This window comes from Ixodes scapularis, unplaced genomic scaffold, assembly GCF_016920785.2.
Source record: "Ixodes scapularis isolate PalLabHiFi unplaced genomic scaffold, ASM1692078v2 PGA_scaffold39__5_contigs__length_11793443, whole genome shotgun sequence".
NCBI lineage: Eukaryota > Metazoa > Arthropoda > Arachnida > Ixodida > Ixodidae > Ixodes > Ixodes scapularis.
Genome location: NW_024609867.1, coordinates 3,426,271 through 3,498,359, shown reverse-complemented (window position 1 = coordinate 3,498,359; position 72,089 = coordinate 3,426,271). Strand labels below are relative to the sequence as shown.

General features: G+C 46.3%; 1 protein-coding gene and 1 pseudogene across 1 annotated transcript; one reads left to right on the top strand and one right to left on the bottom strand.

Annotated features, from left to right (window-relative positions):
- The first annotated feature begins 29,319 nt into the window (after window positions 1–29,319).
- LOC121047230 lies at window positions 29,320–30,350 on the top strand (annotated as a pseudogene).
- Window positions 30,351–34,973: 4,623 nt separating this feature from the next.
- On the bottom strand, window positions 34,974–54,693 carry LOC120842954. The gene is made up of 3 exons (XM_042292206.1): window positions 54,615–54,693; window positions 53,602–54,483; window positions 34,974–35,047 (listed from the first exon to the last, which is right to left on the bottom strand). The coding sequence occupies exons 1-3, from the start codon at window positions 54,691–54,693 to the stop codon at window positions 34,974–34,976; spliced, it is 1,035 nt and encodes a 344-aa protein (XP_042148140.1).
- Window positions 54,694–72,089: the final 17,396 nt, after the last annotated feature.

Here is a 72,089-nt window from a genome sequence, read left to right as displayed (position 1 = left end):
ATTTAGTTGTTTCGAATACTCTCGAGGCCAGAGGCATTAGGGAGGGGAAAGGGTGTTTTTAAGGCGACTAGTTATAACGCTCGGAAACAAGGCGCCGTCACTTACGGTGACGAAATTCTACGGAAAGTCGTTTAAGCTCACACTGACGTCCGGAAGTGTAAACTAAAGGTAGGCCGTGAAGCTCCATTTCGGCCGGGCTATTTTAAAGGAATGATCAAACCTCGGAGCGACGTACGTAGGCTGGTGAAGCAGGGAGTTATGTCAGGATTGCTGGTCAGAAATTTGGTGTGATAGACAAAGAAGGCACATATTATGAGCAATATAAAGATTGGGGATGTCAAGCTGGGCTTTCATGTCAGGCCGATTGGATAAACGTGAGTAATTAGACAGGATGAAAAGAACGGCGCGGTTCTGGGCCAACTCAATTTGTTTTGCTAAAATAAGTAAGTGAGAAGGAGAAAGGAGAACAAATCCATCTGAAGTTTTCCTTTAGAACAGTTTGTAGTCCAGCAATTGTTTTGTATATTTCTCTACTTCCTATCGTTTGTATGAATGATTCTATAATGAAATGTTCAGTTGGTTCTTCGCAACATTTAAGTAGCTATATCATTTTATCCTAATAATCTGATAAAGTGGAATACTATAATTGTCCCTAATTACACTATGCAGACATGCCTGCGTGATGACGACCACGTGGGGACCGTGGATTACGAAATTGCTTCCGAACCGTCCACTTTATTTACAATACTTTGTGCATTGAATCTTGGACTTCGCAGGGATTTCGGAAGGTGCATTACGAGAGGAGTTGACGTCATAAAGTACTACTTTGCGAGGTTTGTCGTTTCCTTTTTTTTTTTTTTTTTTGATTGCGCATTTGCTCTACATTATCCTCTCACTGATAAACCGGATTTCCTATTTTTATTATAGTATTTTCCGGGAAAACTGTCTCCCCATTATCATGATTGCCCCTGCTACTTTCTCAAAAGTAGTTCGCGCCTTTGAATGATCCGCAAAGTCATAATGTTATTTTAATGTCAAAATGAACCTTTTCAGCTCTCTGCTTGGTTCGATCGCCTTTTATATTTCTGCATAATAATAAAAAAAAAACAATCTAAAATGGGTTGATTTTTTGTTTGTTTGTTCTATTTCATTCTCGGAGTAAGCGCTTGACTGTATATACGCCAATTCTATGCTTATCCTACAACACAGTAGCCAGGTACATTTACCCCAGTAAATGATTTGTTTGTTCTAAACACTATAAAACACGGAGACTCATGAGATTATTCTGGCTGTTTCAATCTTCTATCTGGACAATTTTTCTCTTATTTTCCTCAGATTGTATTGTGTTTTTTTCAACAGCCACCACTTGCATTTAGTTCGACGTGTGCGCGTTGGGGCATTTAAATAAAACACAAATAATAAACGTAGGGAGGGACAGACATAGGAACGGACTGTCCGTCCCTATGTTTATTATTTGTTTTATTTCACTATTTGCATTTTCTTATTTGGATTCAGAACAGTTATTTTTATTTCATTTACATCTTGGTTAGGCTTTAAGAACTCCTCTCAATTTGCAGTTGGATAGTTTTGATTTTGCCAGGGTCTCTAATAATTACAGTCTGCGTGCCTAGAATTGCCTTTAGCATACCGTCCATTGTGTGGACACTGCTTTATTTAACACATTTTGGACCTTCATATGATCCAATGTCGCCGCTTAATAGTAACCCACGTACAAGGTAAATACACTCGATGAACCCGTTTGCGGACATCGGTGGGCATGCCAGCAGAAATATGGAAATATCACTCGATTGTTTACATCGCTAGGAGTGATAATTACTCACTGGTATGTAGAAAAGCAGATAATTAATCATTGTTTGCGTACGAGCGCTGCCATTCCCTTGATCAAAAGCTGTTATTTCTGACTTTTGAAAGGGCAGCTGTGCTTCATTTTGTTTTCGAATAAAAAACAAAAAAAAAAAAACAACAACAACAACAACAATGCATACCGTTTTTGTATTACATAGGAAGACCACGCGTGAAATATGACGACATAGTTTTGTATAAATGCTTCTTAAACGGTCCGACTAACTATGGTACGGACCAAGTGGCCGAGGTCGGCTGACTCTAGTGTGCGAATTAATGCGCAATAAGCAGCCGATTCAAGGCTGCTTATTGCGGGGCGTTAGCGCAGCCAACATCGAGCTAAACGTTATCAACATTGCTACTTTTTGTTTTTACATCTCCGTGCAAGCGTAATAGGTGACATCAGCAGCGTCTTGTGTCGGCACTTCGTGGTGTCCACGTGATTGGCTTAACGCGCCTCCGAAGAATGCTTCTCAGCCACGGGAGCCGTCCGGCCGTTAAGGTCACGACTGCCGTCGCCGACTCGCCGTCCCGCAGTTTGTGAATATTGCCTCTCGGATATTCGTCCATACTACCTGCACAGACTTGTGCCGCAGTTATGCCGACATTGTTGGATATCGAAGAGACCGAAACGTAAGGAAGACTGCGGTGCAGACGACACTTGCGCCTTGGACACGCCCTCCCAAAAAGTGGGTCGCCATGGTTCCGCCCGTCGTTACGTAGAGGATCAGGCGACCCTTCGTACTACGTGGTAGTCATGTATTGGCAGCCTGTGGTCAATGTTGACCAACAGAGCCAAGTTTTGTTTTCAGTCTCTGCTCACGTTTGAAGCAACATCTCACAAAATATATCCTATTTTCTTGAAGAAAATGACGTAGTGCCTTTTATAAGTGCTTTTTAATGCCAAATCAAAAATAAACTAGATTTTTTTTTAAAGTGAGCGGAGTTGGCCTTCCAAGGTGCGCGTGCCACATTTGTCGATGCCGTTCTAACGCAGATGTCGATATTGAGATACTTGAGTGCATTTTCAGTGTCCATAATGTTACAGAAGGCGGTCTGGCTGATGGTCTCCAGTGTCGATAAGCTAACAGTGGCAGAGCAGTCTGCTGGATTATGCTCAGCGTTGCACCTGCGATAGCAGTCTGCGCGGTTAAAGATAAATGTAGAATGGTAACAAAGTAGCCTTTGTTCCCGTACGAGTGCGGTCATGCCCTCAGATGATTTACTTTCCTGTTGTGCCCCCTAATAATGTTCGTGGCACAGTTGTTTTCGATGCCCCCCTGACGTATTCGGTGCTGTAGAAGTAATTGGCTGTGCTGTCCGCGTCCTTGTTTTCAAGGAAGGCGGTCTGCCTAGCTATTTTCGGTGTAGACGACGAAACGAATTTACAAGTGTACAAATATTTGGAATAGTCTCACATTGACGTTGTTGGTCCAAAGATGGCTAACAGAGGGCCAGCCCGTCAATTGTTGATGCGCTGAGTTGTACGTAACCAGTGTACCATCTCCAAAGTAGACACATTTGGTGCTGGTCCAGCCTTCGGTTTCTCAGGCCGTTGCCGAGGGTGAATACCGCAGCTTTGGGTTACTCCTGAATCCGTGTTGCTCTACCCGTCTTGTCTGGGGTTTCAAGGATTGCTGCCGAGACTACCTCTGGGACTCTCGGGTCTCCGCCCAGTCCATCTGCGTGTTCGGGCCGGAGCCGTAATATGTCTTTTCTTGGCATCCGGACAAGCTGCCCTCTCTTCTGTTTTGCGATTTCTTATAGAATATGACGATACGTGTTCGAAAAACCAGATGGTCAGATGGTCTGCTCTATGAACGGACCTTGTGGCAAGCTATTATTATAAGGGTAACATCTGGAAGAGATAATTCACACACATTGGCAGTCTGGAACCCGGTTCTGTAGACCCTGGGTGGCATATGTGACAGTCTAGGAACAAGAACCATATAACTTTGGAAGGTAATTGAATATGAAGTGTCGATGTTATAGTAAAATTGAAGCGATCAAGTCTTCTGATTAGCTCCTGTTCCACACTTAGGTCTGTTTATAAATATCGGAAGAAAACGATTAACTCGGCCAGCTGAAAACAGATAGCGATAACAAGGCGGTAATTTGGGCGAGTTGGTTGAACATCTTCATACGTGAGAACAGCGCAAAAATTTGACAAAGGACGAGTGAAGGAAGTGCACGGACAAAGCGCTGCCTATCAACTGAAGTTTATTTTCAAGCGAACCAGAAAAATAAACACAGGGAGCATTGTAATGAACCAATCAAGAAATGAAAATACAACCCACCCGACAAGATTTCTACCACGTCATCACACTCACACGTACTAGCCATTCTCCCTGATAAAAGGGACTTGATCATCCCTCGTGTGCACCAACGGTGCGCTCACATATTCCCGTTCCCCTTTTGATGAAATGAAAAATGGCTCTTCAATCTCTCTGGCGGTCTTATTTTTACTACGCGCCAAGATTGTCAAGTCATTAGATATGGGTACGTAGCCGCACCTACTGCAATCTACCGTTAAGTGGCCAGCGGGGGAGGAACGGAGAGAAAGGGAATGCTCCCTCGCCCTCACGTTCAGGTGCCTCCCCGTTTGTCCTTTGTACACCCTACCACATGTGAAGGGGATCTGATACAAAACCCCCTTTGTGCATGGTACAAAAGGTCTGCGGTGGTTGACGTTGATAGTGGGTGTGGCGGAGTTCCTCATAAAGGTGTTTTGGGGCCGACCCAGTCCTAAGTTTAGACAAAAACCGACAACAATACCGGTGGTGGTGCCTTATGTCCACGCCCGCTCTCATCAGGTCAAGCGAGTGGCGCACAAGTGTAACGTGCTACGGTGTTTTCAGCACCTCAGAAGCTGTCACGACTGTACTCTGCTGTTAACCGAGGGAGTACCAGTGATTTGCAATGTGATGTCAAACACCGCACGTCTTTTGTACCATGCGCACAGGGGGTTGTGTATAAAATCCCCTTCACATGTGGTAGGGTGTACATTGGACAAACAGGGAGGTACATGAACGTGAGGGCGAGGGAGCATTCTCTTTCTCTCCGTTCCTCCCCCGCTGACCACTTAGCGGTACATTGCAGTAGGTGCGGCTGCGTACCTATATTTAGGGTTCCGCGTTTTCGGTTTTTATTATTTCAAAATTCGGCGTACCTTTTTCGGTGTTTATTTTAAAATTCAATATTCGTTTTTTTTCGGTGTATATTTATGCCCAAAAAAGTTTATCGGCTTCTTTCGGTGAATTAAAATAAACACTGACGGACACCGGATCAGACGATCCTTGTAGCTTTGATATTTGTGATCACAGAAAGAATAATTGCACAGATAAATTAAAAAGAAATCGATACTTTATTTGGCACATGTGTGCAACTGTAAAATTAACAGCAAAAAAAATACGAAAGTAAAAACAAGTCAGGTATGAACCCTATGCCCAAAACACATGGAACTTTACTTTCTGTACATCGGGATTACGTGATCGTAATATAGTACACACACATGTACTTTCCCAGGTTTTCTTCGTTGATCCGCACTTTTTCTTGTTTGTTATTATGACCGTGAGCTTCGAGAATGCCCTCTTAACGCCAACACTGGACACTGGCGGGCTGAGGAGATGAAGCGCTGCCTGAGCGAAAATCGGCCAATCAACCAGTTGTGACCACCAAAAGAGACACGGTGCGGCGTTTTGAAGCGCACAACATGCAGAGCTTGCATCCAGTCTTCCTTACAACGAGTTTGAAAACAGGCTCGTACATGGCGAAGTCATGGCGCCTTTGGGACTTCAAGTTCTGATCGATGATGCGCACATTAAACCATAACGTCACGATGGCATCCGTGTATCCCATACATTCGGACGCGTTTCGGTCGGCACTGTCGTTCCACATTTTTGCCACAGCTGTGCGGTACGACTGGAAGGTCAAAGTGACCTTTTCCGATTAAAACTGAATTTTAGAAAATGAATTTGACGTACTTTTATCAGTTTTTATTGGTTTAAGTCAAAAATGCCGAACCTACAAACTGACATTTTTCGGTTAAAACCGAATTTATGAAAATGGATTCGGCGTACTTTTATAGGTTTTTATCGGTTTAAACCGAAAACTCCGAACCCTAAACATATTTAATGACTTGACGATCTTAGCGCCTAATAAAAATAAAACCGCAAGAGAGATTGAAGAGGCATTTTTTATTTTATTAAGAGGGGAAGGGAAATGTGTGAGCGCACCGTCGGTGCACTTGGGGGGTGATGAAGTTCCTTTTATGAGGGAGAATGGCAGGCACGTGTGAGGGTGATGTCGTGGTAGAAATCTTGTCGGTTGGTTTGTATTTTCGTTTCTTGATTGGTTCTTTACTACGCTCCCTTTGTTTATTTTTCTGGTTCGCTTGAAAATAAACTTTAGTTGATAGTCAGCGCTTTGTCTGTGCATTCTTTCACCCGTCTTTTGTCAAATTTTTGCGCTGTTTTCACGTTTGAGGATAGTGAAATACAACCGATCGTAAATTGACGATCATGTGGCATATAGCTGCATAATATTATATTTCAAGTAGCCCGTAATATGATCCACGATAGGAGAATGTTTCCCAGACTTAGCAAACTGGGAAACATTCTCAATATATATATATATAAAAATTGTATATATTGAGAATGTTTCCCAGGTTGCTAAATCTGGGAAACATTCTCCTGTCACGGACCAGATTACGGGCTACTAGAAATATAAGTATTATGCAGCTATATGCCACATGATCATCACTTTACGATCGGCAGTATTTCACTATTTCACAGTCACGAGACAGGGCAAAAGCGGTCCGTTTCAGACTCGGCCATTAATTCGAACTGCCTGCTCCAGCTCGCGCCCCCACCGCCACCGGCCCGTTGAAGACGGTCACCGTCGTCTTCTTCGTAACAATATATATATATATATATATATATATATATATATATATATATATATATATATATATATATATATATATATATATATATATATATATATATATATATATATATATATATATTGTTACGAAGATGCGGGGCCGGCAGGAGGAGACAAGAATGGTCACATAATGAAGCCGAATCATTTAATGGCGGCAGGGCCTAGCGCGTGGGCCTAGATCGCGATAGTAGTGCACACCACTGCCGCAGCGTCGTGTTCTTCATCTTCACATTACCCCCTCCTTGGAAGAAAACGACCCAGCCGATGAATGAAAAACACGGAAGGAAAATAGCACGCAAACAAAACAGAATCAGATGAAGGCAGATGGACAAAGCACTGCTGCCTGCCGCGAAATATGAGAACCTGTCGCAGTTCCATGACCGGAAGACGCTCTAGCAGCATTACCGACCGAAGCACCAGTCACAGCCCCGCGACGACGCTGTCCGGGCTGGAGAACGTCCGTCATGCCTTCACAAGATTGGGCTAGGGACGGGGCAGGGGATCGTCAATTCTTGTAGCTCTCAGTCGTCACAATCATCGTCTCGCAATAGCGTCCTCAAGTCATCACGTAACACTCTTAATGGTTCCTCGCTTACGTCTGTCAGTTCATGTCTTCCTGTCTTCATGGCATCACTGAGGCGGGGGCTGTGTTGCAGGGCTGTGGGCTGGAGATCAGTCAAATATGGCGGAGCGCCTCCACAGACGGCGTCAAGGTTGATGGGGGTGAACGGGATGATCGGTACCCCGCACCTCCACCAGATGTTACGGAGATGCGGGGCCGGCAGGAGAAGGCAAGGATGGTCACATAATGAAGCCGAATCATTTAATGGCGGCAGGGCCCAGCGCGTGGGCCTAGAGCGCGATAGTAGTGCACACCACTGCCGCAGCGTCGTCTTCTTCATCGTCACAATATATAATATATAAATTGTACATATTTAGAATGTTTTCCAGGTTGCTAAACCTGGGAAACAATCTCTTTTCGCGGACCAGGTTACGGGCTACTTGAAATATAAGTATTATGCAGCTATATACCACATGATCATCAATTTACGATCGGTGGTATTTCACTATTTCACAGTCAAGAGAGAGGGCAAAAGCGGTCCGTTTCAGACTCGGTCATTTAATCGAACTGCCTGCTCCAGCTCGCGCCCCCACCGCCAGCGGCCCGATGAAAACGGTCACCGTTTTCTTCGTAATAATATATATATATATATATATATATACAACACGGGCCCTTCACGTCATCGTACGTGGTCTCCGAGAGGGATATGAATGAACCAGAGTTCATATCCTGGCTCCGCCAATTTTTGGCTTTCGGCGGGTTCCTGAAAAACTTGGATTCTTTAATTCATTGGATTAAGTACGGTTCATTCATCTGCACATATTCGTTTATATATATATATATATATATATATATATGTTCTCACGGTTGGTGACCAAAAAAACAATAAATAAAAAGACAGAAATAAACGTTTAATGTGGCGAACTTGTGCTAAAAATAAATTACAAAGGATAATAACAGAGCGTCGCGGGCGTCGAAGTCGGCGAAACCGCAGGATCGAGCGCTGGAGCGAGACTGAATGCAGATCGCTACGCGGAGACCCTTATGTACACCTGTGGGCTTCTGGAATGATCGGCGTAGAAGGTTCGGCGTGTAGAACATTCTGACCTCGACAAGCAACATGGTTATCGAATTTACCAGAACATTACAGAGTCAAGAAGAATACGCCTCCGCGGCCAGGAATCGAACCCTGGCTTTTAGCGTCGAAAGCACGCGCGATATCCGTTGCACCACGAGCGCGCTGCCTTCTTGGCCTGCTGCAATCGCGGCATTATCCCCCCCCCCCCCCTTCCTTTAAAAAAGTGCATCCTCCCGATGCAGCACAAAACGAAAACACAGATCCACAGCAAAAGGATAGCAGACTTGCGAGTCAAACGTAACAGTTCACTATTTGACGAAAGTCGGGAGTTTTATCGTTCGTAATACGGCTTGAGCCGTACGACGTGCACCACCTCGGGTCGTGGCTGGCGTCTTGCAGATGGGCGCGTTCCGTCGGGTAGAATTTCGTAGTTCAGATCGCCGAGGCGTCGGATGATTTTGTAGGGCCCGAAGTAGCGTTTGAGAAGCTTCTCACTGAGACCACGGCGACGAATGGGAGTCCAGACCCAAACCCTGTCTCCGGGCTGGAAGTGGGCGTCCCGACGACGAAGGTTGTAGCGGGCAGTGTCGAAGCGTAGTTGGGCTTTAATCCGGAGTCTGGCGAGCTGACGGACTTCTTTTGCCCTTTGAGCAACCACCTGGATGTCGTCGCTCACGTCGACATCCGGTTCGTGGACCAACATAGCGTCCACCATTGTCGTTACCTTGCGCCCATGCACCAGTTCAAAGGATGTCACTCCGGTGGTCTCTTGTACGGCCGTGTTGTAGGCAAATGTGACGTACGGCAACACCTTGTCCCATGTCTTGTGCTCCACGTCGACGTACATGGAGATCATGTCGGCGATGGTTTTGTTGAGTCTCTCCGTCAGCCCGTTGGTCTGCGGGTGGTACGCCGTGGTGCGACGATGGCTGTTGTGGCTGAGAAGAAGGACTTCTTGCGTCAGCTGGGCTATGAATGATGATCCACGGTCTAAGATCAGGACTTCGGAAGCGCCGTGTCGAAGGACGATGGATTCGACGAAAAACTTGGCAACTTCAACAGCCGTTCCTGATGGAAGGGTTTTTGCCTCGGCGTACCGTGTGAGATAATCGGTTGCGACGATTATTCATCGGTTTACTTGCGTCGACGGTGGGAAGGGTCCGAGTAAATCTATACCGACTTGCTGGAATGGGGCAGATGGCGGAGCAATAGGTTGAAGAAGTCCTTCCGGTTTCGTCGGTGGCTTCTTCCGTCGTTGACACCCGTGGCAAGATCGGGTGTAGTGGTCTACTGTCTTCGCAAGCTTGGGCCAGTAGTACTTTTCGCGTATCCTTGCAAAAGTCCTACTGTAACCAAGGTGTTCCGCCGTCGGGTCATCATGGCAGGCTTGAAAAATTTCTTCTTGAAAACTGGAAGGGATTATCAACAGCCACGCCGCTTTGTTGTCGCTGAAGTTCTCCTTGTACAGCACGCCTTGTCGGATGGAGAACGTTGGCAGTGTTCGTACAAAACCGCAGGGAGTGGCGCTTTCTTGTCCCTCTAGGTGCTCGATGAGTGCTCGCAGCTCAGGGTCGTCTCGTTGGAGTGCTGCCCTATCGCTGACATCCAGAGCACCGAGGAAACACACATCGTCGTCCTCTTTGGTGCAGGCAGGACCGGCCTCGACTGGGGCCCTTGACAGGCAGTCGGCGTCATTGTGCTTTCGGCCGGACTTGTACACTACGGTCTTGTAGAACTCCTGCAATCGTAGGCTCCACCGAGCGAGGCATCCGGATGGGTCCTTCAGATTCGGCAGACAGCAGAGCGAGCGGTGGTCTGTGACCACGCGCGAAGAACTTCCATACAAATATGGGCGAAAATTTGTTATTGCCCATACGACAGAGAGGCACTCCTTTTGAGTTGTTGAATAGTTCCTCTCCGCGTTAGACAGCGTCCGACTTGCGTATGCGATAACTCGCTGTGCTCCGTCCTGCACTTGGACAAGTACCGCACCCAGTCCGGTGTTACTGGCGTCGGTGTGGATCTCGGTTTCAGCAAACTGGTCGAGGTGTTCAAGAATCGGGGGCCTCTGGAGTCTTCCTTTCAGCTCGTCGAATGACCTCTGGTGTTCTTCTGTCCACTAGAACTTAACGGCGTCCTTCGTGAGGTGTGTCAGCGGTGCGGTTAGCTTGGCGAAGTCTCGAACAAAGCGCCTGTAGTAGGCGCAGAGTCCGAGAAATCTTCTCTCGGCCTTCTTGTCAGACGGCGGCGTAAATGCAGCTATGGCGCGGGTCTTCTCGGGGTCAGGTAGAACACCCTTGTTGTTCACGACGTGGCCAAAAAACTTTAGTTCCCCGTAGGCAAACCGACACTTTGTTGGCTTGAGTGACAGTCCGGCGGTCCTGATGGCTTGAAGCACGGTTCGAAGTCGTCTGAGGAGTTCGTCCAAATCTCGTGAGAATACCACGACATCGTCCAGGTAGACGAAGCAGCTCTGCCATTTCAGACCTGCCAGCACGGTGTCCATGACGCGCTGGAAGTGTGGCTGGTGCTATACAAAGTCCGAGCGGCATCAATTTAAATTCGTACAGTCCGTCGGGAGTGAAGAAGGCACTTTTCTCCCGGTCACGTTCGTCGACTTCAAACTGCCAGTAACCACTCTTCAGGTCCGTCGACGAAAAATATCGGGAGTGGCGCAGTCGGTCTAACGTATCGTCGATGCGCGGGAGCATATAGACGCCCTTCTTCGTCAAGCGTTCAGTCGACGCTAGTCCACGCAGAACCGCAGGCTTCCGTCCTTCTTCTTTACAAGGACGACTGGGGACGCCCATGGGCTTCTTGAGGGTTCAATGATGTCGTCATCGAGCATCTCCTGGACTTGATCTTGAATCACTCTCCTTTCCTTTAAGGAGACTCGATACGGTGACTGGTGGACAGGAAGTGCGTCGTCGTCGGTAACAATGCGATGTTTCGCCATTGGTGTTTGGCGAATCGTTGATGTCGTGACAAAACAGTTACTGTATTCGGCAAGGTGATCAACCAGTTGCCGGCGCGTCGTAGCTGGGAGCTCGGGGTCGATGTCGAGCGGCGGTGGCGTCGTGCTCTTCTGCTGTGGCGACGAGGTTTCCTCGGAAATTGCGGGGACCACGGCTGGCGCCTGAAGCTCCTCGACGTGGCCCACGGTGGTACATTTGGTTAGGTGCTGCGGCTCCTCTCGAAAGTTCGTCCCAAGCACAGTTGTACGTCTTTTTTGGAGATCCGTTACGCCTCTTGCGACACCAATTCCTTTTTCGAGGAGCAGTTGGACGCTGCCTTCCAGAAGGGCTTCACCGTGCATGGCTGCGTCGGTTATAACTGTGACGAAAACACTCGACCGCGGCGGTAGGTTCACATGGTCGGCGATAACTCGGATCACGGTTGACGTCGTGTTGGTCTCCACCGGCGGTAAAACAGGTTTTCGCAGCGTCAACTGGTTTGCCCCTAGGTCGATGACGGCGCCATACTCTCAGAGAAAGCCCATTCCGAGGATAACGTCTTTGGAACAGTCTTCCAGAACGACGAACTTCACAGGGCACGTTTCACCGTGGATCTCGACGCGAGCAGTGCATCCCCCGACTGGCGTGATGAGATGTCCTCCGGCGGTTCGTATTTGGGGTCCATCCCACGGCGTCAGGACTTCTCACAGACGGCGAGAGAGCCTCCCACTCAAGACTGAGTAGTCTGCTCCGGTTTCCACAAGTGCCGATGCGTCGTGGCCGTCAATTATAACGTTTAGGTTGTTGGACACCAATGCAGGGACGTCGTTGTGATCCGTAGCGTCGAGAGAGTAGGAGCGCTCCGTCGTTTTTGGAGGCTCTTTACTACGGTCGTCTTCGGCAATGCTACCTGAAGGCGTTGCCGCACTTAGTTTTCACGGCGACGCAGGGGACACACGCTTTCTCGGCGGGGTCGTGACACTGGGGACGCTGAACGTCGTGGCGATGGGGAGCGGGCTTCACGGCGGAGAGACGACAATGATGAGGGCGAGCGTCGGAGGAACTGCTCGATGTCGCGAGGGCGTTCGCCGTACCTCGGGCGTGGGTCGTTCGGGTGGAACCCAAGCAGGCCCATTTGCCCGTGAGGACAACGGCGGTGGATATGGTCGCCCTCCCCGCAGTGGTAGCAGATGGGTCGTCGATCCGCTGTCCTCCACACGTCGGTTTTCCTTGGCGCTGGCTGTTCTCGGCAGTCGCACTGACGTACTTCATCGTTGCGTCGGGGGTACGCCTGCGTTGGTGGTTCTCGTTGTGGCGCCACCGGGTAATGTTGAGCAATTGGCGGCGGTCGTCGGGCCACTGCGGCGTAGGTCACTGTCGGCTCGTCGGCTGCGGCCACGCTGCCAGGAGTCTCCGGTTGAATTGCCCGCTGAATTTCTTCGCGTACCACTTCGGCTATCGATAGCGAAGCCGGCTGGTTGGCAGTAAGCAGCAGCTTCCTGAGCTCTTCCCGGTCGATGTCGCGGACAATTGCACAAAGATTGTCAGCGCTGATACCGCCCTCGTCGAATCGGGAAGACGTCAGCGTCGAAGCAGCAGGCATGCCGGATAGTCGGTTGTAGTGGGTGGCTCGGATTGACAGGGCTCGCTCGATGTTAGTTGCCTCGGCGACGAATTCCTCGACAGTAGTTTGTGGGTTGCGAACAGGGCCACCGAAGATGTCACTCCTCATTCCTCTCATCAGGACGCGCAGATTCTTCTCCTCGGTAGACTGATGGTCGGCGCGGCTGCTCAGGCGGAGGACGTCATTCAACGAAGCTGGTGACCGTTTTGTTGGGCCCTTGAGTTCGTACTTGAAGGAGATCTTCTGCTCGCTGTCGTCGTGTCTGGTTCGTGAATGTCTCCTTCAGACCAGCGATACAGGTGTCCCACGACGTAAGCGACGCCTCGTCGTTCTCGAACCACTGCCTCGCGGTACCCTCCAAGGAGAAGTAGAGGTTTTGGAGGCGCTGCTCAGTGGTCCATCTATTATGGCGTGGTACACGTTCCTAGTGCAGAAGCCAGTCCTCTACGTCTTCGTGGGTCTCGGCATGGAAGGTCGTCGGGGTTCGCTGGGCAACAGGCAGGTAGATGACTGCGGCGGCGGTCGGGGACTGCGATTGCTGGTCGTCCATCATCGGCCTCGTTGGCTGCTTGGTCCTGGGTGGCAGAAGTCCGTATTCCGGGTGTAGACCTTGAGTGCAGCGACTGTCCCGAGTTTCAGGTTCCGGGTTGAGTGGTCTTCTCACCGGGCTTGGAATCGGGCTTGCACTGCGGGCCCTGGAAGGGGAACGCTGCGCGGGCATGCGGTACCCTGTATCTCCACCGAAATGTCACGGGTGGTGACCAAAAAAACAATAAATAAACAGAAATAAATAAATGTTTAATGTGGCGAACTGGTGCCAAAAATAAAAGGGGTGCAAAGGATAATAACAGCGTCGCGGGCGTCGAAGTCGGCGAAACCGCAGGATCGAGCGCTGGGGCGAGACTGAATGCGGATCGCCACGCGGAGCCCCTTATGTAACACGTGTGGGCTTCTGGAATGATCGGCGTAGAAGGTTCGGCATGTAGAAGATTCTGATCTCGAACAAGCAACATGGCTCTCGAATTTACCAGAACATTACTTTACAGAGTCAACGAAAATGCGCCTCCGCGGCCAGGAATCAAACCCTGGCTTTCAGCGTGGAAAGCACGCGCGGTAACCGTTAGACCACGAGCGCGCTGCCTTCTTGGCCAGCTGCGCTCGCGGCAATATTTATATATATATGTATATAGATAGTGTTACGAAGAAGACGACAGTGGCCGTCTCCATCGGGCCGCTGGCGGTGGGGGCGCGAGCTGGAGCAGGCAGTTCGATTAAATGACCGAGTCTGAAACGAACCGCTTTTGCCCTTTCTCTTGACTTCCACCGTATTATCGTGGTGGAGGTGAGGGTCTTTTCTCTTCAACTCTACTCACGCTAATCACCAAGCTTCTCCGCAGCCACCAACGGCCACCTGCGCTGGCCACGTCACAAGGTGAAGGGGCATGCACCCCGGCGCTCTGCCCTCGCTCAGTGCCCTATCGCCAACGGGACCCTCCGACGTTCGCCGGCTTCGGCACCGACGACGTTGACGACAGGCTGCGAAGCTTCGAACCAGTAAGCACCCAAAACGCATGGGACAACACTCTGCAGCTCGCAAACGTAGTATTTTATCAACGAGACACAGCTAAAGTGTGGTTCGATAACCATAAAGACAAAATGTCCTCATGGGATGCCTTCAAAGCGCACCTGTCGCATGCTTTCGGATGTCCCGTCAGCCGCAAAGGAGATGCAACGCATTGGCTCACTACAAGAGCCCAGACTGCAGGCGAGTTGATTACTTTTTACACCGAAGACATCCTCGCGCTGCGCAAACGCGTTAACGCAGCCATGCCCGAGTCAGAAAAGGTCGGCCATATGATGAAAGGAATCGCCGAGGACGCCTTCACCATGCTGACGTCACGAAACCCAGAGACTGTGAAAGAACTCCTGGAAGACAGTCAGTGCTGGGAAAAGCTTCAAAATAGGCGCATATCTCGTCCTGAGGGCGTCCACCGACTTCAGAATTGTGTACCGTCCTCCGAAGTCCCTTCCACTGGGGACATTACAACCACCATTTAAAAAAATTATCAAGGACGAGCTTGCCTTGCCACTATCAACAAGATGATTCATCAAGCCCCACACCAGATGATCTACGAGCTCTCATTCACACCGAGCTGGTGCAATCAGCATGCTCCACACGCTCAGACGGTATGCGCTACGACCTCGGCACCACGTTATACCTTCGAGCGAGTTCAGATTCCGCAACCGTAGAGATACATCCAGAACTCGCGACTACAACGCCCATGGTCTCAACCCTTCTACCCGGTTATCCGTAGACTGACCTGCTTTTACTGCGGGATACCTGGACATATTGCCCGTTTCTGTCGCCGCCGCTACAGGGCTCCCGGTTTCCGCCCATTCACCTTCAATAGCATGAACCAACCACCCTCTTGCAATGAATACGACGACGACTTCACACACAGATACCAACGACGATCGGCATCGCCCTGCAGTCGCAATGCTCGAGACCGAAGCCCTTCTCCCGGATACCGACGCTGCTCTCCTCTACGCACCTACCAGAGCTTCCCCGAGTCGTTGGTCGATGGGGAAAAACTAGTAGAGGCAGCGTAAGAGGTTTTGCTGCTTTTGTTTTTCCTCGACATCCCCCACCGACTACGCCAACATTCAACATATTAGATGTTTTCATTAAGAAAGCAAGATTCAAGGCACTTGTTGACACTGGAGCATGCAATTCAATCATTCGTAAATATGTGCGCAAAATGTTTAGACATGTTTGAACTCCTTGGAACGGTGGCACTCTTCGCAATGCGAACGCGACTTTACTTAATCCTCTTGGTACCGTTTCCGTCAAACTTACCATTCAAAATGAACCTCACAGGCATTGCTTTGTTATCCTACCTAATTGCACCTGGAGGACATCATTTTAGAATCGGACTTCTTAGCCACTCGACACGCTCTTAAAGATTTCGCGACTAAATCGATTTATTTCGGCGATTTTATAGCTTACTCCCAGCCATTTTCTCGTCCCTTCGTTAATTTTCATGCAACGTCTCAGACTCGTATGCCACCACTGACTGCAGCCCTCATTGAATGAGAAGCTAACGTCAATGACTCTACATATTTGCTCGAACCGAGCGAAGACGTTTTGTTGCAGAAAGGTCTCGCTTTACCTACCGTACTCGCAGAGCCACAGAATAATCGAACCACTGTTTGGTTAGCAAATAGTACAGGAATTCGTCAAGTTCTACCAGCTGGAACCTGTGTTTTGAGAGCAAGTTCGAAAGATTTCTTATATATAGGTGCCGTCATTGATGAAACGATGAAATCTCACTCCTCTCACCGCAATCAGGGAGCGTTAAGTTTACTTCGGTAAATCGTTAACACTAGTCTTCCACGTAATCAACAGGATGCGCTCTATAATCTATGTTCTTTCGTAATTGCCTTTTATATCAATTATCCTTACTTAGGTCACACTTCTATTGTCCGACATACGATCGACACTAGCAATCATAGGCCACTACGTAGTCGCCCTTATCGTGTCTCTTCCTCTGAATAACTCATTATACAAGAGCACGTAAGCAATATGCAATATGCTTTAAAAAAACGTAATTGAGGAATCCTCGAGCCCATGGTCTTCCTCTGTAGTATTCGTCAAGAAAAAAGACTGTGCGCGGCAATTCTGTGTCGATTACTGGCGTCTAAAAAAATAACAAAACGAGATGTTTACCCTCTTCCTCGAGTAGGCGATGCTCTTGATCGTTTACATGACGCCCATTATTTCTCTTTCATAATCATGCTTACCAGATACTGGCAGATCACTGTAGATGGAAAAGACAAAGAAAAAACAGCTTTCGTAACTCCCGATGGACTTCAAAAGTTTTGTGTACTGCCCTTTTGCCTGTGCAATGCTGCCGCAACATTTGAGCGCACGATAGGCACATTACTTCGCGGCTTACGCTGGACAGCACGTCTATGTTATCTTGATGACCTTGTAGTTTTCGCATCTACATTTCAACATCTTTCCCGCCTTACTTTGGTCTTGAAATGCTTCCGTAAAAGAAGGTCTACAACTTAATTCAGAGAAATGCGCCTTCGGAAATACGGAAATGCAAATCCTTGGCCATGTAGTCAGCCGTCAGGGAATATCCCTCGATCCAGCGCTCAAGGGAAATGTGTGACATTTTCCTCAAGCGAGGAAAATGTCACACATTTACCTCACCTTGGATATTTAAAGGCTTTGCGCTTTTTTTCTTGGCCTGTGTTTTTATTTTCGACGTTTTATTCGCGGCTTTGTCGATTTATCCGAACCGTTGCAGCGCCTCTTAAAAAAGAATGTCGCTTATGTGTGGTCCCAAAACCAAGAGCAGGCGTTTATTTCCCTCAAGGCGGCGCTAACAACACACCCTGTCCTGGCTCACTTTGACCCGTCTCGTGAGGTTGAAATTCACACCGATGCTTGCGGCTATGGAGTTAGTGCTATCCTCGCTCAAACATGTGACTGAAAGGAACATGTTGTTGCGTACGCCAGCCGGTCGCTATCCAAATTTGAAATGAATTTTGGAATTACAAAGAAAGAACGTCTCGCCGTAATTTGGGAAATACAAAATTTTCGGCCATATGCATTTAAGGTTATCACTGACCATTTAAGGTTATCACTGACCACCACGCGAATCTGCAGATTCCTTCTGGAAGACTAGGGCGCTGAGCGCTAAAGCTTCAGGAGTACGACGTTTCTATATTTGATAAATCTATCAGAAAACATGATGCCCCAGTTGGTTTGTTCAGAAATCCTCTTTCTACGGCACAAGTGACACATCATAATCCACCAATCGCGGCAATCTCTATGACATCCACATTAGATTTTGCTTCTGAGCAGCGAAAATATTCCTACTTAGGTCTTCTAATGCCTAAAAACGGCTCATCTTACATGCCAAGAACAGCGTTTGAGCAGTAGTTATAAGTGATTTTCTAAAAAATTTCAATGGAAAAATGGAGCCCGTTTTTGCCCGTTTAGGTTTCTGGTGCCATAGAGCCCCATGTGTTTGAAAACTCCGTCGGCCGCTATTTTCCCATTGAAATTTTCAGGAAATCACTTATAACTTTTGATTAAGTTATCGCATCGGGCTGAAACTTTGGCATCTGGTTGGGACCTCTAGCGCTACCTTTGGGTGGAGAATGGGCGTTCGGCGATGCCTTGTTTATTTTTGCGGTAAAAAAGACCGTGTAAAGCTTCTTTTGTGGCACCCTGTATATATATATATATATATATATATATATATATATATGTATGTATATTTGTTTTTTGGTGGGTGGCTGGGTGCAACATATTATAACTATGCTTCTTTGAGATATACATTTTATGCTTTAACCACTTCGTTCAGTCACCTTAAATATGTTTGACCGCGTAATTTACACTGTGCAACTATGGGCTGCCATGGCTCATGTTCGATCATGGCGAACAAAAATCAAGTCCCTAGATCCTTCGCGCCCGGCGCGGAGCTCGTTGATTTTCGATGGCGAGTGTTCTTTTTTTTTTTTTGTAATTGTAAGGTAAAATAAATATTAAATAGGCACTTTCTTAGGCGGTTGTTATGCTTATTGTCTGATTTAGCCAGAAACCGCGACTTTCATAAAATTTTGTTGCGGCTTATTTCCAAAAATATAAAGCGGACATCTGAATGACTCGCCCATAATATTTTGAAATGTCAAATCTCTCGGTACCTCTACCTAATAAATATAACGTATAAAAATGGATTAAAAAATTGAAATAAAGAAATAAATAAAACAAGAACTAAGCGAGATCAATACCGAGAAAATGAGCCCGCTCGAATTTCAAGTAATTCTAAACCTTCCGCAAACACTCAGAACCAACAATTGCATCGAGCAAAATAGTAAAGACACACACACACAGACACACATATATATGCACTGAAATTAAATTAAAAGCAAAGCGAAGAATATAGCAAATTTCTGTCTTTGGAGGACAAAAAAGGGGGAAAAGTCGAACTAAACTGGCAAACTCCAATTGTTTCTCTAAGCGATGCCGATACTTCCCTTCCTTCCCTTTACACACTTCCTTCAGTGGAGCGTCTCTCCCCTTCGGGGAATTTTGTGTCTGCAGGGCGGAGCTGGCACGGCTCGAATAAGTCTTCTCTTTCCCGATACTTCTTATCTTCTATCTCTTTTTCCTTAAATTATTTTTTGCTTTATATATTTTCTGTTTCACTTTACGCCTTCGTGACTTACTAGAGGTTACCCTTTCTTATTTTTTTAAGTTTCTGATAAACTTTACGTTTTTCTCGGTTTGTTCGCCGGGACTGAAGCCCTCGCTCGAAGGAAATGAGCCGTTGAAGTTCGGTTTCAAATTTCTCCCTTTCCTCCCTTCCCCCACTCGCCGTATTTATCTGCTTCCGGTGGGAACCTGGACCAAAGTGAATTGATACCCGGACAGACAAACTCGAGAAATTCGTTGTGATTGTTCATCTCTCAACCTCGATTAGTTGGGTCGGATGAAGGTCCTAGTCAGGCGCCTCAAGCTCGGCAGTTTATTGGTTGAACCGCTAGACCAGAACCCTGACGCGACTTGTTCCTGACCGTCTATTGGCGCAGCTGGTTGCTAGCTTTTGGTGTAGTCCATTTCGGTGTGAAGGGGCGAACTACCTTTAGCCGCGGACGTATATGGCGGCGCACCAATCTCGGCGGTGAAGCGGTTGTTAACGGGTCTTTTCCCCCGGCTCCGTGTCGTTAGTTTCCGAAGAAAAAAAAAAAAAAGCGCCTAAAGTCCTGGCATGTCTTTTTCTTTCTTTTTTTTTTCTTCGTTTTTTTTTTTTGTACAGGCAATCGAGACCGTTGGTTTGACTTCCTGTTCTGTAAAAGCCGTTATAACGACATCTCTGCTAATCTCTGTTCATGGTTCCGTACATTTGATTTACACCTTCAACTCGTGCCTTATAATGACTACTATTCGAAATGTTGCTTCTTTAATTATACATTGTAAACCATCTCTAACAAAAAAAATCTACTCGTTTGTCAGTCGTTGAAATGCAGGGCGGTAATATAATAACCCTTGTGTAAGATATGTTCGCAACCGCTTTTTTATGTACGCTGACTGAATTATGTCTTTATCAAAATATTTACGCGTTCCGCATGGTGCCAACTGTTTGTGCGTCGACTTTGTCACAAGGCACGGAATACTGATACCGATGTAGGCAACTCGGTGAAGCAGGTTTTAATCCCACTATACAGTCTGCGACGTAACTGATCATTACATCGGCATGTGAAAAGTGGTGTTAATTTAAAGCCGCGCACTAGATTTTTGGTCATTATTCTTTTCTATTTTTATGAGCCAAACGCACTCAATATATTTCAATACTTGACTGTCTTCGTAGTACTCCGAACGAGTCTAGAGACAAACATTGTTATCACGCAAATATTCTTTCTGAGAAAATCTTATATAAATATCGCTTCTTAATTTACCCTGAATGCCAGTCAAACACAGTTGAATTTATCATCAGCCAGAAAGGAAGTGCGAGCGATATCGTCATTGGACGATGATGCAATCTTACTAAAATGCAGGAAGAATGTGTGGCTGCATATTGCTTTACTGTCGTCAAGCGGTCAACAGTAAGAGGAGGTTGGAGAAAGAAAAAGAGATGCTGGTAACATATTGGCTAGGGAAAGGCAGTTAAAGCCTCGATTGCATTGCTCCAGAGAGACTGAGAAATTATGCCAAAACGTAGCGATAAAAAGGATGAGGGGCTGCGAGATGAAAGGTAGTGAGAACCCCACTTGGTAATGGGCTTTAAAAAAAAACCCGCCCAAGTGTAAACTGGGAAGGCCCTGCTTGCCTAAGAGAAATAATGAGAAGAAGGTGAAAAGTGTTGCCGCTATACCACTAGAAAAACGACGCCAGAATAATGGAAACATAAACTGATAAATTGTAATACTGGAATAAGAGGTCGGTGAGGAGAAAGTCAAAACACGTAAAAACGCACGCTCACCAACAATACGTCCTTTGCCTTCGGCGTTCCCAAGTTTACCCCGCAAGTGAGCTAATGAGGTCTTTCCGAAGGGTGGTACCACAAGCACCACAACCGCCGGTGTAGTTTGTTGTTTAACTAAGAATCAGATTGATTCTATCGAAACTGAAAACAAAAGCCTGATATGTCCTTTCTGTTCCAGTCTCCCCCGCAGTTTCTTTCCGTTGCCTTTTTTACTTTTTTAAGTTCTTCAGTTTGCTTTATTTTGTTTTCTTAACGAGCTCAGCAAACACACTCGGAACAAATAAATGACAGCGCGATAAACAGAGCCTTTATCTTTTTTTTTTTTTTTTCAGTGTTTTGTTTGTGGACTTTTCTAACCGAGAAAGCTTCAATTTCGATTCCATTGCGCGCTGAGGGACTTTTGTAAAAGGTGCACCGAACGTGCCGGTCGATTGTGCGAATGAACAATAGAGGACGTCTTGTGCAAGCTCGTTCAAAGAAACGTAAAGTTGGGGCCTCAGGTGTGTACAAGAACTGATTGGGATCTCCAGTTCAGCGGCAGGTTGGCGTAAAACATATGTCTCTTTTTGTTTGGCGTTCCATGATTTTACTCACCGCAACTCCTCTCCTCCCTCCCGACAGTCATTACTTTAATGTTATATTTCTTATTACCCGAGCTTTCTTTTTCGCTACTCTCTTACTACTTTTTGTGTTCTTTCATTCTTCTTTTCTTCTACTCTGAATATCATCCATCTCTATTATTACTTGCTGCCTCTCATGCCCCGCCTTGTCACCCCTTTTGTACACCGCGCGTTTTTTTTCTCTGCTCAACTTTATTCGTTAACTATAAACAAAATACAATAGAGTGATTAGCATAACTTGCGAATACAAATAAATACACTAGTAAAAAGAATAGCCTCAATGAGATGTTTGCATATCTAAATGAGTTGGTTAAATTTATTTTGGGTGAAACAAAAGCGATTTCATAGCTGTGGTGATTTCGGATTTTAATGGAGAAAATAAAGGATGACGACGAGGAGGAATGCTGATGTGGCTGGTTGACTGTGTGTTTGTGTGCACGGAGAAAATTCGGAGCGAGTGGCCGGTGGTGGAAAAAGAAGTAGAAGGAAGCCAGGAGGCGACAGAACAGGACGAGCGATCAAAACCCGGTGGACAAAAAAAAAAAAAAAAACGACCCGCAACGATAGGCGTGGTCGGCGGGGCTTCAGTTCGTCGTCCACCGATACAGGCCTGGTCAGCTGGCCTCCGAAGATGCCCGGCCGCTACTTCGAGCCACACCTTCAAACCATCCCATCGTCCACTACCCGGCCCCAACGCGCCAATCTACCTAGCATCGAAACTTCGGAGTTTCAACCATGACCAGAATTCCGAACCGCTTCACGGACACTGTGATGTACTCTTTTTTAATTACCCCTTAAGTGTTAGATTTTCCGATAATTAATTGTTGGATTTGCTCATTATCTAGTTGTTTAACGCTTTAATATATTTTTGTACTGGACCAAAGATGTCGTCTCTTTCTCCATACTCTTCGCGTCGCACACCTACGCAAGCGTGAACACGGTCCACTACAATAGCCCATTTTGTCTTTGAAATATACTTTGCCTGCACTACCACTTTTAATTTCTTTCGATAGAAAAGAGACGTTTACATTCAGCAAAAGCGGGGAAGGGGAGAGGGTTCATGGTAGAAAAAAATGATAAGTGAGGTACAGTTATTAATCCAAAGAAGACCCAGTTATATAATAAACTGAAACTTCAGGCGTGTTTTTTTTGTTTTTTTTGTTTCTCATTTATTTCCACTGCACATCTTGTTTCACGAACTTTGGTGCACTTATCGGGTTTGAGGTCCTGCTTGAGGTGAAAGATTTGGCTTAGGAGCCATTCGGACTTCATCCTTTTTAAGGCAGCGTAATAAGCTTGCGTTCGAATGCGTGGAGAGCTGCACAACCAGCTTTTAAGCCGCCTTCGACCGCCATCCCTGCTGCTGCGCTGCCCCCAGCCGTAAGCACTCTCAAGAGGCTTAGAACACGTTGTGTCGTAGTCGGTCGCAATTGTGTGAATCAGCCTTTAAGGATCTTCAGACTCGGCCTGTGTACTCAAAAAAGTAAGGGTGGTAAGGTTGCTGACATTATGGCAACAACGACTTTCCACCAATATACGACAAAATTAAATTAAATTTTATGTGAACAGGGTTAAACACAGCACGAAGAAAATTACTCAAGCATGATCATGATGACAAAGATCGACGACCACAAAATGCGTTGTGGTAAAAACCGCACATGATGTGTATAGTTTTCGCTAGACCTGTCCCGCTCACATCAGCCTCACTCGCAAACCCCACACTGAAATTCTGTCAAGTTTTAGGGCAGGACTTCGTTTGATGTTTGGGTATAATCTTCGAGTTGAGGAAGAACAGATATCACTGTAGTCAGTTCTCCCCTCTTATGCACTTGCTTCCCCATTATCTCTGGAAGAGTGAATGGAATTTTCGCTCGCTGAGTCACACCAGCAGCAGGTGTTAGCTACGCGAGTCGTGCCCGGGAACGTCGAAAAGAAAATAGCGTCTTTCGGTGGGCACGCCGAACAACTGCGGATGCTAGTGAACGCTTTGTCTCGACACGCGGCTATGTTTACCGAGAGACCAGTGCTTACCACTGTCCTACAACATATAATTGATGCTGGAGAGGCTAAGCCGTGGGGTTCTAATCCCACGCCACTAAGCGTACATAAACGTTCTCTCCTAGACACGGCTCTAAGGGAGATGCCGGACACGGGGGCGGTGGGGCTATCGCAGGGTCCCTGGGTGTTTCCTGTAGTTCTGGAGCCAAAGAAAGTCGGCACCGCGCGTCTTTGCGTAGATTACCGGCGAATTAATGAGATCACTAGATCACTTAGGAGGGACGCGAGTCCTTTTTCCTTTATTGGGTCTTTAATGTTTTCGCTAGGGGGCTCTAGTTTTTTTACCCACGCTGGATTGCACCAGGGTTTTTCCCATACCCAGGAAGAACGAGACGACGCTCAAAATACGGCATTTAGCTGTTATAGGGGGTTCTTTTAGTTTTCCCGTCTTCTGTTTAGATTGTCGAACTAGCCGCCGAGTTTCAACGCCTTGTGGAGACAGAATATCTGAGTGACCGATCGTCAAGGTAAAAAAATTGCTTACTGGTTCTATTTTCGCTCGCGGGAGAAGCGCATAATCCGAGATTCGAGATCCTGTTTTCGCGCTCCGGCGTCTTTTATTTTGCTCCATTTATCATCGCGGGCGCGCTACAACGTCCCCCTTCATCAACAAACGTTCCACAAGGGGATGTGTTTATGATGTTTAGGTATGTGGAAGCAGAAAACGGGCTCAGCAACTTCGTTATTGTGTCAGTGCTCCGTCTAAGTGTAGCAATACTTCTTGCTGGGCAGGGGCAGATAGATTTTTGAAATCATAAATATGCTCAGGGCTGATTATGTTTTACTGAAGCATTCTTGACAGGCTAGTTTCAAGAGGTCAATAGACACGGTTTCGTATTGGCTTTTGACGTCGTGGCTTAAAAACTTGTCTTCACAATCCCGGGGTATGAATCGGTATGGTCCGTCGTAGGCCTGTTCAAGTGGTCTTTGTACGGATTCACGAGGAAGGAACATGTATGTACGTGTGAGAAGGTCCCTTGAGACATACAAAGGTGAGCGTTGCTCTCGGCACGGAGGAGTGGGACGGATGTCGCAATTAACCTTTTTCGATTTTCCTACGGAGCTCGTTGGATTAGGTGCTGACTGTTCGGACCCATCTGCAAAAAATTCGCCTTGTAATCATAGGGTTGTTCCGTAAAGGAATTTTACTGGACTGGAATGGATGTCAGTCTTCAAAGCTATGCGTCGACTGAGAAAAACAAATAGAAGTGCGCAAGTCGAGCCTGCTTCCGTCTATTGTGTTCGCAGTGAAGGTTTGACGGAACGCTGAAATCTTTATACAAATCCGTTGGATATGGCGTAATATGCTCAATTGGTGGATTCTAGAAGTTTATAGCATGAAGGCGCGCCAAATCTGGCTACCCAGCCGTCAATGAAATCTTGGCTGACTGTTTCAGCACAGATGTCGTAGATCGGGATGGCTTCGACTAAACGTGTTACTTTTTTTAAAGTTTATTTATATATTCCTACAATGCATGGTGTATCTGATATGATACACTTCTGTAAAAAGCAATCGCAGAGAAATCCGAGTACAAATTCAACGCGAATGCATGCTGTATCGCATCCCATACATGATTTGCGCCGCCTGTCTAAAAACGACTCCGCTGGATGGAGCCACCTCCTCGGTCGGCGCTCAGGTGCAGCGCTTCTTTACATCGGCAACACCTGCGTGGAAACACGAACTTCATTGTAAACACAGTTACTGTTGCAGGTAAGAAATACCTTATTCAAAATTATGCTGCGGCTTCTAATACCTTCGTGTGTCCCAAAAAGCTGTAACTGTGAGCAGTTTAACTCTGGAAAGATTTGGCTTGAAAACAAACATGTGTATCTGATATGATACACTATGCCTTTAAAGCTTGATTAACTCAAAGGCGTTAATGTGATTTGTAACCCACACATAACAACGTTGCTCTGTTTTCAGGTGACATGAGTAATTCGGATCCATACGAGTAGATTTTAAACGTTGCTGACCGTGCATGATAGAAACCACTCATAGTGCAACAAAACAGAAAGGCTGGACGATCCAGAAATCTGCGACCGATATGTATGCGACAAAGACATCTCAAACACGACACACCTTCAAAAACTTTTCGAATGTTTAACACATTCACACGGCGTATATTTTTTATCAGTCTCCAAGCGTGCAAAGGCAAGGACGCAGCATTTCGGCGTGCCAAGGCATGTCTTCTCATCATGCCAAGAGACTTGCATTTGACGAGTTCTGCCTTTTTCCTGCGATGCCGCACTTTCGTAAAACTGCCCACATGCTGTCAAGATAACATAGCAAGCACAGGTTATAGTAAACTTTCTTCGGCGAACGATGGGAAACAAGAATGTGTCTTCCAGAACGATGATATCCAGCCTAACACGCCGAAAGGTCGACTTCCTCTGGGCACAAGATGGCAAATACGACGCTTTCAATGGTTGCAATCGTGCTGCAGCGACCAAGCATTGCCTATTGGTGATAAGTGTACCAAGCACTGATCAGTGCGACCAAGTGGGGCAGCTGAGACCAGCAAATTGTCATAACGATCAGTGCACTACACAGTCACATCTTCGCGCTAGCTTACCGCTTCCAAGCATGCAAAACGTATTCTTAATATTTATTTTGGCCGACAGCGGTACGGATTACTACCCATTCGGCCCGCTTCATAGGGGGCAACATTTACAGCAATTTCGGGGTTGCCGGCGTGTTGTTCCCTAGCTTTTCATAGATCGACACGAAATGCTGAGATCGGGTCCTGCTCGAAACGGACGAGCAACTCGGACAACTAGGAGACGTTTGAAGCGGCAACAGCCAATCGGGAATGCAATATTTTCACGTGACACCCTGTGGTGATGATAACTACAGACTTTGCTCTGGTTTGAAATGGATCACTTTCGAAAATAAACTGTTTCAGAACGATGAGTTAGTATTCTCAACGCAATTTAAATATATAAAAACAAGTTTTTAACATGCCACTGTCTGTCTAAATAGTGCAAGAAAATAAAATTTCATGATGATGACGGCAAGTCGTAGCAATTCGACTGTTGCGTGTGAATGCGGGCGGCCCGTGTTCCTGGTGTTGCGACGTAAATCTGCTGGGCAGATCGCTCCGTCTGAAGCGGGCCGGCCGTACGCTGCAGATGGCGGGCCTAGAGGTAGCGTTCTCAACCCATGCTTTAAAATGACTGCGCGAGTCCCCGCTAGCAAAGCGGAGCTCGAGCGTATGGTCTACCAAGACTCCCTATTACTTCACGAGTAATAGCGGGATAACTGAGCACGCGCACGTGCTGCTCAACGAGCGCTGCTCGAGCATGCTGGAGCAGCGCTTGTGCACTGAAGAGACGAGAATACACGGAACGCGGTGACGCACACATGGCGCCGCCTGGATCACACTTCGCCAGTCTTGTGCACTCTGCTCTGTCAGTCTGCAATCAAATAATTCTGCAGTAACTATAGCCATGCCCGAAAGTCAAGTAATAAAGGATTCACTTACCCGGGCTGCAGGACATCGTCGACGTTGCGTTTGTTCCGTTGTCGCAGCATTAAAAGAATAATATCACAAGAAATAATGCAAAAACAAAGTCCCTAAAAAAATTCCTCAATTTACGAAATCTAAATACAAAACAAAGAAAAGCTGCTCAGTGCGGAACCTCGTGCTCGGAAGAACACACGGGGACACAACACGAAACAATCGATACAAAAACGAAAGTACTAAAACATAATTCCTAAATCTTCGAAATCTAAATACAAAACAAAGAAAAGCATCTCAGTCCGGAATTTCGTGCTCGGAGGGAGAACGAAAGTGAAAAACAAAATAAAACCCTAAATCTTCGAAATCTAAATAATACAAACCCAAGAAAAGCTGCTCAGTACAGAACCTCGTGCTCGGATGGAGACACGTGGACACAGATGAAGAATACAATAACAAAAAACGAAATAATCTATACAAAAACCAACGTAATCTACGAAATCTAAATAATATGAAACAATGAAAAAGCGCTGCTGAGTGTGGGACGTCGTGCTCGGAAGAAGACTCAGGGGACACGAGGACAGACCTGAAGAATCACGGAAAACCCAGGGGGAAAAGGGATCCGGGGATGGAGAGAAACAATCCTAAATTGCGTTGGGCGACAACTCGCGCCATCTGGCGAAAGACATATTACGTGTCGCTGTTTAGTGGGCGAGTATTATTTTTTTTGCATCGCTCGCACCGTGCGAGCTGCTTAGCACCTGGTGGCGCGCGTTAATATGTACAACGCAAGGTTTGAATTGACAAAATTCAAATTCGAACACATTAAGACGTGTGAAATGGAAACCACGATTTGCACATTTCACTTTTGAATGCAAGTCTTGTGGCTGGTTGAGTCATTTGTATCGGTTGCGGGCATAGCGCAGCCAACGTCGATTGAGGCAACATGAACAACCATATGACTCGTGATTACTTCACGAAGCTAGTTTTTTCTCAACTTCGAACCAATGCCCTGCCATTGCGGTCATTTCAATAGCACTGAACATGAGTGTCAAAACTAGGCATAAAAGGCAGGGTTTAGGACCATTCGTCAAAAGCCCATTTGTCGACAGGCAACTGGTAGACGGAAAATTCGTCGAATGGGACAGTTCGCACTAAGCCAATTCGTCGAGCGTGGAAACTTGTCAAAGCGGCGGGCCGTTCACGTAAAAAAATATTCGTCGAAAGAACTACAACACTGTTTGAGTAATATGCTTTTAAGCTTATAGTTTGTTACAGGTCAAGCCAACACCAACTGGAAAGGGAGAAAACCTCGGTTCTGCCCCTTTCCACTCTTAACACGTCAGCTAATGGGGCGGCTGCGAGAGGCGGCTCGACGGGTCCGGACCTGTCCAGGCATGTCGCCCCATTGCAGGTGCGGCTGAACAGTGAGCTCTACCAGTCCCCCACAGAATCGGCCTGCTTCCGAGTGTCTTTTTCGAGGTGCATATCTGTTCTGTCGAATTTCTCGTGTTTTGCGCGTCGCTGTGAGTGTTTTCGTGTTTCCGCAAGCTTGAGAAATGTGAAAAGAGCGACGGGGAGATGCCGTGCAAGTGCTGTGCGCCGCGATGCCGCGGAAACTGCCACGTGGACACCAAAGTGCACGTGTTCAAGTTCCCAAAGGATCAAACACTGAGGGACGCATGGATACGCGCTGTGCCGCGGGAAGACCTCTCCGCCACCGAGAATTCAATGGTAAGCTGTTTTTTGGTAGAGAATTAATTGTTTCATTGCAAATGAAAATTCGATATATGTATACATTCGTATAAATGTGGCTCGCAATCCGCACTTTATGTCAAATACCCATTGGTTTGTTCATTAGACGCAAAATTCCTTTCTAGGTATGCGAACTTCACTTCGGACATGAGGACATCATCCGAGAAGCATCGCATACCAATGAAAGTACTGGCCGCACCATCGCAGTGCCCTCATCCCTTGTCCGTCTTCGCTCTGACGCTGTACCGTCGAAGTTCCCTAGCTGCCCGACCTACCTGTCTAGGGAAGCCACAAGAAGAGAAGACCCCGACTCCAAGCGGGCGCGCATGGAGCATGCTGCTATGCAAAAACCTATCGCGAAGTCCGAGGAGATGTTTAACAGGGCGCATGAAGAGGACAAAGTCCATCTTTAGGAGAACTAATCGGACACTTGCAGAGCAAGGAGATGAAGTTTTTGAACATAATAGAAAAGGACGAAAGGCTTATTATTCACGTCGCCGACGATGACGCCCCGTGGCTGAAGAACTCTGTCTGCGTAAAAGGAGACATGAGCGTGACGCTACATGTCACGAAAACGGCGGTAAAAAATAAAAGCAGTTTACAAATCCCTGTAACGCCGAATTGGAGCACAGCTCTTGAGGAGGTATAGGGAAGGGTACTGAGGGGGGTCACGTCACCTGCGGGTAGTCACGTGACCCCGGGGGGGTCACGTGATCTCGGGAGAGGGGGGGTCGGGGGGGGTCACGGGACCTCGAGGGTCACGTGACTCCCCCCCCCCCGGTTACGCCGACGCCGACGGCGACGCCGCTGAGGCTGGAAACGGGCCCCTAAGAGCTGCGCTCTAAAAAGTTAGGTGCAAATCTGGTCGTTCCAGAAATGGCTGACAGTAAGAAGGTTATAGTAGAACTTTTCGAAGGCATCGAGAAGTGGAACGGGGACCTGATTTCCAACTCAGTCGAGGAAATTCGTGAGGCTATTTGCCTACTGCTGGATCAGTTGTCCACGTCCCACGCAGAAGACGACACCGACTCCATTAGATATCTGCGAGAGAAAGTAAGCTTGTTCTAAGCAAAAAAACAGCGCACACGCTACTCTGCAGATTTCATGGTGTTCTGTTGCATTCTTTTCACCATATCGCCCCATGCGGATACTTTGCCGTATCCCATAACGATCAGATAGGTATGCTCGTTTTATGGTATGAGCCATCAACAAGCGCATCAGAGCGAAGCATTCCTCACTTACATGGCGAGAAGAATTTCTGACTTCAAAGATGACCAGCGCTTCATCACCGCAATGGTAGACGAAATACACATCAAATTTAACTTTGAATACAAAGGGGGCAATATTACCGGAGCTGTGCTTAACTCAAATGAAGCTGCAAACTGTGCGCTCGTTTTCATGGTGCGCAGCCTGAAGTGCAAATTCAAATAAGTTGCGCACATCGTGCCAGTGCACAGACTAGACGCGGAGTTCCTGCACAAGATGCTGAAAAATGTGATGTGCGGGCTGGAAAAGATTGGGTACCGCGTTGTGTGCGTTGTGAGTGACAACAACTACGTGAACAGAAAAGCAATGTCCCACTTCGAATCGCCCGCTTGTAACAGCATTTTGTATCATCACCCATCAGACCCTGCGAGGCCGAAGTTTTTCGTTATAGACCCGGTACACATACTAAAATGCATACGAAACAACTGGATCAACCAGAAGAATGACCAAGTTTGCTTCGACTTCCCTGAGATGCAAACAAATGCGGCACAGTCAGAGCGCAAGTAAACAGCGTCATTTTCGACAATCAGGGATCTTCAAGCAAACAATGTGACCAGCCGTTGTAATATGGCTATGGGCTATTGAGAAAACCCCTTTACCCGTCGAATATTGAAAGGCAGAACGTGAAGCTTGCTTGCAAATCTTCAATGATTCCTTGCCTGTGGCGTTGCGTGCTCTTGGAGCGAAGCACAACCTGTTCTCACTTGAGGCCACCGCTACTTTCATCGACATCACACTCAAGTGGTGGAAAATTGTAAATGTGAAAACTCCATGGAAGAGAACCAGGCTGAGAGACCAGTTCAAGCAACCAGTGTTCTCCGTGGACAACAATCCGAAAATTGACTCCTTGCACTTGCTTTTGAAACGGCTGGATGAGTGGAAAAACAAAGGCCTTGACAAAGGTACTCTGACAAAGGAGACTCACGCTGCGCTCGAGCACCCTACCTATGCGTTTGTGGAGCTCGCTAGGTACAGCTTCGAAGAGCTTAAAATGACCTATGTTTTTTTTGGTAAAGCATAAACAGACTTCTAGAGGACCGGTTTGGAAAGTATAGACAACTGGCAGGTGCACAATGTCATGTTTCTATCAGGCAGATTTATGAAGTCGCAAACAAGCTGCGCCTGCAGAGCACCTTGCCGACTATTTCCACTGACCAGCATTGGGAATGTGTACGGAAGCAGGTACAGGCATTGCATCCCAGCTGCAACGTAGTTGTAAGCAGCGAGAGGCTTTCGAAGATACAGGACATCCTTCCGATCCTGGTCTAAGTTGCAGGATATGCAGTGTACGTGACCCTCAAAAAGTTGAATTGCACAAAATGCAAGGACGCGTTGACTGTAGATAAGACAATCACAGTGTCTGCCGGAAATAAGCACTATGATTTCGTGAAGCAGTTAGACCGAGGAGGTCTACTGTACCCATCGATGTTTGCGCTTAATGCTGTTGCTCACAACTGCGCTGTCGTAGAGCAGCTCGCTACGCAACCAGAACTGCTACAAATGCCCGAACAGCTCCAGGTCATCACGAAGCTGACGCTACATTTGCTGGCCAACGAAGAGCCATCTGACTTTGACGCCTGCGAGAACGGCCACAGGAGTGAATCTGTGCTGAAAGACATCCTTCGGTGCAGCTCGAACGTTTCACTGAAGAAATTCTGTGGAAAGCTAAACGAAAAGCTTCTGCACGCTGCTGACAAGTAATAAAAACGGAAAGCCGCAACTCTGCAGAAGAAATAGGTGTATTGCTCCTGATAAAGCACGAGCACAAACGAAACTTCATTGTGTAAATAAATGTTTCGCTCCTATAATTTTCGTCCAGTGAAATTTCCTTTATAGCACATGTATGCTCGTTCTTGCAAGAAAAAAAAGTACCCGCGCGGTAAATTGGTGGGAAAACCTCTCTTGGAGGGGGGGGGGGGGGGGAAGTGCTCCGAACTTTTGCCAATTCGCCCTATCGTGTGACGTCACAGGAAGAGAGCTAAGGCCTTATACGTTCCTAGAGGGTGTTGGTCAAGCACGAAGCGGAACCTCCTCCCACCCCTTTCCGCTTTAGTGGAGCGAATGGTGGAGGAGATGTCGCTTCGTCTCCAGCGTTCGATCTACAGTGTGGAAAGAGGTGGGAGGAGATTCTATCCGGTGGGCTTTCGCTCGGTGAGTTCCTGTCCGGGATTCGAGATCATCTATGCTCAATGGCACTGCTTGTATTTATATTCATAGAAACCGAATATGTATCACAGCTGAAATTAGAATTGCTGAGGTACCCCAGCGGATTATATTGTTATAGGTTAGCACGCTTTAGGCATGATGAAGCCAGTCTACTTAAACAAAACCAGGGGATCCTGTGCTCGAGCCTCACGCATATGACATACTCAGGTTGTTTTAACGAGAGACAAATAATGTTATGTGCAGTTTGGTGGTTGATTAAGTTTACAAAGCTCACGGTCTCAGGTTTTAAAACGGCTGGGAGCATATTTTCGCTACGGCCATGCTATAGTCTGTTGTTATTGTATTTTCATTGAGGCAAAGCTGACTGTTTTGAGGTTTTGTCAGAAGTGGTCACAGTCCACTGGTTTTGGGACTTGTAAGGGAGAGCCCGAGAAACAAGAACCGTGTTTTTCGGTCAGGATAAATTAAATATTCACCGCAGAAAGCTCAAACTTTACGAGGATGTGACGCAAGTGGTTGGGATTGAAAGCGGAGGTTTGCAAACGTGAAAATAAATTTCTCTACGAGCCGACGTCCACCTAAGCCTTCTATCGTAAAAACAGAACTTGAAATTGCGGACGATTGTGGGATTTGTATCAATGAAAAACACTTGTCAATGAAAAATAATAGTGTTTTCTTTTTCTTGGTGAGAAGATTTTTTTCCCCGCTGAAATAGAATCTACAGGCGCCCAGATATTAGGCTTATGCGAACTGATTCAAGCAATGTTATCTTGTCGAACTTCTGAGTTTTATCCCAACCGCGAGCGTACGTTCTCGTGCCCTGTGAGCTTTATTTTTGTGATTTAGAGCTTATTCACCTGGGCTGAAAAACACGGTCCTTTTGCTTACGTGATTAAGGAATCAATCATGTCATGGGTACATTTTTTCAAGCGAAGTGCTCGCGTTGGCTTCTGCACCACTCACTGATACGTACAGCCATAGGTACAACCTCGGTACAACACTGATAGATCTGGCGGCTCGAGCATGCGGCTCGAACTTGCGGTTCATTTTCACGTCCTCTAGCGGAAGTGAGACGCCATACTTTGTCTTGCCTTAGCATAAACTATTGTTAGCCGCGCATCCTACAAGCGCGACCTGTTTAATTGCTTTCGATCAAGCCTCAGCGGCTGTACGCGCTCGTGCAGCGAGTACTCTAGGCAAGGCAGCCAAGGCTACTCGCTCGAGCTTGCACAGAATTCGCAGTTAGTCCATGCTAAGGTGAAAATGATAATAGGGGATTTTCACGTGCTCCCGCTAGCAGCTTCTATACAGGCAGGGAGTCCCTTTCACACTCGAGGCTCGCAAAACGCCCACTTGTTATCAAAGGTAGGAAGCTCGCACTGGAGCGACCACGTAGCCAGGACGGCCACCCACCCCAAAGCCCAAAGTAAGGGTTGAAGGACCCTGCTGTACAGCGATAGAAATACGACCGATTTAATGAACCACTTGTTTAAGTAGACGCAGTACGCACCCATAGAGTAGCACCTCTTGCTCGACATTGAGTCGCTTCTACTCTTCTAAAGTGTGTGTGTGAGAGAAGCTTTCGTTTTACTACAGGAAAACGACGAAGGATTCTGTAGCAGTTGTACCCAGGCGTCACCATTCGGGAGGAATCTCAAGAAGGGCACAAGCGGAACAGCTGGTACACCCGTGAGCGATATGAAGCTGAACAGCTCTCATCTTGTTTTCGACGCTGCTGCAAGTTTTGGAACGAGTTCTGTTCCAGAAGAGTGCTAGAACGCAAAGTTTACACCCTTGGCCACGTACCATTGGAGGCGTTGAGAGCTAATATAGCTTTAGGAAGCCGTAAAACAGGCAAAAACCAGGTAAGGTGTTCACTTTCATATTGCCGGCAGGTGTACAGCTGCACAAGCTACTGTACTCATGGCCCATGGCTCTATCTTGGCTTTAGTCGGTTGGAGGCGCCCACGTGATCAAATGCTGACTACAATGCCTTGTCGTCAGCCGCTCGCGGCCTAGCCTCCCGAGTACGTTCTGAGACACGTTTTCATCCTTGTTCCTTTGCTCCGCTCACCAATCTGATCAGCACGAGTGGAGGTGAAAAAAGCCACGAACACTGAGAAAGGAATTTAATGAAATCGCGCGTAAGATTGCGGCCGCAGACGATACGGCCGCCGCCGGGAGGTCAACCGCCGACGCCGCTTCAAGCGACTCTTCAGGGTATGCAACAAGCAGCGCTTCAAGCCATGACGAACGTTACCCCGGCTCTTGTGGAAGCAACACAACTGACGGATGTGGAGCTGACCTTGCGACAGACTGCGACAGCATAGTTTTGTTTTGTGGCAATGACTGACTTTCGGGCAACATAGAATTGGCTACATGAGCACATTATATGTTCATTTCACAGCCCTGGATGAAGCTGTCAAGTATGCTACTGCGAGACCAAGCAACCACTGCTGCGAGAGCCACCAGCTTGCGGTGGTGACTCTCGCAGCAGTGGTTGGATTGCTCTTGTTCTTTGCAAGTGTCATCTACAATTTCTCCTGTTGTCTGTGAGCAATCTTTGGAAAATGAACCTTCTAAAAGCCTAAAATTCTGGATGTCTTTCTAAATTGCTTAATTTTAAGGTATGAAGTTACAAAACATTGAGTTTGTCTGTGCCTTCATGAAGTTCTTTTTCATGTTGTATCTAATATCTTAAATTTTTAGGTGCTTAATTATATATTTCTATACGTCTGATTGCAAAGTTGGTTTTCTGAGGAAGAGCTTCCAATGGACTTCTTCCAAAACCGACGCGCCCCATTGCGGCGAAATACCATGCAGTGCACTCTGGGAACTAGTTGGCCGCTCAGTTTCGGTTTCGAGTGAGCAGCTTCATCTCATGCTATCACGCCGCGACCGAACGCGCTGCTTGCGTTTTCGATTATCTTACTTTTCACGAACGTACAATACACGCATTCTCGAGCGATACAAAACGAAGACCGGGGCACTTTCCTTGGTTCCCGAAACACCGGATATTATGAGTGCGTGTGCAAACGTAGTAAGACGTGGGTTAGTCACCTCACCCCACGAATGCATCTTTCAGTTCAATTTCAATAATCCCATCTAGTACCAGTGAACAACAACTGAAATTTGTTCATCTGGTGCCTTTCACCTATTTTGTTTGCCAAACGTCCGCTTCTTGTTACTTCATTGGGGAAAAAGCAAGCCGCATTCTGACAGGAGTATCAGAGTTGAGCCTAGCGTTGAAGCATGCACTTTTAAGGAAACGCAATAAATTCGACCTCTCTACCGCACAAAAGTTATTATGATGTCTTCCTCGTGTCATCATATATCTCCCACTCAAATTTTATGCTGATAGAAGATTAAGTTTTCGCAAACGCTGAGATCGGCTAACTACGACGGAGGCCCTAACAAGCGTCCCCTACTCCTCGCTAAGCCTTTTTGGACGAGCTTATACTGACGCCCAAAATCTGTGCCTGAAAGGTATGTCTGAAATTATCTCGACGTACTCAGGCAGGAAGAAAGCAAGCACTTAACAATTATTATCGCCATTAGCAACTGTCAAACGCGCTTTGAATAATTTCATTTGTTTGGCGCACCGCATAGGGGTTCATGCCCGTCCGGCGCACTCCCGGCGAACGGTGCGACATTTTTCACACAAGTGCTCGACATTTGCTTTCTAAAAACTGTCTGTAAGTGCGAATGTGCCTATATGATTGGCAGGATAACTTTATGCGCATACGCCATGTTGAACATTAGTGGAATGCAAGCGGGTGGGGACCTCACTTCGTGCAGTGCTGCGGGTCAGTACAGATAAGAGATAAGAAGTGTGTTAAGATTGAGCTTTTCAATGGCGCCTCCGAGTTTTACCTCGCGTACTCAGGCATATTAAGAAAAACAGTAATTGCAAAAAGTGATATTTCGTCTATGGACGCACGAAACAAACAAAATTTCTGATCAACAACACTAAAGTAAAGGCCCTAGCTCGATGCATGCATACTTATTGGTTGCTACAGCTTGTTGATTCGTACACAAGCAAGATCCCCGAGCTTCGCAGCGTCGAGATTCCCAGCACTGGCTCGTCCACATACCTCGATTGGAACGCTAACAGAAAGGCTCAAGTACAAAAATACAACAAGCATGAGTTAAGACAAGCTATACGTCTCGGGCTTGTCTAAAGCTTCGAGGTCTGGCCATTTAGGTTAGTTTAGAGACCACAAATGACGCTCTCGGGACCAGAAAACATGAGATAGCGGCCGTTAATAGCCCACGCTCTGTGTATAATCTCTGGTTGACGTGTCGATCGAAACCGAAACCATGCCAGCCTCCTCCCTGGCTGGCCAACTAGTTCCCAGAGTGCAACGCGCGCCGTGTTGCATGTAGGGCTTTATGGAAGTAGTCTATTAGCACCTAATACCAGGTGCAGTAGTGGCCAGTCCAATCCATGAACCGCATGATTGCGATTTAGCGAGCGACGATACGAGCGACGGCACAAGCGACGGGAGTAAGCAACGAGCGACGGAGATTTTTCTCTGTTGCTTATCGCGTTACTCGGTTTTTGGATTTTTAGATAACGTCGCTCATCGCCTTGGTCGCTCGCTGCCATCGCTTTCATGCGGTTTGCTTCGTCGCGCGACTGACCGAGCGAGCGACAGCAAAGCGGGTCGCCGTCACTTGTCTTGTCGCTCGTGAAATCGCTTACGTGCATCGGGACGTGAGCCTCGCCCGTGCGCCGGCCCGGGCCACTTCGAGTTCACACTGCCGGGTGTCCGATGGCGGTCGCTTGCGCAGTGGACGGAAAGTTCGGCTTACGTGCCGGTGGCCACTGGCGTCGGTCACGGCGGTGAGACCATGGGCTCGGCGTAGTAGGTGTCAAGGCTGAACCGCTTGTAAGCGGTTCAGTGAGCGACGGAGATTTCCCACGGACGCTCGTCGCGTCTCTCGGTTCTGGATTTCTAGAAAACGCTCATCGTTTTGATGGTCGCTTTTTACCGTCGCTTTCATGCTGTTTGCCTCGTCGAGCGACTGATCGACCGACAGCGGGTCCTCGTCGCCCTCCCTTGCCTCGTTGCGTGCCAAATCGAGTTTTCTGTTGATTTAGGATGACTAGAAAACATCGCTCATGGAACCGCATGTGAAGAGAGTAAGCGAGCACCACGGCTATGAACGAAGTTTTCTAGAAATCCAGAACCAAACGACGCCACGAGTGACAGTGAAAAATCTCAGTCGCTCGTTTGCCCTATTGCTTGGTAAAGTACTCAATCAATGGCTGTCTACACTGGTCGTCTCGGACCAAGTAAAAGCAAGGAACACTAAAGAAGGTTTTTCCTTGAACCTAAGCCTTGAATATTGGCGGCCGCTTGTCTTCGCTGGTCGGCTCGGACCAAGAAAAAACAGGAAACGCCAAGGAAATCCATTCATTGCAGGTCCGTGGAATTTTAGAGACAGATAATGCAATGAAGCGCCACTGAACCTTCAACGCTGGCGGCCGCCTGGCTACATTGGTCTGCTCTGACCATGGAAAAACAAGGAACGCCAAGGGAAGCCCTTCCATGGCAGTTCCTTGGAACTTTAGGGCCATGCAGTACAGTAAAGCGCCACTGAACCTTTAACGCTGGCGTTCGGCTGACAACATTGGTCTGCTCGGACCTTTAAAAAAACAAGGAACGCCAAGGAAAGGCATTCCCTGGCGGTTCCTTGGAATTCACGGGCGTAGAAAATGCAGTGAAGTGCCAGGCCGGCAGTTGACCGAGTTCACTGGGCGGCCTCGGTCCCGTCTATTACGACCAAGGCCCAATCCCGACCCCCAGCTTGCCCAAGCAAGTGTGCGCTGCATGGTGGTATTCCAGGTGTCCACAATATCTCCAAGCTCCACAATCTAGGCACCTATTGAAAGGTTCTCATTTTGGCTTCCATTCGTAATAATGTGAAGAAAAAAAAAACAGTATGGTTTTCACTTTATCCACATTCTCCAACTGGTACTCACTGGTACTCACAGGTGGGATGGAACGAAGCTGGCATTTCGACTTCCACGGTGAGCAGCTCCACGGCAATGTATTCCTCTGACATGACCTCCAGGAGGTTTCCCTCTGCCTTGCTGTGATTGCTGCAGTGCAGAAATGGTGTCTCAGTGATGCAAGGTGCTGTACCTTCGGACCAGTCTAACTCATATGTGGAACTTCAACATCAGATGTGAGTTAGAGTAGTTAGAGCATGTCACGGGAGGTCACCAAAAAAACAATATATAAACACAATGAAATACACGTTTAAGGGGGCTAAATTGTGCCGAAAAGAAAGGATAGAAAGGAGATAACAGCGTGGCAGGCGTCGCTATCGGCGTGAGAGCAGAGTAGAGCGCTGGCAAAGAGCTTGCCGGATGGAGCCACGCGGAGGGCCTTTTGTAGACGCACGGGCTTCGCGAACATTCGCAGTAGAATGTTCGGCCTTTGAACCTTCTGAACAAAAACCTTTTCGATCTCGCACACTGTAGAAACTTTTATTACAACACGATAATAAAAGTTGCGCGACTCTCAGGAATCAAACCTGGGGCCTCTGCATGTGAGTCAGCTGCGTTGCCACTCGGCCCCGCACACAAAAATTTGTGGAGCTTCAGGGGCTAGTTTTTGTGATCCCTCTAATCTACACAAAATTGCTCTCGGACTAGAGCAAGCTGTGGCGACAGCTGACGAAGAGCCATGAGCCTATTCAGAAGTTCTCGATATATGCGTCTTGATCATCAGAGTCTTTATCTTGCAGAGAGTGACCCCATCTTCTCGCCCTCCATAGTTGATACCCTGGGTAATTAAAAAAAAAAGTCCCCAACGCTGCTTTCTTTCCTTTTTGATTGCGTCTTGGTGTGGTAACTGACTATCAGCAACAACACTATGCTTCAGCTGGATGGCTCGGATTTGTTTGAGCTTGTGTCACTAAATAAAGCGCATTACTCTCTTCTGAGCAAGGGAATTGCCGGCCCGTGCGGACATGGCTGTCTGCCTAGATGAACACAACGACTGCACTTGTCCGGCATGTATCGCTCACAAGCTGCGGGTGTGTGCACTCTATAGAAGTTCTTCAGGGATTAGAAGCCTCATTTTTAAATGGTAGATTAGCATGAACTTGCTCCATTTAACTGGCATTGTAGGTGGCTTTTTTCGCTATTCGGTACTTACTAGCTTCATTGGGTGCAGCTCGGGATTGCGTTTCAGTGTTAGCGGTTGCTCTGCATTGCTCTGCATTGGCATGGCCACAGGGGCAGTTCGCCTCTGCACTTCTGCTGTTCCTGCAGTGCTTGAAGTTGCTAGAAATGCAGAAATTATACGCCGTAAAAGAAACGTGATGTGTATTCTTTAGCATCATAGTAAGTAAGCTAAGTACCTTGCAGCTGACCATTGCTTCGCTTCTTCAGGAGTTTGCTCCTTAGCTTTTTCTGTGCATTTCCCGGCGCTGGTATGCTAGGAACAGCGTTTGACTTGAACAGTCTTCGACCGCCCGCCCTGCTCGCCTCAAATCGGCTCTGTTCGAAGTGGTCATATAAAAAATAACAGATGAGGAAAATGTTACCGAAAACAACTAGAATTTTCCCAGGGTTATTTACTGCGATATACACACTACAATTGAATACTTTGAACCCTGGCCCTCTTAGGTATAAAAGCATGGCTAGCAACTTAAAGAATTCTAGTGTCAAGCTTATAGCGTGATTGTGCACCAGACTATCAAGAAATCGCCTAACATGCGAAAGTGTGGTGAGAACAATACTGATTATATTGCTCCAATTTTGCGAATTGCTCGTTCGAGAACTTCTACTACGAGCTGGTGCGTGCACTACATGTGTGAGATCGCTTTCATATGAAGATTGCTCACTTTGAAGCCCTCGTTGTTAACAAAAGCTTGGGGCGGTTTGACAAGTGCCCCCCCCCCCCCCCCCAACACAAAAAGACCTACAAAAGACAAGAAGCACGGCGGCAGTGATAAAAGCAACTCAATCAGCAAAAGTGGCTGCACGAGCCAGCTCACACCGGCACCTTAGCCAGCCGCTTGAAACGAACAATTCGAACCTTTCGAAACGGCAAACAATCTCAGAAAGACACTCAAACTGCATCACCGTTCTGCTAGAAAGGAACTTACCTGACAGACCCTGGAGTGTGCCGTGGGTTCAAAATTTTCACGGTCGACCAGTTGCAGCAAAATTGGCAGATTTAGCTGGATTGCGGCTCGTTCTGCTCACGTGACATTCTGTTTCACCCAGCGCGACTACGGGCCTTCCCCTGCTGCTGGATGGCACCTCGTTGTGCAGATCCGGCAGCTCCGGTCACCGAGCGTGCACTCGATCATCTTCCCTTTCTGGATTTGAGACGTGGCGGCTCTATTGCGATTGCCCTTGTAGGATCCTTTATTGCGTGACTAACAGATGGGTTTCTGTCACCGTCAAGATCCGGAATCGTTCTCTGTCCTCGAGCTCCTTTCTCGCGCCCCTCGTTTTCCTAGCGAACCTTCTCGTCGTCGTCTCGTCGCTTCGGATTACTTTGCCGCTGCACACTCTTTCTGACGGATTCAGGCCACTCCTCCGAAACCAAATGAGCTACAAAGAAGTCGTGTCCATATATAACCCATGATATTGGGTTATATCTCTGTCTCTGAAGTCGAAGAGTTGCACAATTCAAACTCATCCGCCCGCTTAAAAAAACCCATTAAAACAGTGACGACCAGGGTTTTGGTGCTTTGATGGAACAGCGCGGATGAACAGCCGCTCTCACATTCCCACAACAGGAGACAGACTCGCAGCGCTGACTTACAACTCAGTCTCATATTTATTCTTCCTCTAATCTTCAACTTCTTCACCTTTGCCGTTAATGAGAACAATTTAAATATTTTATACAGCAGAGACGAAATAGCCAATAAACATTATTAAATAACTAATAAATAAAGAAATAAAAGACAACTAAAATAGTATTAAAAATTAAATTAAAAATTAAGCGAAAATTTTCTCATCACTATTGGTGCTTTGATGACATCTCTAGATAATCCAACTCTTTCTTTTACAAAGCTAAGGAAGATACACTAACAAATTGGTTGTCCAACCTCACTATTTTTTCAGGTTCGATAATCTCTATTGTCAGCTGATTACCACTTCTGGCAATGACAGTGCAGTTACGCAGGTCCGCTGAACACCCGCAATCCCGGCAATAGATTCCTAGATTACCGGATATTGCTCTGTTAATGTTGTAATGATGCTCTGGTAACCGGTCATTCAGACACCTCCCGGTCTCTCCGACATACTGTTTTCCGCATGAGATGGTAATGGCATAAACCACCCCTTCAGAGCATGGAACAAACCGGGAGTGGTGATTTTTGGTACAACCTAATGTCCTATCGGAGGAAGAATTAACTTTCTTACACAAACTAGAGAGCTTGCATGGAGCGGAAAATACTACCTTAACGTTTGCTCGGTTGCCTATCTTTTTCAGACCATGAGAAATGTGGTGAATCTAAGGCACAACCGCCGGCCTTTGGTTTCTGTCCCTCCGGTTACGTTGGATTAAATTGGGATTTGTGATTTTCATAAGGAGTTTTTCTGCAACACTCTGAAGGGATGGTTTATGCCATTGCCCTCTCATGCGGAAAATAGTATGTCGGGCAGACCGGGAGGTGTCTCAATGACCGGTTGCGAGAGCATCATTACAACATAAACAGAGCAATATCAGGAAATCTAGGAATCCATTGACTCTGTAAGTGTGACGTCATGGGTCCAAACAAACCGTTTCTAGGGTCGTTGTTATGGACAAATACATGTGGCTAGGTTTCGCTACGAAAATAAGACCATTCAAGAATCAGGAGTAGGATTTAAACTTCTAAAAATCACAGATATAAAAAGCTTGAATGTCATATATGTTTCGACGGAAGTGTGCCAGTAATCGCTTGTTTCCGAAATATTTACGTCTGCAACTTCCGGTCCTCAAGATGCCTACAGCAGACGAAGAATGCAAGAAGTATGCCGTCTGCCACACGCCGACAGGCCAAGCCGGCGCCGTCGTTTGAATCGTGTGAATAAGGACGATATTCTGATATTGCACATGTTCTAAATAATATTACAGAGCTCATGAGATGCCTGGAGAAGAAGACGTAGAGGATCGCCAGCGCGCTCGCAGCAAGGGATTCAATCCTCTGTCTACCGCCATTACCCAGCTATAAATAAATCATCATGGCTTTCTCCGTAACATTCTTTGGTGGAGGTGCGGACCCATCCCCGACCTGGCCCTTCGCAGCAGGAGTCTTCCGCCCGCATCCAACATGACTCCACCTCCGGCGACACCACCCGAAGGCGCTCCACCTATGCCCCCGCCACCCTTAGTCCTCACAAAGCCGGTGAACCTCCAACTGCAGCGACAGTCTTCAGACCGCCCCAACGTCGGGACCCAGCCGCATGGAGAACACCCGACAATCGGCCAATTTGTTTCCACTGCACCGTGGTTGGTCATGTCGCCTGCTATTGCCGCAACCCATGGAGCAACCAGCAGCCCAGGGTTCCATTTTCCAGCTCCAGTCGGCCTTACAGGGGAAGCTTGTCTCCATCTCCCGGACCCCCCGCGAATGAACAAGTATATTATCACTCGTCACGCAACAAACGTTCGCCATCGCCGCGCCGTCGCCAGTCGCTATCTCCAGTCATCCGCCGCCAACTGTCCCCGTCCCATGACCTTCGACCTTCGGAAAACTAACCAATGCAGCTTCAAGAGGTGAGGCTGCATTAGAGTCCCCAGCCCAAAATCCTCCACGAAGCATCACCGCTATAGCCAAGAATCGACTGCTGATCGACATTGACGGTATTAGCATGTTTGCCCTTGTTGATACCGGAGCCGCTATTTCCATCGTGCGCGAAGACCTTAGACGACGCTTACGAAAAGTTCTGACGCCACCTGACAAAAACATTCTGCGCGTTGCTGATGGCGGCGCAATCTCTCCTCATGGTATGTGCGGTGCTCGCATAACCCTTCATCACAAGACCGCATTTGTTCTTTTTACAGTCCTTAGAAGCTGTCCTCAAGAAATCATCCTTGGTTGGGACTTTCTGGCCACTCACTCTGCTCTCATTAACTGCGCTAAAGGCGAAATTGAACTCCATGCTACAGAGGCCTGCGGTGTTTCAGACCCCATTGGAGCGAAGCTGTGCTGTCTTGAAACATCACGCATACCGCCATTGTCGGCTGTAGCGATCAATTTCACAACCGCTCAATCGATCCAGGACGGTGACTACATAATCTCACCTATTCTGAACATATTGCTTGAAAAACAACTCGCTGCACCACACTGCATTGCTGCCATCCAGAATGGTGCCACCGATATATGAGTGCTTAATATAACTCGCAGTCCACAAATTCTCTCCAAAGGTATGACAATTGCGCGCAGCTTCCCGAGTCTTGACTCCACCGTCGCCGTCATTGCTGAAGAAGTTCTGCGACCCAAACCTCCTCAACCACTCTCGGAGACTGACCTTGCCTATATTTCCACCATGATTGACCCAACTTTGAACAGAGACGAAGCACGGCAACTCCACAGCGTACTTTGCAAGTACCATACTATATTTCACCTTACAAGCCGCCCTCTCGGTCAGACAACTGAAGTTAGTCATCGAATCAACACCGGCTCCGAACCTCCCATCTACCATTGTCCCTACGGGGTGTCACCAAGCGAACGGCGCGCTATTCAACAGGAAGTTTACAAGATGTTGTCGCGAAACATTCTCCAACTCTCGTCCAGCCCCTGGTCCTCTCCTGTTGTTTTAGTAAAAAAGAGGGACGGCTCATGGCGTTTTTGCGTCGATTATTTTAGGTTAAATAAGATCACGAAAAAAGATGTATATCCTCTGCCACGCATCGACGACACTCTCGATTGCCTACAGGGAGCGGAATATTTCTCATGCATTGATCTTCGCGCCGGCTACTGGCAGATTAACGTTGATGAAGCCGACCATGAGAAAGTGGCATTCATTACGCCCGACGGACTTTTTGAATTCAAGGTCATGCCCTTTGGCCTGTGTAACGCACCCGCAACGTTCGAAAGAATGATGGACCGCCTACTCAAGGGACTAAAATGGGTCACTTCCTTGTGCTATCTTGACGACGTCATCATCTTCTCTGACACGTTCCCAAAACATCTTGAGCGTCTGACCCAAGTGCTTGCAGTCTTTCAACAAGCTGGTCTACAACTAAATTCAGGTAAATGCCGGTTCGGTAGTCAACAAATTAAAGTTCTCGGACATCTCGTGGACAAACATGGTGTTCTACCCGACCCTGAAAAAATTAAGGCTGTCAAAGATTTCCCCACGCCTCTTTCTTCAAAAGACGTAAGGAGCTTTTTAGGGCTTTGCTCCTACTTCCGACGCTTTATCAGAGACTTCGCACACATAGCACTCCCACTGACATCTCTCCTAAAAAAAAAAATCAAGTTTTCGAGTGGAAGGATTCTCATCAGATTTCTTTTGCCCATCTGAAAGATGCTTTGAGCTCCAGCCCCATTCTCAGCCATTTCGATGACACGGCGCCCACTGAAATTCGCACTGACGCCAGTGGTCACGGTATTGGAGCAGTTCTCGCACAACATCAGTTCGGAAAGGAAACGGTAATTGCTTACTCTAGTCGACTACTTTCACCGGCTGAGCGGAATTACACCATTTTCCAGAAAGAATGCCTTGCAGTGGTGTGGTCCGTCTCCAAATTTCGACCATACCTTTTTGGACGTCCCTTCCGTGTCACCACTGATCACCATGCCCTTTGTTGGTTTTCGTCATTAAAAGATCCCATTGGTCGCCTTGGACGCTGGTCTCTCCGCCTTCAAGAATATGATTTCACCATCGTATATAAATCAGGAAAGATGCACCAGGACGCTGACTGTTTGTCTCGTTACCGGGTAAGTCCAGCTAACTACAACACCAATTCAACTGAACTCCCAGTTCTGCCGATATCAAAGCTCGTCAACCTCGCTCACGAACAGCGTCGTGATCCAGCTCTGAAGCTTCTTATAAGGCGCCTCTCAGCTGATGCAAACCAGCCATCCTCGGGACTCTTTCGTATCCGCGACAACATTCTACACCGCCAGAATTTCAGACCCGAAGGATTACCATGGCCTGTCGTGATTCCTAAACACCTACAGGCCATAGTTCTTCACCAACTACACGGCGCACCTTCATGAGGTCACCTGGGTATCCTTCGCACTTACGGAAAGGTTAAGGAACGTTTTTACTGGCCGGACATGTACTGAACTGTAAAGAGGTATGTCTCTTCATGTGACCTTTGTCAACGTCGGAAGAAACAAACCATCAGGCCATCAGGGCTCCTTCAACCACTCCGCCCTCCGATCAGCCCGTTTGATCGTCTAGGGATTGACTTCCTCGGACCATTCCCTTCGTCACGCTCTGAAAACCGCTGGATTGCAGGAGCAATTGACCACACCACTCGTTATGCAGTCACACGCGCTCTCCCAAACAGTACTGCTCTCGGCCTGACCCAGTTTCTTTTGGAGGACGTCATATTAAAATATGGCGCACCGCGAGAACTTCTTAGTGACCGTGAACGCTCCTTTCTGTCACGCGTTGTGTCTGAAGTACTGCAGGCCTGATCGATCCGCCATCAAGTGACGACCGCTTACCACCCACAAACCAATGGGCTCACTGAGCGGCTGAACCGAACGTTATCCGACATGCCGTCAATGTACGTGTCGTCAAATCACAGAAATTGGGATGATGCACTGCCATACGTCACTTTTGCATTTAATTCATCCCGTCACGATACTACTGGTTTCACACCTTTTTTCTCCTCTTCGGCCGTGAACCACCATTAATGCTTGACACCCTCCTTCCACCCCAAGCAGACGCTTCCCTCACCGAATTTACATCCGATGCCATAAGTCGGGCTGAAGAAGCTCGTCAATTAGCTCGCATACGCACGCTTGACTCACAAGAACGCCAGTGTGCCCGCTACGATAGCTCTCATCGACACATCCAATACTCTCCTGGTGACCTTGTATTGCTGTGGACACCGCAACGTCATGTCGGACTTGCTGACAAACTTCTCCACCGCTATACAGGACCATACCGAATACATCACCAGTTGAGCGACGTTACATATGTCATTGAACCCCTCGAGCAACAAAATGACAGACGTCGCAGTTAAAGGGACACAGTGCACGTGCAACGGCCCAAGCCATATATCCTCCCAACGACCACGTAGCTCAACGACGAGACGTCGTGGCTTCTTGGAGGGGGGGGGGGGGGGGTAATATTACAGAGCACATGAGATGCCTAGAGAAGAAGAGGTAGAGGATCGCCAGCGCGCTCGCAGCAAGGGATTCAATCCTCTGTCTACCGCAATTACCCAGCTATAAATAAATCATCATCGTTTTCACCGTAACAATATAATGATTTACAGTAACTTAAAAGAACTCATGGTGGGGTGCAATGCAAAATACGGTTCATCGAAAGTCCGGGCGTCGATTGAGATGACCTTCTGCAAAAGAGATCGCATGGGATCCGTGAGAAAAGCACTTCAGGCGATTGGTCGAGATCCCAAATTTTGTTTGTGGACTCGCACTATGTGAGGGTGCGTCGTACCTGGTTGTAACCATCGCTGCAGGTTACTGAAAAATCGCGATAGACATGGAATTCTTTAATAAACTGACAACCTCAATAATAATAATAATAGTAATAATAATAATCAATCAATCAATCAATCAATCAATGTTTTTATTCGTGCCCGGGAACAACCTTGCGGTCTTGGTACAGGTGCACTGTGTTAACAGGTAAGGCAGAACAGGGTATAAAGCAATAGTACGGACAACACAAACAACGGACAAGCCCTAGAAAAATACACTTAAAAATTATAAAAAGTAAACACAAAGTCACAACACACGATAAGCTTAATGGTACTACCGCCAACACCAATTGCTAGAAAGAAAGAAAAAAAAAAATGCATTCAAAGTGGGGAATTTCGGCGTGAACGCCGCAAGTTAGTGCATACAGTTCAAATTTAAGTGATGGCCTTTAACGTTTTTACAAACTGCAGCGTGTTATTGTTAAATATGTCGAGTGTTTCAGAAAAAGAAGAATTATAAGTATGCCCAAGTCTGGACACAGGATCGTGGAGGTTGAGTAGACGCCTGTTGCAGAAGGACGCATTTTGCCTTGTTGTTTTTAGAGGAATTTTTAAGAGTACTCTTGACGTCAATACCGTGCAATCAGTGACGGCGTGGACAAGTTTGTATAAAAATAAGATATCGGCAAGTTCTCTCCTACGAAGCAGGGTAGGTAGTGCCGCGCTACGCTGAACAGGGACAGGGACATCAGTAGTGGTGGGCACAATGCGCGCTGAGCAACGATGTCTATAGATGGAAAGAAACTTGTTCTGAACCCGTTCTATTTTCGAGGAATTTGTGGCACAAATTCCATTCCATACAACAGAAGCGTATTCAAGCTGTGGTCGACACAATGCACTGTAGAGTATAAGAAATGTGCAGGGGTTAATAAACTCTTTAGTGATGCGGCACGCACTCCCGAGCGTGCGTAGAGCTGCGTTCACGATGTGATCCACATGACTGGAGAAGATTAAGGTGCTGTCAAACACTACGCCAAGATCTTTGATTCTGTTCATACGTTCCAAAAGGTCTGTCTGAATAACATATGGGAATACAATGTTATGTGTCTTACGAGTGTACGACACGACTTTCGTTTTAGAGCTATTTATCTTTAGGTCATTCTTCCGGCACCATTCTTCAAAAGCGTCAACATCTCTCTGTAGCAAAACACAGTCTCGGTCTTCTCGTACCTCCATAAACATCTTAATATCATCTGCGTACTGAAGAAATGAAGAGTGACGAATCACAGTCGAAACATCATTAACAAAAACTGAAAACAGAAGAGGTCCGAGAACGGAGCCCTGAGGCACACCCGTTGTCGCCTCATAAGTAGCAGAAAAATTACTATTCGAGCTAACAAAGCACTTCCGGTCACGCAAATAACTTTCGAGCAATGAAAGCAATGAGTTGTGAATATCTAGCTTTGACAGTTTAGCCAGTAACATTTCATGATTAACAATGTCAAACGCTTTACTCAAGTCAAAGTAAATCACATCAAGCTGGCCTCTGTTAGCGACGGCGTGAGCAGCGGTTGACATAAAACAGGCGAGATTAGTTGTGGTCGAGCGACCCGCCATAAATCCATGTTGGTTAGGGATAAGATAACGCTTGAGATTGAATGACAATATTTTGTGTAGTGCCACTTCGAGGAGCTTCGAAAATGTGCAAAGAAGAGATATAGGTCTGTAGTTCGACACATTTGTTTTTGGACCGGACTTATGCACAGGTACAACAAGTGCCGTTTTCCACATGGCGGGAAAGACCTCATTCTTTAGGCAGTTGTTAAAAATCTGTACTAGAACAGGAATAAATATGGCACTGTATGCCTTCAAGAGGACTGACGGAATACCATCATGGCCAGAAGACAATGATGGTTTCATTTTTTTTACACACTCATGCAGTAGCTCCTCGTCAAAGAGTGCAATACAGGATGCATTCCCAGAGACAGCTGGCGCGGCAGTAGTTGAAGGGATTGGATGATGCTTAAAAACAGACTGGAAGTGGCGTGCAAAAATTTCACAAACATCTGTCGTCGAGTTTCCCTGTGAGTCCAGCAGGGTGATCTCTCCTCTACCTTTTTTCTGGGACCGAGAGCGAACATACTTCCAGAATTCTTTGGGATTTTTAGTTAGCTGCAACTCGACGGAATCAGTGTACGCCTGACGATCACGTTTAAAAACTTCCTTGCAGAGAGACCTAAAGTGCCCAAATTCTGATTTTAATTCGGGGGTATCGTTCTTTTTAAACTTTCGATGAGCGCGCAATTTCTTATTCATTAAAGTACGTAATTCGTGCGAGAACCAGAAGGGAAACTTTGAGCCTGATGTTTTACGAAGCGGGATGAATTGATCCATTCCTTCTCGGACGATTCGAGTGAAATCGCGAACCTGTTGTTCAACGTCAGAACACAGGATAATTGAGGACCAGTCGTAATTGGAGAAATGATCGTACAAACTAACATAATCTCCAGCGCAAAAATTGTGTCTATTCCCTTCAGGATGTTTCCGTGAACAACGTCTCATGCCCTGTCGGACAGGTATACTAATCTCCAAAGGGGGGTGATATCCGTCGGGGGGAACCAAGCCTGACGCACCCTCAGTTACATCTATGCAGTCAAGATCCGAGAAGCAAAGATCAAGCATGTTGCCCTGGGTGTTCGGGATACAGTTATATTGTCTTAAGTTCGTAAATGATGCAAAATTAAGCAAAAGATGAGATTTTTGAATAATATAGTAATGTTTTGAGGACGCAGAGGCTGTTTCCCAACATATGTTGGGGACATTAAAATCGCCAAGAACCATAAATTTAAATTTTTCAAGGGCGTTGGTTGTGCGCTCAATGCCTAGTAGACATTGGCTAAAATCATCAGGAGAGGTATCAGGGGGCAAGTAATAAGAGCCGAGAAGGATACGCTCGCCATTAGCGCATTGTAGCTCTACCCACACTGACTCAAATGATGTCTCGAGATCTGGACGCCTAACGCATTGTAACGACGTATCAATTGCTATCAGCACCCCACCCCCTGTCTTTTTCAATGTAGAGAATGTGCGATCGCGTCGAAATACTGTGAAATTTGGTGGGAAGAGATCAGATGAAGAAATATTCGAACAGAGCCAGGTCTCGGTTAGCACAATAATAGATGCATGAGTTAGGGTTACGTTAGAAAAAAATTCATTAGCTTTTGTGCGGAGACCTCGGACATTTTGATAATAAATGTCTAGTTTAGGTATCTGTTTCGGCATTAATAATAATAATAATAATAATAATAATTTTTTTCATTTCATTTCATTTCATTTATTTAGATACCATCATAACACTATAAGGTGACGGGTCGGTCGAAGCCAGTAGAGGCTTGAAGGACAGAACCCAGCAAATCGAATGTCACAGATAGCACAGAAGAAGTCCGTAGAGCACACATTTAAAACATGTATCGCACTATGTGAGAAACAGAAAATAATCACTCACAATATCCCAGCAAACATATTAGATACAACATATAACACAACAATACATTATTGAAATTGTACAATGAATTAAAGCGTAAAACTGTTCAATAGATTTTTCAATTTTCTCCTATTTGTAGCTTCAAAGAAGTGGTCGGGGAGTCGGTTAAAAATGTATGGCACATAATAAGAGCGCTCTCGCTTACCATATCTTGTGAAACACCGGGGGATTATGAAGCGATCACAGGTACGCAAATCTCTGCGGGGCACAAAGGGATGTTTAAATTCGCTACACCAGAAATGAGAAAGAACAACACATTGCAAAAAAAGTGAATGGAAGTTAGGTAGTTGTAGAGCCTCAAAAATGTCAGCTTCTGGTGCAAGATCATAATGATAACCAACACTTCTTAACAAATTCCTAAGGATGCGGTCAATTTTAGTTTGCCATATTTCTGCACAGTTACCAAATAATGTGATGCCATACCTTAGTATACTATAAGCAAGAGCAGTAGCAATTGATTTTCTAACGGCAAATGGCATAAACACCCTATTATTGTAAAGTAAGCAGCACACACTGCGAAGCTTGCCAGAAACATGGGTTAAATGCGTTGACCACGACAAATCTGAATCAAAGAATATGCCTAAGTACTTAACAGTGTCAACATATTTCAGGGAGCTACATGTACAATCAAGGCAGCTGGATCTGTGTAAAATAAATGATGAGTCCAATTCTACACTCTTCAGCGGATTCCTGAAGCAAACAAGTCTCGTTTTGGATGTGTTAATAGTAATATAATTGTCATAAAACCAGTCCATTAGACGTGCAGAATCATGTTGCAATAACTGCACAGCTTGGCGGTAATTAATGTGACTAGAGACAAGTAAAGTATCATCCGCATACTGAAAAATTTTGCAACTAGTGAGCCTTGTTGAGATATCATTAACAAAAAGATTAAATAACAATGGAGACAAAACTGATCCCTGGGGCACACCGGCTTTTAGCATCAGCCGAGCACTTTTGAAATTTCCTATAGATACGATTTGGGAGCGGTCAAGAAAGAAATTTTTAAGCAATGCAATAAATGGTCCACGGAAACCGTAATTCTGCAGTTTAAAAAGAAGCATCTTATGACTGACCGTGTCAAAGGCCTTGGCGACATCAAGAACAATTGCACATGAACATAAGTTTCGATCAAAAGCACTGTGTAGTAGGTCAGAAAAATCTTCCAGCAGTGGTTGAGTGCCCTTTCCAGCAACAAAACCATACTGGTTAGGCGACAGGATGTTGTGAGTTTCAATGAAGCTGGACATTACAAGATACAAATGCTTTTCCAAAATTTCTCCAATGCAAGGTAATATAGAAATAGGGCGATAGCACTCAGGCTTGTTAGGCGATCCTCCCTTGAAAACAGGCTTCACAAGTGCTGTTTTGAGTTCAATTAGAATGACACCAGAGACCAAGAACTGATTTATCATGGTGAGAAGTACGTGCTGAACATGTCCAAAGCTTCGGCAGAGATCATTAATACGAATTGTATCAACACCAGGAGATTTATTGCGTTTTAAAGAAAACAAAATGGAGTGTAATTCTTCTATTGTGAGAAGAGGAAGAAACGCCGAGTTTGATAAACTAATACTTGCGCTCGAGGCAAGCGGCTTGAAATCGCTGTCTCGCGCAAAGCCCGATGACGATGCAAAAAGTTTGTTAAAGTCGTTTACTACTGATTGCAGATCTGTGCCGAAGTGTTTTTGAAGGGAGTCAAGAAGCGAAGCCTTTTCTCCGCGCCCTGTAAAAGAATTAATCAACTTCCATGTTTCACGTGGATTCGATCTTGCCTCAAAGAATCTTCGCTGAAAGTAACATCGTTTGGCAGACCGTATAATTGCATTAGCTTTGTTCCGAGCGCTTCGATACTCTGCCTTTAACTGCAAATTGTTTGGTGAACGACGGGAACGTGACCACAACGTATCTTTTTCTTTGATTGCAGTCATAATATCAGAATTAAACCATGGCTTATAAGACCGTCGTTCGAAATTAACCTTTTTCTTGGCGGCACAATAAAAGGATTGAAATACCTCGACGAAAGCTTTATAAACATTGGAAGGTTCTATGGACACCAGGAGTGCGTTCCAGTCAAAGGCAGCGACCAAAGCATCGAATTGTACCGTATCCGTTATTGAAATCCACGAACAATCGCGCCTGGTTCCTTGCTCTTCGGGTACCTGAGCGTCTAAACGACATCCAACAAAGTAATGATCGGATAGTTTCTGAGTAATTACGGCGGATTTTACAGACATATCCGGAGCACGAAATTTGATATGGTCAATACAGGAAACTACTAATTTTTGAACCAAAACTTCCTCTCTTGTGGGTAAGGTGATAATATTTTCAATGCCATATTTTGAGAGCAGAGTCAGATAATCAAAAACTATTGATTTATTAGGTTTAAGAGTATCGATATTTAAATCGCCAATGACGCAAAATTGTCCTTCCGTACGAAACTGGTTAAGCACAGCATCTAGTTCAGCAAGAAAGAGCGAAACATTTTCTGAGGGAGGCCTGTAAACCGCTAACAAAAATAAAGAAAAACCTGCCAAAGAAATTTCAACAGCCAGTGTTTCTGCATGGACAAGAGATATGTTCAGAGGCGATAGTAACCATTTATCTTTAACGTATATAGCAATGCCACCACCTCTACCATGATCACGGGTGTAAAATGACTCCTTATATCCATCGAGAATAAATTGATTGCATTGCAAAGATGACACACCAATTTCAGTTAGAACGAAAACATCTATCGACGCGGTAAAGGTATTAATTACTGCACGAAACTCATCCCAGTGTTTACGCAAACTTCGAATATTTACATGAATAAGTGTTAAAGAGTTATTAGAAAGAGGGCCTAAAAGCTGAATAAATGAACTAATGTCTGGAGCAGAAAAACAAGTTGTCATGTTTTACACCAGTAGCAGAAGGTCGTTTTTTGTGTTGATTCGAATGGCTGGTGCGCCTTCGGCTTTCCTAGCAAAAATCTTAGAGTTCTTGGTCCACACAAAACGGTATCCTTTTTCTTTAGCCCCCGTCCTCGTCAGCCAAAAAAGCTCCTTATTCGCAGATGTAAGGTTGTCGTTGAAGAATAGCTTTGGTCGGCTTTCTGATTGGCACAGCCTGTGAAGTCTACCACGTGCCGCCATCCAAGCGTCTTTTAGGGTGACAGAGGCGAAGCGAATCAAAATAACCGGAACTGAGTCCGGCTTTTTGGTCAGACGGTGAATTGCCAGGATATCTGACGACTGAGGTGTTGGAAGGTTAAGGGGTCTAGCGAGATCACTTATGACCTTCATTAGATCCTCACCATGAGAGAGCGGAAAACCATGGAGTTCCATGTTGGAACGACGGCTGTACTGTTGCATGTCATTAAGCTCGTCTTTCAGTCTCTCAATGGTCTCTGACTGCTCTCTCATTGTTGCCTTAACCGTGTTAACCTCCTTTTGAAGTTCTTTAACTGCCTCTTCATTTGTCATAGCCAGAGCGAGCACGGAATCGTACTTCAAGCTAAAAGAGTCAACGGTCGTTTGTAATCCTTGGACCGTGTTGCGAAGCTCTTCGACAGCTGGTTTTAAGGCCAACAACTGATCAACCTTAGATGGAAGAGGCAACAGCGTCTCCACACTTGTCCTCAATGAAAGGAGCTGGTTAAGAGTGGCATTGATTGATGCCAGCTGACTGGTGAAGGGTGCATAATCTACAATCTCCTCCCTGCTGCCGTCGGTACGGGAAGATTCATCTACTGCAATGTCACCGCTAAGATCGGATGGTCTGAGGGTGGCGCCGGTACGGCAAGTGGAACACTTCCAAGTTTCTCGCCTGACAGCGCCCATCCCCGCGTACGTCCCATCTGCGACGCCGGAACAGGACTTACCAAGATGGTAACCCCTTCGGCAAGATGCACACGTCAGGGATCTGCCATCTGCCGGCAGAGCGCGAGCACATTTGGCACAATCCATTATTAGGGAAGGCGAGTACACAGCGGTAAGGCAACACAGACACCAGTCAATACGCACTTCTCGAACAGGTGTAGAACGAGATGAGTCAAGGTTGTATACGAACACTCCACGTGGCAGTTTTGTGCTGAGCTCGAGCGCAGTTGCTCACCCGTGAAACTGCACGACACAGAGAATCAATAGGTGATACCTGAAGGAACGGGCTTGCGGTCCTCATAGATCCTGCCATCCGTAATCAGAACGGTTGTTGCCGCACTTCTCACCGCCATATATTCTTGTCACTCAGGTCGAACTCGGGCGCACGGTGCTCGGGCGTGAAGCTTCAACAGGAAGAGCTCCAGTCGGAGAGAACTGCCGTAGAGCGTGACGCCAAGGGATGTGGTGGAAGCTTGCCTGTGAAGTCGATGGTCAGATCAAGACGATAGGGGCCTTGGCGTGGGAAATGACTGACCCCGGAGTGACACGGTGCTTGATAAGCAGCATGAATAGCTTGCCCGTCGTAATGATGCTTTAGAAGTATTAATTACAGGAGAAAATATGAAGAGCTCTTGAAGCGAACGACCGCCCTGTTGGACTTCTTCTTCTTCTTTAATAATAATAATAATAATAATAATAATAATAATAAACAAATTCCCTTGACGGCGTACGATTTCTTTCTCATACTGGCCTGCACTACGCCGGTAATGCCCTTCAGGTCGTCGTCACAAATTATTGGCATGACGTGGTTTGATTTTACGGCATTTTCACCCCTCTGAACCAAGCTGGGTTCTTCACAGAAAAAACGCACAGGGCGGAGGCCTCTACGGCCACGGCAATGCACTTGTTTTTGTCGCTTGTTTACCGACGCAACTCAATGAAGACACCCGCTGCAACAGTGTCCAGCAAATCTATCGTGTCGGCTGCTACCAAAGCATAGCAGAGTGTAATACTTCAAAAATGGCTTTCATTGTTGCAATACGACACTGAGAAGACAAGAACATCTTCATAACTAGATATCAAGAAGTTAGATTCCTTGCAAAAAATTATTTACTTACTTGTAAGCAAAAATCTAGCCTTATGTGGAGTCTCCATGCATTAGTCCATAGCAACGTCCCTAGCAACCGTTTGTTTGGACCCAGGCGCCATGTAGTGACGTCATCACTTACGGGGTCGATTGCCGAGATTGCGGGTGTTCAGCCGACCTGAGTAACTGCACTGTCATTGCCAGAGGTGGTAATCAGCTGAGAAGAGAGGTTATCGAAGCTGAAAAACAACAGGTTGGACAACCAATGTGTTAGAGTATCATCCTTAGCTTTGTCAAAGAAAGAATTCGATTATGTAGAGATGTCATCAAAGCCCCAATAGTGATGAGAAATTTTCCATTAATTTTTAATTTTTAATTAAATTTTGTAATGGTATTTTTAGTTAACTTTTATCTATTTAATTATTAGTTATTTAATAATGTTTATCGGCTTTTTGGTCTCTGGTGTGTTAAAGATTTAAATAGTTCTCATTAACGGCAAAGGTGAAGAAGTTGAAGATTTTAGGAAGAAGAAATATAGGACTGAGTTGTAAGTCAGCGCTGCGAGTTTGTCTCCTTTTGTGTGCATGTGAGTGTGACTGTTATCCGCGCTGTTCCATCAAAGCATGAATTACCAACTTGCCCTAGCATCCACATTATCAAGCTTAATTTCTAGTACATCGGGCCCATTTAAGAGTTCTTCCTTGAATTCTAGCTTCCTCGTCATCCTGATCGCCATATCAAAGCTGTTACCTCCGGAAGTCCTGGCCCTGTATGGTGGCTTCGCTCCATCGTGGGGCCATGGAAAAAGGATATGCATGATCCTGCAATCCCAGTGGCACAGTCAGACCCAACATTACAGGAATTCCTCTACCGTTAATTGTGTGAAAAAGTGAGTCCTCCTATTGGTAGAAGAAAATGGCGTGAGTTTTTGACCACCACAAAAAGATCAACTGAGGCTTTGTGGGGTCTCACGTTGCGCCACCTCCGTTCGATTATCCCAAAAAAGGGCAATCATTTCGCAACCCAGTGCACGTTGTAGGAGACGTTAATTTGCCGGAGTATGTGCGTCACGTTCTCAGCCTTGGACCAAAGTTTGCAGTCGAACCAACGAAGTCGGCACCGGAGCTCCTCTCTTTGGTAAGGCAAGTATCCAGGCGGACACCAGAAGCAGAAAGTGAGAGTTGTATATCTGAAGGCATTGACCTACTCACTAGATACAGACAGCCAGTCTCAACTATGCCAATTAAGAGAGTTGAGACCTACTCGAAAGAGAAGTCGATGTCCATCCTACCGGCAGACAAAGAAGGAGGTTTTGTGATTATGCATAAGGCTACATTTGGAGAAGGAGCCTTAGCTTCGACGTTTCGTTAGTGAGAGTAAAAAGTGATGGCCAAGAAAATATGTCAGAAGCTCGACTTAAAGAAGCTTTGCTCCATCATCGACCGAAGCAAAAATTTGAGTCTACAAATTATATTCAGTGCGAAAACACACAAAACTGACTGTCCCTTAAGAGTAATAGTGTCGGAAAGGGGGACCTGGCAGAAGACGGTTGCCTTATTTTTACAAGAGAAGCTGAACTGGCTGACAGTTGACGACCCTTTCTTGTTAAACAACTCAGATGAAGTCATTAGGTTCCTAAATGAACACAACAACAATGACTTACAGGCATTCTCCATTGACATCAAGGATGTGTATTATGATATACCACAAGAAAGACTTTTAATGTGCATTGAAGCCTGCATTGACTCTTTCGGCATTATAGCCTTCAAAATTTCTTTAGGAATGTCCCAAAGCGGTTTTCTTGAATTGCTTACAGTCTACTTGAAATCTACTTTCACCACGCCGGATGGAAACATCTACCGACAAACGAAAGGTGTTTGCATTGGATTCTGCATTGCGCCTCGTCTTAGTGACCTATACCTAGCACATCAGGACAACATCCTACAAAGGCGTTTGGACACTTCAAAAGTTGTGAAAGTGTTCCGCTACGTAGATGACTTTTTGATTTTCTAGGCCCCTGACGACAACGACATTTCAAGTACTGCATCCAATGTCCTTTCGATATTTAAGAATTTTTTGGATCTTTTGGACATAACCCATGAACTTCCGGTTGAAGTGTCCCTAAGGTTCTTAGACCTCAGACTGTGTTTCCTTTCTCATCATACTTGTTGAACATACGCTCCGAGGGGGAAAAGGTCACTCCTCCATTATCAATCGGCCCACTCCAAATTACTTATTAGGGGTGTAGTCAACCTGTGCCTTAAAAATGCCATCACAAGGTCATGCCCGCATACTGTAAAAACCAGGTTTGATGCGGAGATAGCTAGGCTACTACAGGGGGTACCCTAATCACGTATTATATCTGTCGCAGAAAACCTCCTTCAGAAAATCAAAAGTCTCAATTTAATCCAACGTAACAGGAGTGACAGAAACCAAAGGCCAGCGGTCGTGCCTTATATTCAGCACATTTCTCATGGTCTTAAACGGATAGGCAACCGCGTAAGCAATAACGTAGTATATTCTGCTCCATGCAAGTTCTCTAGTTTGTGTAAGGAAGTCAATTATTCGTTCGATAGCACATTACGTTGTACCAAAAAGCACCACTCCCGGTTTGTTCCATGCTCTGAAGGGGCGGTTTACGCCATTCCCCTCTCGTGCGGAAAACAGTATGTCGGGCAGACTGAGAGGGGTCTCAATGACCGGTTACGAGAGCATCATTACAATATAAACAGAGCAATATCAGGGAATCTAGGAATCCATTGCCGGGATATCGGGTGTTCAACGGACCTGAGTAACTGCACTGTCATTGCCAGAAGTGGTAATCGGCTGACAAAAGAGATCATCGAAGCTGAAAAAAATAGTCAAGTTGGACAACCAATGTGTTAGTGTATCATCCTTAGCTTTGTCAATGAAAGAATTGGATTATCTAAAGATGTTATCAAAGCACTAATAGTGATGAGAAATTTTTCGCTGAATTTTTAATTGTTAATTTAATTTGTAATAGTATTTTAGTTGTCTTTTAACTATTTAATTACTAGTTATTTATTGATGTTTATTGGCTATTTGGTCTCTGGTGTGTAAAAAATTTAAATTGTTCTCATTAACGGCAAAGGTGAAGAAGTTGGATATTTGAGGAAGAATTATAGGACTGAGTTGTAAGTCAGCGCTGCGAGTCTGTCTTCTTTTGTGTGCATGTGAGTGTGACTGTTCATCCGCGCTGTTCGATCAAAGCATGAATTACAAACTTTCCCAAGCATCCACATTATCAAAGCTTTTGGTGTTCGCTAAACGTCAATAAAAACAGAAAATTGATCTTCTATTCGGTTTTATCAAAATAAAAAGTGAAAAAAAAACCCATTAAAAATTCCTTTTGGATCGAAACAAAATTGTTTCACGTGAATGGAAACTTTATCTACAGTTTAGCCGCGAAGTGGACTGCCTGCAAGGCTGCTTCTTTTTTAGGAACCATATCCCCTTATCTCGTTTTACTCTGGTATCAGTGCCGGAGCGTTTTCATCGCAGGGGTCACGCGAATTGCAATAATACTAATTTACTTTCTTTCTCTTTTGAGTCATGGGTGGGAGGTCAAAAGATAATAAACTATTGCCTGAGGCCGTTAAGTTCAATTCCCGTGTCCTTTTTCTTCACCTAAAGGAAAGCTGAAAAGGCTTTAAATGTGAGAGAAACCACTTGCACCTTGTTAACTAAGCCCCAAATATAACGAGCATTATATCGCTTGATCATTATATGTGCGATTTCTTAAGAATAACGTATGCAGAGTAGCGCTGAAGCCACGTTCATCTGAGGTAGAGAAATGAGAAAATGCGGAATCCCGTCAGTAGACGTCAGTAAAGAAACCTCAAGAGAACCCGCTGACCCACCTGGACTGGCCGCGCTTCTTTCGCAAGCCACTCATGCTGATGTTCAGAGCCCTCGTCTTTCTGCCGCTGCAGAGTATTTGCTTTTATTCCTCGAGGAGTCTTGACAACCATTCGATCGCTCAAAATGTTTATTCAATGCTTGTTTGTTCACGGACTTCCGCAATGTTTGTGGCACTGAATCGCCATCCACGTAGCCGTCGACTCCATAAACCAAGTTTTGCGCCGTTTTTCCTTCCCTTTAAAGGAGCGATGCAACAATTTTTGTACTGTGCTCAAATATCGCTTAAAACGGATCCCTAACGTTAATGATCTATGAAACACGCGTTCGTTTTTCCCCCCACGCAATAGAAGTCCCAGAAAAAAATTAAAGAAAAACGAGCAGCGTTCACCCTCAACTCGTAGCCAGAACAAGCAGCCACGTGATCTGGAGCCGATTATATGCCGCCAATGTTGATCATAGCCACGCGCTGGGGTTGGCAAAGCACAGGACACGCGCTGAGTTCCAGACATTGTTATGGCTCGGCTGTTGTCGTCGTTGCAGCGATTGGACACCGGTCACTACCCGAATGCTTCTCGAGCTAGCAATTGTCACGAGCCCAAGTCGAGTGCCCACGCAATGCTCGGGTCCAATCTATGAACCGCATTCAAATATCGTCACTTGGGTGTACTGCGATCCCCACGTTACGTCATCAAATTTTGCAAAGGAGAGATTGAATGAAAATGATCGCTTTTGTCCTTAAAATTACACCGCAACAAAGGAGTTTCTTGGCCAATGGCGTTGCGTGTGAGCATCCTTGAGTCCCAGGTGTGCCAGTAAGCTCGTGTAGAGAGAAAAACATTCTAATTGAATATCGTTGCACAGCTCCTTTAAGCGAAGACACCGAGATGTCAAAGAGGTAGGTTCTCACAATGTAAATAGAGGTTTCGGTCCAATAAAGGCAGTGCTTTCTGCTTGAAGAATGTTTCGGACGCTTCAAACAAAAACAACGTATGGGTTTGTGCATAAGGAAGGTTCGTCTGAATCACATACTCTGCGGCTTCTGCCGACCACATTTGAACGCCAAGAAGGGACATCAGCACAAATAAAGGCACACGCAAAGAGGTTTTCAAAACTAGAAAGCAATAGCAAGCCGACTGTTCTCGAGAACATTTTTTCTATTGCGTTCCTAGTTGTGAGAAGTATATTAAAAAAGAAATAAAAACACGAGCATGTAGCCTAAAAGTGCGCCGGCGTCTGCTGGCTGGTTTGTACTAACCATCTGATAGATAGATGGATGGATGTTAATGGCTATACCTTGACATTTCTAATATTTTGTTTCTTCTATTTCTTTGACGCCGATGTGACCATGCTTCCCGGGCCAACCCTGTTAGCCAAGATTTTTTGTTCCCACATCTCCGGTACCCAGTTACGTGATAGTGAAAGAAAGATATTGCATTTACGCAGTTCATCACGCAACTTTCACGAAGCAACTCAATTTATTATTTACTGTTTACAGTCTCTGCTACTTGTGGAGAGTACATGAAATCATTCCCTTAAATATAAACATAAATTTGTCATTAATTGTTTTCGTTAGATAGACATTGTTTTTGCAGCAGATTTATAAAGTAAGAAGTTTACAACATAATGTTGTACATCTACTTCTTTTTCACAAGTTACGTGTTTTCCATGTCAAGATCGTGCAGAGCCGAACGGGATCTTTTCGAGAACTTTAGAAATGCACAGTTTCTGTGACTTTTTCAACAATACAAGCTTTGGAATAGACTAGTGTATTGTGGAATGTTCATGTGCTGTAAAAATGCGAGTGAATTGACGATGATGCGCGATGGTTTTCTAAAGAAGCCAAAACTTTCGAGACAAGTATGTGAATGCACAGCCACAGGAAGCTTTCATCACTCTGAATATTTCATCCATGCTTCAATATTCTCGGTTAAAGACAGGGATGACCCTTTTATAAAATTACTCGTGTAGTCTAATAAATATCTCAAATATCAACGTAAAATGCCATTTACGTTAAAGGACTTTAGAATTTTGGAGTAGCAGTCAAGCTGAACCATTTGTTGGGAGGCCAACTTTACACACACAACGTAGTCGCTTCCGCAGGACGGCGACGCGGCCTCCTCTTAGGGGAACTCTCCGGTCGCCCGAGGATGGGATCTTTAACTCCAGCCTGATGAACGATGGCGCCTGCACGTTGCCATGTTCAGCAGCTACCAAGCACAACGGTCGAAGGTGGTTTGAATTCCTGTTCTCGAAGAAGCGTTTATAGGCGAACCACGCTAATCAGGCCTATAGCATCCCACCAACAGCACTTCGTTTACAGTCAAAACTTCTTAGAAAACAGTAAGTTTCATTCAACGTTCTGGCACGTATGAAGCGGCTACAACACCTTTCGTCGCAAGTGGCTCCTCGCGATTCACAGCAGCCACTGGGAGGCTATGTTTCAACTCTTCCATGAGATAGAACGCGTGCTTCGTCATACCTATGCGTGCTGAACAGAGGCCTCTTCAGGATAAACGGAAAGACCTTAAAAAATCGGAAGCCAAACCCAATTTACACAATCTAGAAGTATCGGCGCCGGACAACATACGTAAGCGGCGAGGCAACCGAGAATCGAAGTGGTCCTTTCATGAGGTAGTGGCGCATCACGTGCAACCCAGCCAGCGGCGTGCCGCTGTGGCGATAGGTTTCGTTTTCGTCGTTTTCCTCTTTTTCTCCGTTTAGTGGATCTTTTGGGTCAAACGATTGTTATATTGCACCCAACAGGCAAAGAGAAGTAAAATCAACCTTTAACCTTTTTATCGCAAGTTTCTCCACCTTCTCCTGAAGACACAATAGACATTGCGTATTTTTTTACACAAACTTAACACCGAATACGTGGTTGAAAAAAACACACGAATAAAAATAAAAACAAAAAAAAACCCAAGACACAACACCCAAGTTATAAATGTTTGTGGCGACGAGACTAAAAGCAAAAATATGCTTATGAAAGACAGGATCTGGAGTGCCGCATCGCCGCTATACTCTGCCTTACTAAAACCGTGTTGTACAGCAAAAACCAGAGGGGAAAGAGTTAGTTCAACATTTTCAAGTTGAATGAAAGGAGGAACAGGAGAAGCTGGAAAAACCCCAGCTCCTGTTCCTCCTTTTACGTCTCTTGAAAAGGGTGGGATCCGCTCTCTCCCCCATAGCTTTTGCTGTATTGCACGGTCGTAGTGAGATGGAATATTTTTGCTTCCCAACAGAGCTGGTATTTCACTTTTAAAGAGTGTAAATGTGTGTGCGTGTTCGTGTGCGTGTGTGTGTGTGTGTGTGTGGGCGTGCGTGCATGCGTGCGTGCATGTGTGTGCGCGCGTGCGCGTGCGCGTGAGTGTGTGTGTGTGTGTCTGCGTGTGTCTGTGTCAGCGTGTGTGTGTGTCAAACGTTTAATGAGAAAAAAACAAAAAGAAGTGGTCGCACTTGCGCGTGACTGAGAAAAAAGCAAAAAGAAGTGGTCGCACTTGCGCGTGACTTCTTTCACGGGACTTTTCCCTTAGAAAGCCTCCTCTCGAAATGCTCTGACGTAGGTCGCCCGATATCGTGTAATCGAGCAGGGTCCGGAAGATCCCCACTCATCTTTTAGAGTCACCAGCAGGTCTGATGCACTCCTCGTAGAAGCTAACAGTGTCTTGGCCCAGCCGGGCCCAAGCATCGCTCCTGTGTCTGGCGAGAGCCTCACATTCTAAAAACAGGTGGTAAAGGTTTGGGAGTGTTCCTTCTCCTTTGCACATTTGTCACCTTTGGTCGGGAGTTCGTAATCAGGGTTCAGCTTTCTTTTCATGATTGTCTCAAATTTTTGTGTTAAGTATAGTGTTGTTACGCCACCCGTACGAATTCGTCGTAATATCTCCATTTCCTTGGGTTTGAAGGGGTTCGGTGGAATGGGATCTGGTTCGGGGTTCAAGGATTCCTTTTAGTCGGTGCCCCTTCCCTTCTTTTTTGAGCATCCGCATAGCTTCAACCCGGTTGTATCTTGTATCGGCGATTTCAGTGTTAGCAGATGAGGGTTCTGATTCTCCGGCGCCACGCGAGGATTGAGGACTTTAGCTTCCTCGTGGCCGCGTCATGCGCCGCCTCGTTGCCGTGGATGCCCGTGTGTCCCGTGATCCATCGGATTCAGACCTTTGTTTCGTGTGCATGGAATATGTGCAGAACCATGTGGAAGATGCGTTTGGGACTTCTGCACGTCGTGGCTTAGTGTCTTTTGCATTCTCGGATGACGTGCTGGGAGTTATTAAATATAAATAGTTGATTTCGTAGTGCGGTCTTCATGTCATTTCCAGGTGTCTTAAGTGGCTCGCAGATCGCGAAGATCGCAGATCGCGAACTCGCCAAAGCCTTGGCTTCGGCGAGTTTCGGACTGTAAATATCGGCTCCTCGTGGTTGTGTTGTAGTCGATATCGATGTCCCCATTGGGTTGTCTTATAATATAAGATGGCGGCGGCTATGGCGGCACTCTCTAGGCCGGCGATTTTCATCGCCGCATCAGTGTACGCGACCTTGATGAGCGGTCCGTCATCACGGTCAATGTAAATAAACAGTGTACATAACAGTATTTAAACAGTGTAAATAAGACCTTATATGGGGTGCAATATTCAAAGAAAGAATAAAAACACGTAGGGACAAGGACAGACAGCACAGTTCTTTCAACTAGAGCCGAATATATACTGATGTCACCTTTAATGCGCAGTATCTCCCTCCCAACATTTTAAACTAAAAAAAAAATGATACATGAAAAAGAAAAAAAAAAGCATCTGTTATTTATCAGTTTCAGCCAACGTTTTCGAGCTGTCAACTCTACAGAACTAGTATCTCGTCTCCGTGTCCTTCACTCTACTCCCGAGACGTATACCATGTTCTCGTTAGACATTGAGGAACTATATTACCGATTAAATCCCGCTGTCCTAATAGATAATGTATCAAGTGCTCAGCACGAACATGGCCCATGCGACTTTCAGAGCTCATCTGGGGTATCTCAACGGGGTTTCCTAGACCTCTTGGACCTCTATATACAATCTGCACTTGTCAAATATTAAAACCACTTCTCAGCAAAAAAAAAAACAACAAAAATACTCCTGCCTGGTCCGGGTCCTCAATGAAATCTTTCTCGTGTATGTGGACCGGGAGTTCAAAGCACGCATTGAAGAGTTGAAGCTTATCTTCTATGTTTATCGTTATGTGGATGATTATTTATTCAGTCACCCGATCTCAGTTTTTTTCTGATTCTATAGTTCACCCCTTTGCCTCTTGATCTTCAGGCTTGAAATTGAAAAGGGAAGGGAGCTGAGACGATGGTCTCCAGTATCTCGACCTTCGTTTCCATCTTCTTCCGACTGGGATTTGTTGGGCCTTCCAACAATAATCCCGGAAACCTGTTCTTCCATTTTGCAGTTCTCATTGTAAACTGGTAAAACATTGAATCATTTGGTCTCTCCTTTCACCTCCTCGCGCCAAATCCTGTTTTCGCTTTGTTGGAATAAGCATTGCAAAACAACAAGAACGTCTTCTCAAAGCTGGATATCTGCAAGATCTACTGAGCACAATTCTTGTTCAGTTTATTTTAGCTACCCAAACGCTGCGTTCTCCAAGTACTAAGACTTCACGTGTTGTCTCCATACCATATGTGCACAACTCTGCACACAGACAGAAGGGAATAGCAGCGCGCTTCAGTACTTAAGTTGTCTTCTCGTGCAAGTTGCGCCTAAAACTACTTTGCAGAAGGGTGAAGAACAACGAAGCCCCCACAGAATGTTCCATCAAACATGCCAATCAGGCCGTTTCCTGTGAAGAGCGGCCTGATTGGCATCTCCATCTCTTTTCCGTGCGGTGACCGATATATTGCTCAGGCAGGGCGTTGTATTAATACACGCCTAAGAGAGCACATTTTCGAGGTTGCCTGTGATTCAAGTTACTCTTTTCATCCAATTGTTTGCATAAACGCATTCTACAAGAACTGTGAAGCCCGATAAAAGGACACCAGCATAATTGGGTAACACAAGAACAAGCTCAGCCGATAAATTACTGAAGCCTACAGGATAACCGGTGACGTACACAACATCGCTGCTTCTTCTCTTGGGTTGCCCAAAGTTGAGATGAACTACCTTAAGCCAGAGCTCAATTAGTCGAAGGGCTCATAAATCTGAATGTGTAGATTAATTTTCTTTTTTATTTCTTTTTATTTGTCTTCTATATTAGTTGTATGATTTTTGTCTAGTTTCCGGGTGTTTTTTTTTCGCGTATCTTTTTAATGTACGCTCTTCTTTTGTTTAAAAAGTTGGAAGGGAGATGGTACGTATTGAACAAGACATCAGTAAATTTTCGTTGTTAGTTGAAAGAACTGTGCTGTCTGTACTTGTCCCTAAGTGTTTTTATTCTTTCTTTGATTCTTGTATTTTCACCGATCCCCTCTCTGTTCGTTGTTTATATGGGGTAACGAGCCACTACATGTTCGTTAAACTATTGAAACTTCAAAATATAAGTCATACAGGGTTTGTTTTGGGGTTTTAAAACTTTTTCTAAAAACTGTGCCCGCTACAATAACTTGCTATGTGCATTTATGTTTAACCATACAAAGAAAACTTAACATAGGATACTAATTATAGCAATAACATATTTAACAAAAATAGGTTCTTATCTTTTAGTTAATGAGCATAAACTTGTGGTTTCAATTAGATATTGCTACCCGCCATTAAAAAAACATACTAGTAAACTGAGAAAAAACAATTTGGAGGAAGTGTTTTGCTTTTGTGTATTCCGAAAATGCGTCCACGTTTGACGCTTTCACAGAGGTTTGTTCCACTCTTACAATCCGTGGTTTTCTCCGGCAGCCTTGTGCCTGTAGTGCTAGTTGTAAATTCAGCGCATCACACAGATTCCAAAAATAGTTTAAGCATCTCTAATATTCAGTGATTTAAAATTTCTCATTGACGGTAGGGCCTTATTCAAAAATTATTGTTAAGAAGAAAAAGAAGGGACGTTTTCGTGAGGAGACAAGAGGAGAAAAAGAGGAGAGGAAAAGCTGTGGATGATTGTAACCGCCTTTTTCAATCCTCACCTAATGTAAATTAAATCACTGTATATATCAATATTCGTCGTAATATCTTGGTGGAGGTGCGATCCGTCCATCTACCTCTCCGTCGCCACCAACCTGGAACTCCGGAGCCGACAGCTTCCCGTCTTATCTATCATAATGGCCTCCGGCAGCACGACATCCGGCAGTACCCCACCGGAGGGCACACCGTCGCAACCCACCTCCCCTCTTATCATTGCCCACCCTCGTGACCCTGGAAACTTCACCGGATCCGGGGATCAAGATGTAGAACAATGGATCCACCTATACGAAAGAATCAGCGTCCATAACAGGTGGGACCCAACTATCATGCTTGCAAACGTCATTTTCTATCTACAAGACACAGCCCGAACCTGGTTCATCACCCACGAGGAAACTATTACGTCTTGGGACATGTGTAAGGAGCAGCTGCAACATCTCTTTGGCGATTCTACTGGTCGAAGGCTCTCCGCGAAGCGCAAGCTCGCTTCACGTGTCCAAACGCCCACAGAATCCTACATTACGTATATTCAAGATATTCTTTCCCTTTGTCAGAAGGCTGGTCCTGTCATGACTAACGCTGACAAAGTAACTCACATTCTTAAGGGTATTGCCGACGATGCATTCCAGTTGATTGTATTTAAAGATTGTGCCACAGTGGATGCTGTTATACAAGAGTGCAGGCGCTTTGAAGAGGCTAAAAAACGCCGGATCACAGCAAACTTCACACGCCTGCCCAACACGACACCAACGTCCACCTGTGAGGATCCGCCTATATCTGAGAGGCAAATCATCCGGATAGTACGGCGTGAATTGGAAGCGATGCTGCCTACAGAAACCTCTGCTCTCCCTGCTGATTCAGGTAGTGCAGCAGTTCCAGTATCTGCTGTTCAAGCGCTGGTTCAACGAGAAATCCACCGGCTCGTCCCCCCGGAACGACCAGACAGCCGACGTCTGCCTCCTCGTCCTCTCCACCACTTGCCATCCACCAATTCTATGAGTCCACAACGGGATCCTAACGCATGGAGGACGTCAGATGACCGACCCGTCTGTTTTCACTGTCATGGAATCGGGCATATTGCTCGGTATTGTCGCCGCCGATTCAACGATGGACCGCCCATTTTCTCATCGACTGCCTACCGTCGGTCCTTTCAACCTCACTCCAGCCCATCAGCCAACCTCTACCCTCGTGAAGATCACGAGCCCCGGTTGCCCACACGATACAGCCGTTCCCCCTCCCCCTATCTTCGCCGCTCACCCTCGCCCATGCCCCGTCGCTCAACATCCCCCACCCACGATCACCGCATTTCGGGAAACTAAACCGTGCAGCCTCGCGAAGTGGGGCTGCATCAAAACTCGTGCCCATTAATCCTCTACAGGAAGCTATAAGCAACACACAAAACGAACTTTAAGTTTCAATAGACCACGTTCCTATATTGACGCTTGTAGATACCGGTGCCGCCATCTCCATTATGAGAGAAGATCTTAGATGCCAGCTTCACAAGGTTTTGACGCCCCCGGATTCTAAGCTCCTCCGGGGTGCAGACAGCCGCGCTATCTTACCTCTTGGAATGTGCAGCGCTCAAATTACCATAAACAATGAAACCATTCGCGTTCTCTTCACCGTGATTACCAATTGCCCCTATGCTATGAATCTAGGATGGCACTTTTTGTCAACGCACGCCGCCCTCATTGATTGCGCCACAGGAACCATTGCCCTTCCCTACTGAAAAAAACCATTTGGCGCCTATATGAAAATAAACGGGCCCATACCGGTAACAGTTTAACCATACCGGTCACCAGTTTGTCAAACGGATCGCCCGTATGGCTCAAAGGGGTCCCCCGTATGAGCCATAACGGTCACCTATTTGGACAAATAGGTCACTCCTTTGGCAAACGGGTCGCTCGTCTGGGCAAATGGGTCGCTCGTTTCTGGGCAAATGGGCGACTCGTTTGGGCAAAGTTGCCGCACGTTTGCTCAAACCGGTGACCATGTTGCAAACTGTACCGGTTTAATCAAACGGCTCTCCGGAGCCCGTCTGATATTGAACGTACAGATCGGCGGCGTGGGCACGCCTAGCGTTTCAGCCGTGGCAGCCAATGTTTCTGAAAGGCTGGGAGCGCCGGTTCATCGATTTCAGATCGTCCGCGTAATGCAAGTAATTATATTTATATTTGAATTGCGCTGATGTTCGCTTATACTGCAACTAAAACTAACACCTTTTTCGTTGCTGTTTTACGTAAACGCGCGACGCTGGTGAGCCGATATTTTTGACAAAACTTTAAAACTTTGTCCATCTTTGTTGCCTCAATTTACTTATTCAGCTCGAATCTCTCGCAGAAGACGCGACCGCGTGAAAGAATGGACGTCTAGACTCCGTTTCGCTTTAATTCAAGACGCAGCGAAGGTAGCATGCGTACACGCGGCCGCAAGAACATCGAGCATTGCGAGAGCACTCCCGCTGTTGCAGGAGTCAAACTACGAGCTCGCGCTGAGTACTTTCTTCGCTCGGGCGCAAGCCGAGCTTCCTTCTGGCCGCCCCGCCGCCATTTCCAAGGTTCGAGCGTGCTAAAATGCGCGCGCGCGCGCGCACGCGTGTTTCTTTTTCGAGGTTACAAAAGCACATCTCACTGGAATGCCTGTGGAGAGGGAGAGGGGCTGTCCCTGTGATCCTCGCCCTCTCCCCCTCTCTTGTCACCCGTCACGTGACCCTCAGCCGCGCGCGAGCTACACGCTGATAAGCATCGAGATCCGGCAGGGTGCGCCTGACAGCCGCTTTTTTCTTTGTCTGCTTGTTGTCATTTCCAGCTCGAACTTCGCGCGTCCACCTGCTTCGATCTGTCGCCTAACCCTGCGGTCTTATTAGGATGTCTCTCGACAACGTATCTGATGTGCATCAAAGCTATCAGTGTTCGAAGAGTGCTACGCCTATATCGGCAACAAGCGATTCTTCAAAGAAGTCAGGAATTCTTGCGGTTTGGTTGGGTTCGGCAAATGACAGCTTGTGCGCCACATCGTGTTGAAACTTCCAAGGAGCCGTTCCCTCTCGTTTGTGTTTGTGTGGTTGTCCTGCTTTGACCGTGTCGACAAATATCACGGATTACATCTTTCAAGTCCGCTATTTTTATGGTAAGTGCACTGCAACCTACTTCTTATGCAGCCGCTAAGTATGCAGCCGCTATTCTCGCGGCAGCCGAACGAATAATTTCCCGAAAGTCTACCTTCATAGTCTAGAATTACCTCGGTTCTTGTTTGGTTTGCTATCTTCTCAGTTGTATAAAAGCGTAGAGTGCCTCTTACATTTCACATATCGCTTGCCTGTTTGTACTTGTCTACAGAAGACGTAATAAACTTTGAGGAGAATTGAAAACAATCTTTTGCGTCTGTTTTCCTGTCCATTTGCAAGCACCTACGTGAGCACATTTGTTCTACGTGTTTCCTCCATGTTATAAATAGGTTTATGAGTTTCGAAACGTCTTAAATAAGTTTAAGATAACCAACCTACCAGACGATTCCCATTTAGGGCTAGCGCATAATTTCCCGATTCGAATGGCACGTTCAAACGTGTGGTCACGTGCAAGGTCGAACGGGCACCTGTATCAAATGGGTACCGTTTCGAGCGGGTACCGTTTCAAATGGGTACCGTTTCAAACGGCTACCCGTATCCCATAATCACGTTTGATCCAAACGGGTCGACAAGTTTGCACCCGTTTGATTTACCAGTTTGCCACCCGTTTGAATTTCAAATGTTTTTTTTCAGTAGGGTTGACATTCCTACCTCAGCCCACACGTCTGAATCAATCGTTACAAGATTATGCACCACTGGAAGTCATCGGATTCCTCCGCTTGCCGCCATTACCGTCGAACTTCACTCAAATCACTTTGTTGCCAATGGAGACTACGTTCTAACGCCTAACAAGGACATATTTCTCGCGAAACAGCTTGCCCTCCCGCACTGCATTGTTCCAATTTTCAATGGCCGCACCCGCGTATGGATAGCTAACTTTAGTTCCAGTACACAAGTATTGCCAAAAGGTGCTTCCTTAGCAACAAGCGCATCGCTAGACACGGCCACCGTCTCCACTATTGCAGCAGATCCTTCACTCCCTTCTAATTCAACCCGCCCAGCTCCCCTGGACCAGTTCAACATACTCACCATGGTAGACTACACGTTGGACCCTTCCGAACAACAGCGCCTTCAAGATCTTCTATGAGAGTTCCATGACATTTTTGATTTTGACAACCGCCCCCTTGGGCGAACGACCCTTGCTACACACCCCATCAACACCGGCCACGCAACTCCCGTTCACCACAGACCTTACCGAGTGTCAGCCAGCGAACGCGGAGTCATTCAACAAGAAGTTGACACCATGCTTTTGAAGGACATTGTTCGACCTTCCTCTAGCCCCTGGTCATCGCCCGTTGTATTGATTAAAAAAAAAAGATGGATCATGGAGGTTCTGCGTCGACTACCGTAGCTTGAACAAAATCACAAAAAAGGACGCTTATCCACTCCCACGTATTGATGACACGCTGGATTGTTTGCACGGTGCCGAGTACTTTTCCACTATCGACCTCCGCTCGGGGTATTGACAAATTACAGTTGACGATTCAGATCGAGAAAAAACACCATTTATTACACCAGATGGCCTCTACGAGTTTAAAGTTATGCCATTCGGCCTTTGCAATGCCCCCGCGACATTCGAGAGGATGATGGATCGCCTGCTTAAAGGTTTAAAATGGACAACCTGCCTATGCTATCTCGACGACGTAATTGTTTTTTCAAGCACATTTTCCTCTCACCTCACGCGCCTGGCCCAAGTACTCGAACCTTTCCGTAACGCCGGCCTTCAATTAAACTCGTCCAAGTGCCACTTCGGCAGTCGTCAAATAAAAATTTTGGGCCATTTGGTGGATAAAACCGGCGTTACACCAGACCCTGACAAAGTAGCAGCTGTTCAGCACTTTCCAAGACCGCGCTGCACTAAGGATGTCCGTAGCTTTCTGGGATTGTCCTCATACTTCCGCCGTTTTATACACCACTTCGCACATACTGCCCCGCCACTTAACAACCTTCTGAAAAAATGAAAGCCGCTTACAACTCCCTGTAACACCGAATTAGAGCGCAGCTCTTGAGGAGGAGGAGGGAAGGGCACTGGGGGGGGTTAAACTAACCAGTGGGGGGTCACGTGACCTTGGGGGTCACGTGACCCCCAGTGCCGATGACGTCATCACTGACGTCACTGATGACGTCATTGGTGACGTCACTGATGACTTCACCAGTGATGATGACGATGACGATGCGAATGTCGGTGACGTCATCAGTGACGTCGCTGATGACGTCATCAGTGATGATGACGTCATCAGCGAGTGATGATGACGATGCGGATGCCGGTGACGACATCAGTGACGTCACTGATGATGTCATCAGTGATGATGACGATGACGATGCGGATGTCGGTAACGTCATCAGTGATGATGACGATGACGATGCGGATGCCGGTGACGTCATCAATGATGATGACGATGTGGATGCCGGTGACGTCATCAGTGATGATGACGATGTGGATGCCGGTGACGTCATCAGTGATGATGACGATGACGATGCGGATGCCGGTGACGTCATCAGTGATGATGACGATGTGGATGCCGGTGACGTCATCAGTGATGATGACGATGACGATGTGGATGCCGG

Excerpts from the sequence above, each read along its gene's own strand:
- LOC120842954 (XM_042292206.1), bottom strand. The coding sequence starts at position 54,693 with ATGGCGGTGAGAAGTGCGGCAACAACCGTTCTGATTACGGATGGCAGG. Across the intron at positions 54,484-54,614 it reads CCGCAAGCCCGTTCCTTCAG|TGCGTATTGACTGGTGTCTG; the intron begins GTATCACCTATT and ends CTGTTCGAGAAG. Across the intron at positions 35,048-53,601 it reads CGCTTGGATGGCGGCACGTG|ATATTAGATACAACATGAAA; the intron begins GTAGACTTCACA and ends TAAAAATTTAAG.